Source organism: Monodelphis domestica, chromosome 3, assembly GCF_027887165.1.
Source record: "Monodelphis domestica isolate mMonDom1 chromosome 3, mMonDom1.pri, whole genome shotgun sequence".
Taxonomy (NCBI): Eukaryota; Metazoa; Chordata; class Mammalia; order Didelphimorphia; family Didelphidae; genus Monodelphis; species Monodelphis domestica.
Window position 1 is genome coordinate 464,140,533 of NC_077229.1, and position 72,089 is coordinate 464,212,621.

Here is a 72,089-nt window from a genome sequence, read left to right on the forward strand (position 1 = left end):
GAAGAACACTAAACTGAAAGAATCAGACGTAGATTTGGGCATTTAAAATAAATGTTATGAGGTTAGAAAATAAAAGAATATAATGCAAAGGAGAAATAGAAGGATAAACTCTGTTCCCCTACAGCAGTCATGGCAAAACTTTTAGAGTCCACATGCCATGCTATGCCCTGACAGAGACCTGAGTGCCATGTCCCACCCTGTCCCCTTACTCAAGATGGGGGAGGAAGCACTCCCATTGGGCTGCTGGGCAAAGGGATGGGTGAAGTGAAAAAATGTCTTCAGTGCAGTGGAGAGGAGGAAGAGAGAAGCTCCCTTAAGTCCCTTTGCCTTCCTAGTAAAGAATGCTGGTATGTGATGGTTTACATGCCCACAGAGAGAGCTCTGTGTGCCCTTTTTGGCATGTGTGCCATAGATTCACCATCATGGCCCTAGAGTTTCTCAAACAGGGTAGAATGGGAGGAATTTACCATAAAAATTAGATAGCTTAGCAGTGACTGCACTTCTTTTAACTACAGTTTAAGGAAGTATAAATATTTAATAATGCCCAATCATTTTTATCCTGTCTCTAATATGCATTGAGCAACAGGAAACACAGCATACCAGAGTACTAAAATAAAAGGAATTCATTTTTCAATTATCCCCTAAAAATAACCATAATTATAACAATTGTTGGACCTTCTAATAAAAATTATTCTTTATATTTGCTTTTGCATAAAAGGAAGGATGATATATATTATTAGATACTTGTAAAGAGATATGCCATATTTAGGAAGCATAGATCATAAACTATGATAATTTAAAGCATTCCTCCATTTATTTAATCTCTAAATTGCATTCTTACTTCAAAATTTAATAAGAAACCCCTGAAATTAAAATGTAGTTATATTTGGTAGAAGCTTATTCATCCATTGTGTGAGATGGATTGTAAGATTTAAAAGAATGTTAAGAGGTAGGAATGAACATTGGGACCCCTGTAAGGCTTTATAATTTTACTTGGAAATGACGATAGGATTCCCAAGCTTTAAACTTTTCTAACCAATAATTTCATTTTGGAAAAAAAAATCTATGAGCCAATTTTATTGGTCACATTGTGGTTAAAATCCTGAACTGATACATTTATTTATGTTTTCCTATAATATCAAATGAAGTGGGAAAATGTTGTTCATTACTCTTTCCAGACTGTTAACTCTCTGGTCTCATTCTACAGCTTTCAATATTTGACATTCAAATGGTGAATTGCTCATTATTTTTTAAGTATTTTAGTGGATATATTATTTATTATAGGCTATCAATGTTTGGTGTTTTTCACATTTTTTACGGTGTTCCATCAAACAGTCTAGGAGACTAACTATAGTTTCTGTGCTTTTGTGTTGTCACACAAAATTCCCTTGCCTGGAATATACTTCTTCACAGAGTCACTCTCTTACTTCAAAATGCAACTCAAGCACCATTGTCTCCTTGATTTCAACTCCTAGGGAACCCTTTCCCAAAAGTATCCTATACTTAACTACTCTGTGTGTGTGTGTGTATGGGGGGATGTGCATGTGTAGAGAAGAGAGAGAAAGAGGGAGACAAATATTAGTCTATATACATAATATACATAAATATTCATTACATGTATCTATATATAAATTAATAAACAATACATATATTATATAGTAGTAGTCTCTCAGTAACCAAGGATGATGTTTGTCTTTGTGAGCTTTCATCTGTGATGTAGATGAGTGTGCACAAAAAACACTTGTGCGTGAAGGAGATTTAAGTGGAAAAGTCGATGCATAGAGACAGTCCCACTCTCTTGGCATTGGAAGCCTGGGTCCAGTGGTACGAAAAATCGTTACACCTGGAGACTTCCTCAGCTGCATTGGATGGCCGTGTTGTCTTTTGTGCTCCAACACGCCCTAAGCACTCCACAGTACCTTGCTGCATTGCTCTCTCAGTTGTTGAACCTTCTTATTGGTTTCTTACATATAGACAGTACATATATTTATATGTATATTGATTTATTATATTTGTGAATATATGCATGTGTTGTATACGTAGCTATATTTTTTATATAGAGAAATATTTGTTCAGTATGTTGTATATATATTCATTATTTATATATGTATATATTTATAAATACACATATATTGTTCATTGTGTTTATTTATTATATTTATATATATACATATACATATGTTTGTATTTATAGGCCCCCCTATTAGAATCCAAACTACTTGAGAATAAGAAATTTTCCATTCTTTGTACATGTAATCCCAACACCTATCACAGCTCCTGGTATTTAGACCTAACAGTCAGTGTTTATGGATATTTTATTTAGTTTTTAAAAACTTCTCAAAGTATAGAAAGTTTAAAAAGTTAAATTAATCATCTGCTAATTGTGAATTTTAGAAAAAATTACTTCAAATGTAATGTATACGAACACCATATCAAAATATTCCTGTACCTCCTTCCTATTCTTATAATTAATACAAATTTTTAAAGTCTCTAAAATGTGAGTTTTGAGGAGGCTGAGCACAAGCTAGACCAGTGATGTTAAGCTTTTCAGAGACTAAGTGCCCAAATTGCAACTTTCATGCTGCATATGAGATACCTCCTTACCTCAGACAGGGCAGGTAAGAAGCTCTCCCATTGGGCTGCTGGGCAGGGAAGTGGATTATGTGAGAAACATCCTCAGGTATGGGTGGAAGAGAGAGGGGAGCAGCCCCCTCTGGCATGAGTGTCATAGGTTTGTCAACACAGAGATAGACTATAAAATACTATTCTTTCTCAATTTATTGGAAACTGGAGATAAATTCATAATGCCAATTCCATACTTGGGATAAACCTACAAGGATTAAGCTACTAAGAATCCTTAGAACTTTTAGACATTTAACAAAACTCTGCTTATTTGTTATTTACACTCTTTAATCACTTATGGGTGCTTCTGAAAAGTGTCCTACTTCCTACCTTTATTAAGACCTGCTGTCTTGAGAATAAACCCCTTGTCAAGGCTTTCTCCTTTTATATTCTAACCCCAATTTAATTCATCTCTACCCTTCTTCAAATACCTTCTCAGGCCACCTGCAACTCTAAATCAAATCTCTTGCCCCTGCTTTTCAGAGAAGAAGGAAACTCTCCTAATCTCCTTGAGCCATAGTGTTTCAGGAAGGTTTCCTCTCTAGTCACCTAAAACATCACTTAAGTTACTTTGCCTGAATAGGGAACCCCTCTTCTACCCACCCTTTATAAGATGATACACTTGCTTCATATCCTGAAACAACTCCTCACTGAGGCTGATTCCTAGTGAAATGTTATAATCTACTTGAACTCATCCTTTAATGACTAACATACCCCGACCCCATCATACCTTTCCCATTCCAGTGATTTTGAATTTCCTGAAGGCACTGTTTAAATCTATGTCCTCATATCCTCTTACTTCCCCCATATTTCCATCCCACAAAACCCAACCTTCCCCTTCAATATACCCCTTTAAAGTTATCCACTCTTTCCCTGGGCTCTCTGATATTTGTGCTCCAGAGTTAATAAAATAGCTTTAAGTTTAAACTTTCTCAATTCCTCCATCTTTCATTCACTGATAGTTAGCTCTGTCCTGATGACATGGCAACATGCAAAACTGATCAAATCTCTCATATTTTCATGTATATTTTCCCTTCTGTTTTCCTCACTTTTTTATTTATCTGCAGCCTCTTCTAGTATCTTGGCTGCCTACAAACACACACACACACACACACACACACACATATGTCTCCATGATCTTCAAAAAATCTTCACTTCTTCCATCTATCTCCAAAAATTGAACTATTTCTCCTCTCTTTCATTGCTAAAATCCTCGAGAAGGCAACATAAAACCAGGGTTTCCATTTCCTTTCTTTTGACTCTTTTTAAAATTCTCTCCAGTTGGAATTCCAACTACATCATTCAATTAAAATTCTCTCCACATTTACCAGTGATCTCATGATTTCTAAATCTAATGCTTTTTTCATCCTTCTTCATTTCTCTGAAGAATATGTCATTGTCAAGCATGCTGTATTTCATGATATCCTACCCTTTAAGATTTCAGGACATTGGTCTTTCCTGGTTTTCCACCACCTCCTTTGCTAGGTGTTCATCCTGTTCATATATGTGAACTCTAGGTTTCTCCTAAGGTTCTGTCCTCAGCTCTTTCTTTATATTATTTGATCAGATAGGATAAAATTATCTTTTTATGTAATTTTCAATTTCCCAACTCTAACCACTCTTTTTTTTTAACCCTTACCTTACATCTTAGAATTTATAGTGTATATTGGTTCTAAGGCAGAAGAGTGGTAAGGTTTGGGCAATGGGCAAAGTGACTTTCCCAGGGTCACACAGCTAGGAAGTATCTGAGGCCAGATTTGAATCCAACTCTCTGGGCCTGCCTATCAATCCACTGAGCCACCCAATTGATCCCTCTAACTACTCTTCTGAGATCTCTAGTTTTACATTTCTACGAATTTAACACTAGTTTGCACACCTTTTCTTTCCCTTGTAACCCTAATATCAGTCTTGGATTTTAAGGTAAAGTTTCATAATGAGTTTTAAAATAGCCCATTAACTGATTGAATTAGACTGTAATTCAACCTTGCCCTTTGACTAAATTAAGATGCTTTATATATGAACAAATTATTTAAGATAAAAGGGATTCATGCACTCTCTGAGGAGTGGGTCATTCCATAGGCATTATGGATCTGGGTCACCTGGAAGACACTTGCCTCTCTTGAAATATGACTGCTGGCATTCAGAAGACCCTCCTTTGATTTGGACTGAGGTTGGAGTCTGCCATATTAGACGGACTCATAAAAGTGACATGACAAAGAGGACTGGGAAAAGGAAAAAGCTCTTTTTTGCCTTAGAATCACTGTGAAAGGATGTAGCTAGGTGAAAACTGCTGCATGGATAGTGTGACCCTAAATCTGGCTCAGGAACAAGTGCTGGGAGAGTGCCAGTGTGGGCAAGTATTGGCGAGAGGAGGAGTCTTGTGAAGGAAAGAGCCAGCCACATGTGGGTGGTGCCCTTTCTTTTTCTGACATTATATTAGAGGTACTATAGCACTTTTTAAATTGTTTAATAAATATATATAAATTAATATATAATCTCCAGCGAATTTTAATCTTAACCTCTCTTGTTGCCTATTAGATATCTAGATATGAATGTTTTACAGATATATGAAATTAAACTTATCCAAAACAGAATCTTTCCAAACCTTCTCTTCTTCCTGACTTACCTATTATTATTAAGGGTATCACCATACTTTCAGTAATCTAGGCTCTAAATGTAGATGTCATCTTCAACTCTTCATTTTTTCCTATTCCCTATATCCAGTCAGCTTTCATTTCATAATAATTCTACCCTTGTTACATATCTGGAATATGATCTTACATTTTGACTGTCCAACCATCTTCATACAGTCCTTTATCATTTGACACCTGTGATATAACAAAAGCCTGCTTATCCTATTATCCTTATCAATGTCTAGTGATATTGTAGACAATAGCGAGAAATAAAAAAGCTACGTAATGCTTAAAGACACTATAAATGAGGAGATTTTATTATAAACATATATACATCAAATTATATTTAAAGGAAAATATTTAAAAGAAGAGCTAATTAAAGTGGGGAAAAGATGTTGACAGTAAGACAATTGAAAATGACTTTAAATACCCTCTTTTAGCATTAGACAAACAAAAAAGTTAAAGCAAATATGTGAAATAGTCCTTTGATTAATGCAAGTTGCAACTTATCTATACTTCAGTAGATAAATAATATAGTGCTGCCTGAAGATCACTGGGAAAGTTAATTGACTTTTACTTGTTCACATATATAGGAAATGTCATAAATGAAATATTACTCTGGATCTTCTAGCTCCAAAGGTCAACACCCCATTAAAATTTTGTAATACTACCTCTAAAAGAAAGAAAAAATAAAGAAATCATGGAAATGAATAGAATCTTGAATAGAATGAAAAAGAGAAGATTTGATAGACCGCCAGATGAATTATCTAACTATATGTTTGGCATCTATGGAGCCTTTTAAAAATGTTTCATGTAAAACAATTAGGAACTCAAAGTCCTGGAACTATTCCTATTAAACCATTACCATTGCCACCTTATAGTCCAAATGCCCTGCCTCTACATCACTATTATTGCTAGATCTGAAGAGGTTACAAGAGCAAGCACTTGGGTGCAAGTTCCCTCTTCCAGGAGGCAAAATTGAATCTCAGACTGGATTTCTCCAGGTCTCTTAGCTTCCTTTTATTTATCCATTACAAAGAGTATCTTGAATTCACAATAGACTGAGTCCTCTGACTCTTAACCAGAGAATTGCTCATTTGACCTCAATGGAAAATGAATGAGCAAATAACAGACCCGGAAGCTATCCTTAATCATTTTAATAATATGCTAGACATGACTTCTTAAACCATTGGGAGATGAAAAAGAAGTTCTAAACAATGTCTTCATCCTCACCAAATCATATTAATTAAAAATCAAGAAGAAAGGGGACTTCCAGGTAAACAGGGCAGCAGTCTAGATGCAGGATGCTTCCTCTCCTCAGGACCTACCAACATAGACTACCATAAAAGAACAAAAAATCCCAAATTCATTTGAACGAAGGGACTCTACAGTAGGGCACAGAATTGAAGGTACATGGGATTTGGGAATTGCCTCACTATAAGGGGGAGAAAAAGCTCCAACCAAAATGCAAGCTAATCTACCCTCCCCAACTGCACCTACAGAGCCAGAGTCAGAGCATGCCAGAATTAGTGAGTGAGGGGAACCTCTAGAGTGAGTAAGGGGCACATCTAGGTCTTGGGGAGTTGACTAAGACCACTGAAGACCTACCCCAGAGAGCAGCTACACCTGAAATCCCAGCAGGCTGAAGAGCACAGATCATGGGCACTCACAGGAAGATAGCACAGAGAAGGGCAGCAAACAGCAGAAGCTGCAGAGATTCAAGAGCTTGCCTCAGGGAAAATCCTTGCTCCTTAACTCCATACATAGAGAGCCTGCACATCTCACTCAGATCTATGACTAAAAAGGGAAGGAAAAACCACCACAGTAATGGCAAATAAGGCCCAGGAACAATAACTGCCCACCAGCAAGGAAAACAAGAAGAAGGGGCTGACCCTGGAAAAGTTTTACAGAGGAATAACCAGGCTAAAGAGGAAATAGAAGGGGAAATTCAAATAAATGCATGAAAACCTTCCCCAAAAATGGAAATTGTCCACAAGCTCTTGAAGAATTTAAATTGTAGCTTATGAAAAAGATGGAAGCCTTCTGGCAAGAAAAGTGGGAAATGGTTCAAAGAGAAAACAACAATTTAAAGGACAAGAACTCCTAATTGGAGGAAACCTGGAAGCCACAAAAAGCAGGATAGACCAAACTGAAAAGAAAATTCAAGAGATTATAGCAGAAAAGTAAAAGATTAAAGCAGAAAACCAAACGATTATAACAGAAAACTAGGCCTTAAGGACCAGAATTGGGCAACTGGAAACTAATGATCTTGTAAAACAGCAAGAATTAATAAAGCAAAGTCAAAAGACTGACAAAATAGAAGAAAACATAAAATATCTCACTGAAAAGATGATGAATCAGGAAAACAGAGCACAAAGAGACAATTTAAGAATCATTGGTCTACCTGAAAAACCAGAAATTAACAGAAAACTTGACATCATACTACAAGAAATTATCCAAAAAAACTGCCCTAATATTCTGGAACAAGGGGGAAAAATAGACATGGAAGAGTTCATAGAATACCCTCTACACTAAATTCTCAAAAGACAACTCCCAGGAATGTAATTGCCAAATTCAAGAGCTTCCAAACTAAGGAGACAATTTTACAAGAAGTCAAAAAGAGAAAATTCAGATATCAAGGAACACCAATCAGGATGGCACAAGATCTGGCAACTTCCACACTAAAAGGACCACAAGGCTTGGTATATGATATTCAGAAAGGTAAGAAAATTGAATCTTCAACTAAGGATCATCTACCCATCAAAACTGACTATATACTTCCAGGGGAAAGTATGGGCATTCAACAAAATAGAAGATTTTCAAGTATTTATAAAGAAAATACCAGAACTAAGTGGAAAGTTTGATATCCAAACACAAAGATCAAAACATGAAAAGGTCAATAAGAAAGAGGGGGAAAGGGGGAAAATGTTCTTTTATTCAAATTTTCTTCTTTAACAGCTAAAATAAGCTCTAATTATTTACATTAATGTATGGGGGAAATGTTATTTGTAACTCTCAAAAATTATATTCACTATTATAGTAGTTAGAATAATCATCACAGGAAGAGATTGGGGTAATAAATGCTATAAGATGATATGCAAAAAAAAAGGGTGGGGGGAATCTAAGATGGCACCAAGAGATAGTTGAAGAAAAAAATCAGTAGGATGATCTTTATCCCACAAAGATACTCATGGGAAGGGGAGGGAAAGAATATTCTTTTTTAATACCCTTACCTTCTGTCTTGGAGCCAATATTATGTATTAGCTCCAAGTAAGGCCTAGGCAATGGGGGTCAAGTGACTTTCCCATGGTCACACAGCTAGGACGTGGCTGAGGTCAGATTTGAACCTAGAACCTCCCATCTCTAAGTCTGGTTTGCAATCCACTGAGCTACCCAGCTGTCCCAAGAATACTCTTCTAAGAAGAAGAGAAAACCCACCCATAACACCCAGACCTCTGAACAAAAAGGAAAGGGAAAACCAACAAAGGGATGGCTAATAGTGCCTAAGATCAACCCTCCAAGAAGAAAGGGGAAAAAATGACTATTGAAAACTTTTACAGAGGGAAAACCCAGGCTACAGAGGAAAAAGAGGTTGAAATTCAAACAAAACCAAAACATGTCCCCCCAAAATGGAAATTATCCACAAGCTCTGTAAGAACTCAAAATGGAGCTTATCCAAAAGATGGAAACCTTCTGGCAAAAAAAAAAAATGGGGAAAAATTCAGAAAGAGTCCAACATCCTGACAGACAAGAACTCAAAATTGGAGAGAGAGCTGGAAGCCTCAAACATAAGGGCAGACCAAACTGAAAAGCAAGAGCAGTCCTTAAAGACCAGAATTAAGCAACTGGAAGACAATGATATTGCAAATCAGCAAGAGTTAATAATGCAAAGTAAAAAAAAAATCAATGAAATAGAAGAAAACATAAAATATCTCACTGACAAAGTGACAGACAAGGAAAACAGAGGAAGGAGAGACAATTTGAGAATCACTTGTCTACCTGAAAAATCAGAGATTTTTCAAAAATCTCAATGCCACTCTACAAGAAATCATCAAAGAAAATTGCTCTGATGTTCTCAAGCAAGGGGGCAAAATAGAAATAGAAAGGGTTCATAGAACACCCTCTATACTAAATCCCCAAAAGACAACCCCCAAGAATTTATTCGCCAAATTCAAGAGATTCCAAGCTAAGGAGAAAATCTTACAAGAAGCTAAGAAGAGAAACTTCAGATACAGAGGAGCCTCCATAAGGATCACACAAGACCTAGCAGTGAACACACTAAGAGACCTCAAAGCCTGGAACACAATATTCAGAAAGGCTTGGAATATGATATTCATAAAGGCAAGAGAACTGTGTCTTCAACCAAGAATCAGCAACCCATCAAAACTGACTATATACTTCCAGGGGAAAGTATGGACATTCAACATAATAGAAGATTTCCAAGTATTTGCAAAAAAAAAGACCAGAACTCAGTGGATAGTTTGACATCCAAACACAAAGAGCAAGAGAAACATGAAAAGCTAAATATGAAAGAAAGGGAAAAGGAGAAAAGGGCTTTTTTTTCCTTTATTCAAACTCTTTTCTATGAGGGCTACAATTAGATCAAACATATATACTAACATATCATGAATATATTATGTGTAACTTTCAAAAATGGTATGCATTAATACAGTAATCAGAAAAATCACTCATAGGGAAAGATCGGGGCATTAACATGATTTGGACAGGAAAAAAAACAAAAAAGAAAGAAAAAGGGAAGGAGATAAATGATGGTACCAAGATATACTTGAAGAAATAGAAGTAAATTAAATAGAATAATCTTTGTCACACAAAGATAAACATGGGAAGGAGAGGGGAAGAATTCTCTTCTAAGAAGGAGAGGAAAAGACTGGTAATTGTTATTACTTAAACCTTACTCTCAGGGAAATCAACTCTGAGAGGGAAGAACATCTAGATCCATTGGGATCGTAAATTCTATCTGATACAACAGGGTAAGGGAGAAGGGAAAACTAAGGGGGGGCTGGGGAGAAGGAGCACAGAAAGGGAGGAAAGGAGAGGGGGCAGGGGAAGGGCACTAAAAGGGAGGGGCCAGAGAGGGAAGCATAACAAGGGAGAGGACAAGAGGGACTGATTTAAAGGAAACCACTGACTTAAAAGGTTATAGCAAAAGAAGAAAGGTCAGAATTAGGGGTTGGATATCAAAATGCTGGGGAATTCACAAATGACAATCATAAAGCTAAATGTGAATGGGATGAACTAACCCATAAAACGTAGATGAATAACAAAGTGAATTAGAAGCCAAAATCCTACCATATGCTGTCTTCAAGAAACACACATGAGGCAGGTAGATACTCACAAAGTCAGAATCAAAATTTGGAGTAAGACCTTTTGGACCTCAACTGACAGAAAGAAGGCAGGAGAAGAAATTATGATATCTGACAAAGCAAAAGCAAAAATAGACCAAACTAAAAGGGATAGGGAAGTTAAATACTTCCTGATAAAAGGGAGTACAGACAACAAGGAAATATCAGTAATCAACATGTATGCACCAAATGGTATAGCACCCAAATTTCTAATGGAGAAACTAGGAGAACTGAAGGAGGAAATAGGTAATAAAACTATACTAGTGGGAGATATGAACCAACCACTATCAAATTTAGACAAATCAAATAAAAAATAAATAAAAAAGAGGTAAATGAAATCCTAGAAAAATTAGAGTTAATATAAGTATGGAGAAAAATGAATAGGGACAAAAAGGAATACACCTTTTCAGCAGCACATGGCACATTCACAAAGATTGACCATACACTAGGTCATAAAAACATGGCATACAAATGCAGAAAAGTAGAAATAATTAATGAAAACTTTTCAGATCATAAGGCAATAAAAATAATGATCAGTAAGGGAACATGGAGAGCAAAATCAAAAATCAATTAGAAATTAAATAATATGATGCTCCAAAATCGGTAAGAGAACAAATCATAGAAACAATTAATAATTTTATTGAAGAAAATGACACTGGTGAGACATCCTTTCCAACCTTATGGGATGCAGTCAAAGCAGAACTCAGAGGAAAATTCATATCCTTGAGTGTATATATTAATAAATTAGGGAGGGCAGAGATCAATGAATTGGACATGAAAATCAAAAAAAAAAAAAAAACTTAAAAGAGAACAAATTAAAAACCTCCAGAAGAAAACCAAATTAGAAATCCTAAAAATTAAGGGAGAAATTAATATAATTGAAAGTGATAGAACTATTGAACTAATAAATAAGACAAGAAGCGGGGCTTTGAAAAAAAAACAAATGAAATAGACAAAGCACTGGTCAATCTAATTAAAAAAAGGGAGAAGAAAACCAAATTAACAGTATCATAGATGAAAATGGGGATCTTATATCCAATGAAGAGGAAATTAATGAAATCATTAAAAAATTCTTTGCCCAATATGGAAATAAATATACCAATCTAGGCGATATGGATGAATACTTACAAAAATACAAATTCCCTAGACTAACAGAAAAAGAAATAGAATTCTTAAATGACCCCATATCAGAAAAAGAAATCCAACAGGCCAACAAAGAAATCCCTAAGAAAAAAAAAATACCAGGGCCTGATGGATTCACAAGTGAATTTTATCAAACATTCAAAGAAAAGCTAATCCCAATACTATACAAACTATTTGATGTAATAAGCAAAGAGGGAGTTCTACCAAATTCCTTTTATGACACAAATATGGTACTTATTCCAAAGCCAGGCAGGTCATAAATGGAGAAAGAAAACTATAGACCAATCTTCTTAATGAACATAGAAGCAAAAGTCTTAAATAGGATACTAGCAAAAATACTCCAGGAAGCCATCAGGATGATTATTCACTATGATCAGGTGGGATTCAAACCAGGAATGCAAGGATGGTTCAATATTAGGGAACCCATCCACATAAATGATGATATCAACAAGCAAACCAACAAAAATCACATGATTATCTCAATAGACACAGAAAAAGCCTTTGACAAAATACAACACTCATTCCTATTGAAAACACTAGAAAGTATAGTAATAAAAGGGTCTTTTCTGAAAATAATAAACAGTATTAATCTAAAGCCATCAGCCAACATCATCTGCAATGGGAAGAAGCTAGATGCATTCCCAATAAGATCAGGAGTGAAACAAGGATGTCCATTATCACCTCTATTATTTTTTTTTTAATTTTTATTTGGTCATTTCCAAACATTATTCATTGGAAACAAAGATCATTTTCTTTTCTTCCCTCCCCCCCTCCCACCACCTCTCCCATAGCCCATGCGCAATTCCACTGGGAATCATATGTGTTCTTGATTCAAACCCATTTCCATGTTGTTGGTATTTGCATTAGAGTGTTCAATTAGAGTCTCTCCTCAGTCATATCCCCTCCACCCCTGTAGTCAAGCAGTTGCTTTTCATCGGTGCTTTTACTCCCACAGTTTATCTTCTGCTTGTATCACCTCTATTATTTAACATTGTACTAGAAACACTAGCAATAGCAATTAGGGAAGAAAAAGAAATTGAAGGCATTAAAATAGGCAGTGAGGGGACCAAGCTATTGCTCTTTGCAGATGAAATGAAGGTCTACTTAAAGAATCCTAGAGAATCAGCTAAAAAGCTAGTGGAAATATCAACAACTTTAGCAAAGTTGCAGGATACAAAATAAACCCATGTACGTCATCAGCATTTCTATATATCTACAACACATCTCAGCAGTAAGAATTAGAAAGAGAAATTCCATTTAAAATCACCTGAGACAATATAAAATAATTAGGAATCTATCTGCTGAGACAAACACAGAAACTATATGAACAGAACTACAAAACTATTTCCACACAAGTAAAACAAGATCTAAACAACTGGAAAAACATTAACTGCTTATGGGTATGATGAGCTAACATAATAAAAATTACCATCCTACCCAAATTTAATACCTTATTTAGTGCCATACTGTGATAGAGGCTTGCAATAGAGAAAAAGTACCAGACTGAAGAGTATATGAAATTGATCACTTCAATGGGAGAGGGGCCCTGGGAGTAAATTTCCTAAGTAGAGAAGACTAGGGTGAGGAGAACAGTGAGGGTCTCTCCCTCTGGAGACATTGAAGGGAGAAGGTGGAAAAAGCCTTCCTCCTCAGGGTTACCCACTTTTCCTGCTGGTGACTGGAAATCTTTCCCCCAACACTTCCCAATTGAAGGGACTTTCTGAAGAGAAACCTGAGCAGACTTTACCTCAGCTCCTGTTGTCCAGGGGTGAGTCAACTTGATGGGGCTCAGGCTGCCAAGGCCTGGGTTCCCCTCAAAATCAAGGAGGAAGGAAAAGAGTTTAGATAGAAACAGGGAGCCCCTTTTCCCACTTTCCTTTTCCATTCTTCCCTGACCATTATTCCTTTTGTATTATCTGATTGAGTGTACATTAAAATAGCTATCTGTTCCCCAACAGTGTGAGTGAATGAACTGAGGGGAGACCTTTTGGTCTCGAATAGTGGAGAGGGACAATAGCAAATTGGTTGAGCGGCTTTAGCTAAGGAGAGAAGGCAGAAGGGGGGAAATATTTAAATCCCCTCTCCTCTCTCTGAGCCAACCCATTACATCTGCTATCTCCCCTGAACCCCACTTTGTGGGAAAAGGGGTTTCTCCTCTCCTTTCTCTCCATACCTTGGGCCCCAAGCCTCCTCCCTAGGGCATATTCCCTTCTTCTTTATTTTTTTTTACTTTTTTTAAACAATAGCCATTGAACTACCAAACAACTTTTTTACTGAATTATAAAAAAAACATAACAAAGTTCATTTGGAAGAACAAAAAAAAAAATCAAGATATACAGGGAAATAATGAAAAAAATGTGAAGGAAGGTGGCCTTGTAGTCCCAGATCTCAAACTATACGATAAAGCAGTGGTACTCAAAACAATATGCTACTGGCTAAGAAACAGAAAGGAGGATCAGTGGAATAGACTTGGGGTAAGTGATCTCAGCAAGACAGTCTATGATAAGCCCAAAGATCTCAGCTTTTTGGACCAAAACCCAGTATTTAATGAAAAAACTTCTGGGTAAATTGGAAGACAGTGTGGGAGAGCTTAGGTTTGGATCAACATCTCACAACCTACACCAAGATAAACTCAGAATGGGTGAATGACTTGAGCATAATGAAGGAAACTATAAGTAAATTAGGTAAACACAGAATAGTACACACGTCAGACCTTTGGGAAAGGAAAGATTTTAAAACAAGCAAACAGAAAAAAATCACAATTGGGGAATGGCTGAACAAATTGTGGTATAAGTTGGTGATGGAACGCTATTGTGCTCAAAGGAATAATAAAGTGGAGGAATTTTATGGGGACTTGAACAACCTCCAGAAATTGATGCAGAGTGAGAGGAGCAGAACAAGGAAAACATTATACACAGAGACTGATACACTGTGGTGCAATTGGATGTAATGGACTTCTCCATTAGTGACAATGCAGTAATCCTGAACTACTAAGAGGAATATACAAGAAAAAACACTATACACATTCAGAGGAAACACTATGGGAGTAAAATCACTGAAAGAAAACAATTGCTTGGATACATCAATTGAAGGGATATAGTTGGGGATGTAGACTAAATGAACATCCTAGTGCAAACATCAACAGCATGGAAATATGTTCTGATCAAGGATACAAGTAATACCCAATGAAATTGCAAGTGGGCTGTGGGAAGGGTGGGTGGAGGAAAGGGAGGGAAATAATGTGATTATTGTAACCAAGGAATAATGTTCTAAATTGACTAAATAAACTAATTCAAATGTAAAAATAAATCACAAAATGTAAAATCAATAATTTTGATTACATCAAATTAAAAAGGTTTTGTACAAAGAAAATCAATGTTACCAAATTCAGAAGGGAAGTAACAAATTGGGAAACAATCTTCGTAACAAAAACCTCTGACAAGGACCTCATTACTCAAATTTACAAAGAACTAAATCAATTGTACAAAAAATCAAGCCATTCTCCAATTGACAAATGGGCAAAGGACATGAATAGCCAATTTTCAGTCAAAGAAATCAAAACTATTAATAAGCTCATGAAAAAGTGTTCTAAATCTCTTATAATCAGAGAGATGCAAATCAAAACAACTCTGAGGTATTGCCTCATACCTAGCAGATTGGCTAACATGACAGCAAAGGAAAGTAATGAATGCTGGAGGGAATGTGGCAAAGTCAGGACATTAATGCATTGCTGGTGGAGTTGTGAATTGATCCAACCATTCTGGAGGGCAATTTGGACCTATGCCCAAAGGGTGATCAAAGACTGCTCTTTGATCCAGCCATCACTCTGCTGGGTTTGTACCCAAAAGAGAGAAAAAGGAAAAATACATGTAAAAGAATATTCATGGCTGCACTCTTTGTGGTGGCAAAAAATTGCAAAATTAGGTGGGTGATGCCCTTCAATTCGGGAATGACTGAACAAATTGTGGTATATGTTGGTGATGGAATACTATTATGCTCAAAGAAATAATAAACTGGAGGAATTCCATGGGAACTGGAACAACCTCAAGGAAGTGATGCAGAGCCAAAGGAAGAGAACCATGAGAACATTGTACACAGAGACTGATACACTGTGGTACAATCGAACGTAATGGACTTCTCCGTTAGTGGCAATGCAGTGATCCTGAACAACTTGGCGGGATCTATGAGAAAGAACACTATCTATATTTAGAGGAAAAACTGTGGGACTAGAAACACAGAAGAAAAGCAACTGCTTGATTACATGGGTCGAGGGGGATATGATTGTGGATATAGACCCTAAATGAACATCCTAGTGCAAACATCAATAACATGGAAATAGGTTCTGATCAAAATCACATGTAATACCCTGTGGAATTGCATGTTGGCTATGGGAAGGGGAGAGAGAAGGGAGGAATAGAATATGATTTTTGTAACCAAGGAACTATGTTTGAAATTGACCAAATAAAATATATTAAATGTTTTTTAAATCAAGAAGAAAAGATATCATCTTTGAATGAGTATGGCAGTCATGCTTTAATCTAATTAATGACTGGGATTGATATGCCCTCCAAAATAACATTCTTTTTTTTAAAAAAAGGACTAAAGAATTGAGTATATGACTTTAAAAATAGATGAACAATAAAATATTTCAAAAATAACCACAAAAAAGAAAATTTGGAAGTGAAAGAAAAAAGTGATTGAAAATTAAGTCTAGAGCATTTGAATTGATAAAGAAAACTCAGAATCTTTTTTTTAAAACCCATATCTTCCATCTTGAAGTCAATACTTTGTATTGACCCCAAGGCAAAAGAGTGCGAAGGGCTAGGCAATGAGGATTAAGTGACTTGCCCAGGGTCACACAGCTGGGAAGTGTATGAGGTCAGATTTGAACCTAGGACCTCCTGTCTCTCGGCCTGATTCTCTCTGAGCCACCCAGCTGCCCCCCAGAATCTTTTTTAAAAAGCTATCAAAATATCGACATCACTGGCTAATTCATTAGAGAAAGGAAAACTAGAATCCTAAAATAAAATTTGAACACATTGAATTAATAATGATAAAGGAAGAAATAATGAAAATTATCAATAACCACCTTAATCAGTTGCATGCCAACAAGACTGAGAATTGACTAGATTTCTAGGAAAAAAAAATGAGCAAAATCAGAAATAGAGATACTTGTTTATACTACAATTCTAGAATTATTATTTAAAATATTCTTAGCTAAAGGAAAAACTTGATTTTCAGTAGTTTTTTCATTAAACAGCCACTTAACAATCCAACTGATCACATGGTTTACAGAAATGTTTTGTCAAATAAAAGTGCATTTTCTCTGTTCATATGAAAAGGGACTTTTAAAAAGTACTTAACACAGTATTCTTCCTGTTCTGGATTCTACTTAAGAATTTGCTGAATTTAGCATCATTTCCAAGAACAATTGGAGCAACTGCTTGAATTTTTGTCTCTTCTTACTGATATTTCCATAATTTGATTCTGCCTGACATATACTTGCTTTTGCATTGTCTTGAATGATTCATTGATTTGTTTTCCACACATAAAAGCATAATCATATATCTATCTGAGCTCATGTCATTTTGAATATCCATCACAGAACATAGATTCTGTAAACATATTGTGCTCAATACCCCATTGCTAACTACAGAAAAAAATCATAATTATTAATAAATGCTTTTAATATTTGCAAAGGAATTCATACACAGTCTCTTTTTATCCTTATAATACCCAAAGGTGATAAGCATTATTTTTATTCCTCATTAATTATATAAGATAAATTAATTAAGTGAAATGAATTGCTCAGGATCACACAACAAAGTGTCTGATGTCAAATTTGAAATCAGTCTTCCTGACTCAGTTTGTACTCTATCCATTATATCCTGGACTGTCTATCTTTAATGTCTTATCTTTAATGGGAAATCCTAAAGAAATAAAAATAATTAGCATTGTCTTTATACCATTACATACTATGCCACAGAATACTTTTAAATCTTAAAAAAATATTGTCTCCTAACAGATACATTTAGACCCAAAAGATCAAACATATTTCATGTAGTCTGTATCACAGAAACCACAGCTAAACTAAGTAAAGGATAAGCTGATAATTAATAAACTTAAAAAAATTCTCAAGCTGAACTTACTTTTGCTAGTGAAGCCTTATTCTTCAAAAGTTGGTGAATGGGAATGAGAACTGACTCTGGAGTCTGAGAACCTGGGTTCAAACACTTTCTGATTATTACTTCATGTGGGACCTGGAGGGAGTAAGTACCTTAATCTCCTTGCAACGCAATTTCTGTGTGTATAAAAAGAAAGAGTTAGAGAAATGAACTCTGGGGTCCCTTCTAGCTCTAAATCTATGATCCTCTGATCTATAAAGGATTGCAAAATGTTGGAATTTTAAATTTCTATTTCATATCTTAATATTATGAAAATTTATCCAACCTGATTTTGCGATATTTCTAACACAGAATGCAATAAGATTTTATAGGCATCTCTAATTTATTAATACAATAAGGATTAGCTTTTTATTCAAATGGAATAATTGGTAGTAGTCTCTCAGAAGCCGAGAATGATGATTGTCTTTGTGCATGTTAATTAGAAAGTCGGAAAATAAGCAAAGAACTTTCAGGTTGGGTTCTCTTAGAAGAGGCTTATCAAGTTTATTTTTTCTTTCCCCAATATCAAACACAGTGCCTTGCACATATTAAATATTTAATAAGGATTGTTGTGTTGGTCACATGGATTCAGAATTAATACTCAAAATCTTAAGTACATCTATGATCTTACTGATGCTGATATTATTCAGTGATGCAAATTGCAACTCAGATATGGATGTGACTAAGGGTATATTTCAATTATCAATAACAACCTGAAAAACTATTTGGTACCTCCAAATGGCAGAAACCAAATATGTGAAACATTCAGTTGATCAACAAATGTTTATTAACTGACTAATCCTATTTTCCTGGCATATGCTAAGTACCAAAAATACAAGTTTTTAAAAAAAATTCTCATTTAAGGAACTTAAAATCTAATGGGGATCTAACAGCACACAAAAAAGAGACAAAGACCGTGGCAGTACCTGGAATAGGAACATGATGGAGAAATCTAAAGAAGAACAGCCAGGTGGGAAATAAAGTGAAGGCTGGGCAGGGAGCCCTCCTTAAATAGAGGTCTTGGAAGTAGCTCTTCATTCTGCCCTCCCTGCAGAGAAGTACCAAGAACATAGGACATTGATAAGGTGTATCTACCAAGGCAATGAGGGCAGAGGTGGTGCAGTGGTTAATGGGTAACAAATAAAAGGTAGCCTAGAGGCTCAACAAGAGTTATACACATTTATTCATAAAGACAGACAGACAGACAGAGACAGGACAGAGGGAGAGAGAGACAAAGAGAGAGATTTCAGTCGAACTAGAACTGATTCTTCATTTCACTGGTTAAGGGCCTGCCTCCTGGTTCCCCATAGATCAAAGGCCAAGATAAGCTGGCACCTGGAAAGCTTAAATAGCCATTCAGTGCAGGTCTGGAAGCCAAGAGCCTCTAGAACACTTCCCACCTAGATTTAAGTACTCTCTTTTCCCACTTGCTTTCAAAAGTCACACCTTCTGCCCTGCCATGGTGACATTTTCCACTGGCTCTTCCCCATTCACTAGGGATGTCCACTGTGATGCTGGTTCTGCCACATTATCACTCATCCTGACATAGATGCCAGGGGTTGCCAGTAGATGCCAACTTTTGACACATTACTTTGTGACACTCACCCGTTCTGTGGGATGGAGATAATTTACTTCCCAGAAGTTCAAGGCCTGAAGTCAGGAAGATCTGATTTCAAATCTGACCTCAGATACTTCCTAGCCACATGACCCTAGGCAAGTCACTTGACCCTGTTTGCCTCATTTCTCCATCTGTAAAATGAGGTGGAAAAAGAAATCACAAATCACTCCAATATTTTTGTCAATAAAAACAAAAACAAAATAAAAGCAAATAGGATCATGCAGAGACTGTATTGAAATGATGAAGTAATGACAACAATACATTTGTGAAAAGGTTTTTAGATAGCTTGTCTTAATATTATGGAGACTGTGGAATATAGGGTAAAAAGCAATGAATTTGGAAACAAAAGGCCTAGGTTTTCATGCCAATTCCACTCTCTTGACTTTGAGTGGCCTGGAGCAAATGACTACCTGGCTCTCCATTTCCTCTTTTATGAAATGAAGCCTTTTAACTAGATAATTTTTAAAAAATATTTAATACCTTTGATTCTGAATCACATTTGATTTTAAACCTAATTAGGAAATGTTATCAACTTGAATTTCTGAGAATTCTTTTATACTGGCTTTAATATTAATTACATGATAATTTTTAAATATATAAAGTTATTTTATCAAATAATCCTTCCCAAAAAGTTGTTAATATAAATTTTATTTATCAAGTCATTAATTGTATTAAATGATTCAGGTTTGTACAAAGTCAGTTGTCTATTTAACAGAACAAAGTACTCTGAATATTAGTCATCCAATTTTGTCTAATCACCTACATCAATTTTTGCATCCCTCAAATATGATCCATGCCAATTTCAAAGGATTTTCCTATAAACACAGAAAATTTATACTCAGAATACAGTGACTATGGTAATTATACCATAACGTTAGTAAACACGTACTCCAAATACCATTTTTCTTATACTTATTTGCCCTGCTATGGTACTCATAGTGTATGTATTCAGCTGCAGAGCAGAAACAGGCTCAGAGATGCTGTATCCGAAAACATATATGAGACTGCAAATATATAAACCCATGCATTCTACTCCTTTCCAAAATACACTAGGATTGATGTTTACTCAACTAAGGCAACCTGATATATGAGGTAAATGGAAATTCAGTGGCTAGGGATTCTGGGTTATTTAAAAAGCACACAAATATATATAAACAGAGAGTACCAGTTCTAGGCTGTTGGAAGTACATGAACAAAAATTTATCATTACTCATAAATCAAAGTTCCTTGAAACAATTTCTTCATTTCTAAAATATTTTGCAATTACTACAGAAAATCCCATTTCAATTTTGTTCATTGGACAGTTGTCACTCAGCAGCTTGTCCTGAAGATATATTGGTTATAGGTTGGTTATTTTTTTAAAGATTATTATAGATATATGAGGCATCTGGATGGGGTAGTAGATAGACCATTTAACCTTGTGTGAGGAAATCCCAATTTAAACTCAATTGTCAGGCACTTACTGATTGCGTAACCTTGGACAATCTCAACTCTAACTACCAGAGTTTCCTCAAATGTAAAACAAAAATAATAATGGTAACTACCATACAGAATTACTGTGAGAATAGATAGAAATAATGTATCATTCTTAGAATAGTGCTTGCCACTAGTAGGCAGTACTTAAATGTTAGCTAACATTTCAGTAGTAGTAGTAGTGGGTGGGGGTTGTGGTGGTGATGGTGAAGGTAGTAGTAAAAGGCAAAAAGTAGAGCAAAACTGTCATGCATATAATATATGATCTCCTGGTTTTTATTGTTTAGCTCAAACACAAGACTTATAAATATGAGAGTAGTGCAGTCTGATAAATGTCTCAATTAACAATTAAGAATTTTTTTAGGAGGAACCAAATGTAGGTTCATGATTTTACCTTTTTAAGTGTACAGAAAATCAGATTGTCACATCCTTAGTCAATTAATTATTGACCAACAATGTTGTAATAAAAAGGTCTTTCCAATGCATGATCAAAAGGTCTCTTTCCTATAACACTGAGACAGGACAAATTTGAATATCTGAATTCAAAATTCAGTCTAGGGGAAAATAAAAAGAATTAAAGCCAGGGCTTGTAAATATTTTAAAATATCTATATGATCCCAAGTCTACCAATGTCTAGAATATTTTCTCCAGTCTGACTTACTCTTTATATTTATATTACAAATGAAATAACATTGTAGTCAACTACATTTCTTCCAAGGTGAAAATGAATAAGTAACTTGTTAAATTCCACTCTACAGAATGGTCAGTCTTAATAACCTCCCACCAATCCTGCTCATCCATACCACTGGAAGTTGAGAGAGGCTTGCAGGTAAAAAGTTTCAAATCCCATCAACAACTTGAAATCATAAAAGGATTGGGGGAAGGGAGGTTCAAGGGAACACTGTAGCCACATTGATATTTTTTCCAGCATGAGGAATTGGATTTTATTGGTCAGTTTTGGGGTTGTGACTGCTCTGATGAAATAGTGTTAAGGATTAAAAAAAAACAGTCCTCTTCATCACACCATTTAGAAAATTTTTTTGTAAGTTGCCAATTATTGATTGATGAAATCACTCATTCCACAATGATTCTTCCAAACAATTTCATCCTTCCTTAAATCTTCAATGTCTACCCCGACTCCTTTACCACATTCTCAGCAGAGAATATTGCATTATAGTTTACAGAAAAACAAATTGAGGCCTTTCTCTATTAGTTCCTATTTCTTTCTTTCTCATATCTTATTACTCAGGTTTCTTTTGCCATTTTCTCCTCGTCCACTCTTGCCTGTGACACATGATAAAGTGGCCTTTACAAAAAGGTAACCCTTTCATTTCTTCAAGTAATCCCAAATCATGCCTTCTCCTCCTCCAGATATAAAATGGAATTCTTTGTTCTCTTTGAGTTTACACTTGTGAAAAAGGAATCCTTTATTTCCTTTGCCTCCTTGGAGTTAATACTTTGCTTAACAATAATTTTGAATCAACACAAGCTTGAACTAGGTGGAAGAGCTCTCAAACTATTTAGTGAATTCACACCCTTCTTAGTGCTAGGTGAGAAGCCAGAAAGATATTTGGAGAGTCCCACCCTTTTTTCTTACCCAAACAGTCAGAAACTTGAGTTAAGAATTTATATCCTCAGAAATTGTGAACCCTTTTGATGAGTATTCACCCCTTCAGAAGGTGCGAACTAGTTCCCACAAACACTGAACTCTAGGCAGTGCTAGACAATTTGGAAGTTGTAATTGGCCCCTGTGAAGAGGGGCAGAGACAAGAAGCCACTATAAAAGGCCCTCAATTTCTGAGGCTAGGGAGAGTAGACTCCAAAAAGAGAGTCACTCCAAGAAGGAAGTCAACTTTAAGAAGAAGGTTGGCTCAAAGAAGAAAGTCGACTTCAAGAGTCACCTTTAGCTCCAGTCATTGTCTTGACCTGCCTTTTGGAGGGAACTTGGGTGAGTGGATAGCTGGTTTTCCTTTCCTGTCTTCTGGAAATAGTTTGATTCCAATTGAAGTTTAACAAGTGCTGGCCAAGTCAAGCATGGAAACAATATTTAGTTAGATAGGTCAATGTCTTCTCTACCCTTTTATATTTCTCTACTTTCACTCTTTCCACCTCTTTTGTATATATAAGCTATTAAGGTCATTTTCAACCTTGAGCATATATTTCAGTCAAACCATAAAAATTTAAGCCTTACACAGGCTGCCCAATTTTTATTTATTTCCTTTTTATTTCTGTTTCCTTAGCTTTATTTTTACTTTATTATTTATTTACTTTTAACTTTAATTTTTTCTTTAATATTCTTTCCCTTTCTCCAACTATTCCCCTAACCACTTAGGCAAAACGTAATATGATACCCATTTTATATGGGAAATCATGCAAAATTTATTTTTAAATTTGTTGTGTGGAAAGAAAAGAAAAGAAAAAAAGAGAAATATACTTCAATTTTAACTCAGAGTTCAACAGTTCTTGGAATTGTTTTGGATTGAGGGAGTAATTGTAGTAGCTAAGTATTTCACAATGACTCTCATAACAATATTGCTGTTAATAGGTACAATGATCTCTTGGTTTGGCTCATTTCATTTTACTTCAGTTCATCATTTCATGTTTTCCCATTTTTTCAGAATTTCTCACTCATAATTATTTATAGCATAATAATGTTCCATTATATTCATGTGCCATAAGTTTTTCAGCTCTTTCCCAGTTGATGAGTACCTTATCAATTTCTAAATCTTTGCAAAACAATAAGAGCTGTTATAATTATTTTTGTAACATATATTCTTTTCCTTTTTCTTTGCTCTCTTGGGATATAAAATTAATAGTAACTCAAAAGGTATGCACAAGTTTATACCCCTTTGGGTAAAGTTACCAGTTATTCTAAAGAATGTTTGGACCGCTTCACAAATTCGACAACTGGTAATTAGTGTACCTATTTTCACACATCTCATTAAGCCATTTTCATTTCTGACAGGTGTAAGGTGGTACCCTATAGTTGTTTTAATGTTTTCTAATAAGCAATAATTTAAAATATTTTCATATAAAAACAATAAGATTTTTGTATTACTTAGCCATATATCAATTGGAAATTGGATTTTATTCAATTTCCCATGTATTTGAGAAATGGAGTGTTTATGAGAAAAACTTGCTATGAAAATTTTTAATGTTACTTTATTGCCTTTTGTACTATTAGTAAAATGTATTTTTCTTTTTTTAAACCCTTACCTTCTTTCTTAGAATCAATACTGTGTATTGGTTCTAAGGCAGATGAGTGGTAAGGGCTAGACAATGGGGGTCAGGTGACTTGCCCAGGGTCACACAGCTAGGAAATGTCTGAGTCCAGGATTGAACCTAGGTCCTCCCATCTCCAGACCTGAAAAATATATTTTTCTTTATTATATTTTAATTTTTTCCTTTGTCTAAGAACATAACTTCTACATTTCCCATTTTTATTTCAGCTAAAACATAATAGACTCTGTTCCATCCCCTTATTTTAACTGTGTATATATTTTTGTTTCAACTGTATTTTTTTATAAACAACATATTGTTGGATTCTGATTTCTAATCTCTTCTGCTATCTGCTTCTGTTTTAATGATGAGTTCATCCCATTCACATTCAATTATGATTACTCTGTATTTCCCTCCATTCAGTTTTCTTCTATTTATCCTTCTTTCACTCCCTTTACCTTGTCCTTCCTCAAAGTTTGTTTTACTTCTAAACACTGCCTCCCTTAACCCACTCACCCTTTTACCACTAGCCCTACTTTCTCTTATCACCTTTACTTTTTATTTTATTATTGAGTTAGATAAATTTATATACCAAATTGAGTGAAGGTGTGTTTATTCTTTCCTTTTTGAACCAGTTCCAACAAAAGTGTGATTCAAGTGTTGTCTGGATCTCTCAACCCCCATTTTCCTTTGATTGTAAAAACTCTTCATTTGTCTTTTTTTAACCTAAGAAAAGCTTCTCCATTCTTCTCCCTTCCATCATCTTCTTGTGAATCCCTTTTCCTAACCTTTACTTTTTTAGATCTTCCCAACATAATCTTTGTAAATGCTTTAATAGCGATAAAGTTCTTAGGAGTTGTATGTATTATTTTCCCTTATAGAAATGAAAAAAAGGAGCTCCAATGAGTCCTTTGAGATTACATATTTACTTACTTGTGTTTCTCTTGAGTTGGGTTTGAATATCAAATTTTCTATTCATTTCTCATTTTTTCATCAGGAACTCTTGAAAGTCATCTATTTAATAAATATCTAGTTTTCCCTTTTCAGATTATGCCATTTGCTGGGTAAGTTGTTTTTGGTTGGGTCATACCTCCTTTACCTTCCAGAATATCATATCCTAAGCCTTCCAATCCTTTAATATGGAAGTTGTTAAAACTTATGTGATTCTAACTGTGATTCTACAACATTTAATGTGTTTCTTTTCAGATTGCTTTAAATATCTTTTCCTTGATCCAGTGGTCCTGAAACTTGGCCAGAATATTCATGGGAGCTTTTATTTTGAGGTGATTTTCAAAAGGTAATCATTGGATTCTTTCAATTTCTATTTTATCTTCTGTTTCTATGAGATCATGCAAGTTTTCCCTTGATGATTTTTTGAAATATGATTCCTTGGTTCTCTTTCTTTTACAATTGATTTGAGGTGGTCAAGTAATTCTTACATAGTCTCTTCTCAACCTATTTTCTAGGTCAGTTTTTTTATAAGATATTTTGCATTTTCTTCTATTTTTCCACTCTATTTTATTGTTTTTAAGGTATCATCAAGTAATTTCCTTCCACTTACCTGATTCTAATTTATAATGAATTATTTTCTTCAGTAAGCATTTGTGTACTTATTTTATTTTGTATTTTATTAATATATATGTAATATAAGTTACATATATTTTATATGGTTAATTTAGCATTTTAAGGACTTCCTTTCTTCAGTGATTTTTATGCCTTTTAATTCCAAGTTATACTAATTATAAAGGCAATCTCTAAATTATAAATGCCTAAGTGATAATCCACACAGAAATGTTACCATCAATCAGTCAACTTGAGTTTGTTAAATGCTTATTTTGTACCAGGACATGTGCTAGGCACTACTATGTACAAAGATTATTTCTACATTTATGAATTATATATTCTAGTGGTGGAAATAATAGTAAACATTATCTTAATTTGTGATGAAAAACCATCCCAGAATCCATGATAACAATATGTATTGGAATAAAGTCAACTTATATGTGTGCAAGACAAATGACACTTTGGAGTTATGAAGATCTGAGCTTGAATTTTACCTCAGACACATGTTAGCCATATAACTTTGAACAAATCACTTAACACATTTGAATCAGTTTTATCAACTGTAGAGTGGGAATAACAGTAGCTCCTACATCCCTGGGTTGTTGTGAAGATAAAATGAGGTAGTATTTGTAAAGTGTTTGCACATAGTAGGAACTATATAAATGCTTATTATCTTCCGTTTCCCAATTGGGAGTGCTCACACAGAATGATTTAGATATTGATTAACCTTGGAAGAATCGAAAAAAAAAGGATTACTTCTCCCTCTGGTTATTCATAAGGATGTTTATAAAATTGGCCAAGTCAATATGCTCATGAAATTGACTTCTACCATTTTTAAAAATAAAAATCCCTAAAGGGGAAGAACAAATTTGGGCGTTAATTCTAAAGAGAGTATCTTTGACAAAGGCTTCATTTCATAAATAGAGAGAGAACTGAGTTAAATTTATAAAAGCACACAGCATTCTCCAATTGAAAAGTGTCAATAGCATGAACAGGCATTTCTCAGAGGAAGAAATTAAAATTATCTGTCACATAAAAAAATGTTCCATATCAGTATTGATTAGAGAAAATGCAAATTAAAACAACTCTGAGATACTACCTCAGATCTATCAGATTGAAAAATAGGTCTGAAAAGGAAAATAATAAGTATTGCAAGGGATGAGGGAAAATTAGGATACTAATAGATTGTTGGTGGAACTTTGAACTAATGCAAACATGCCAGAGAACAATATGGACCATGCTCAAAGAGTCACACATAAAAATATCCTAGCAGCCTTTTTTTTTTTTTTTTGGTAGTGACATAGAATTGGAACTGGAGGAATGCATTATTCCAATACCTCCAATTCAAGATCTGGAGGATGCTGTTTTAACTGTAACTCACTAATGTCCCAGTAAGGAATAGCAATGTAAAAATCTTTAGTGCTGGATAAAATAATTTCAATAGACCAGGCTGACTAGAAGTTGCTATTCTTTCTCTTTCTCTCCTCTTTGATATTAGAAAATATACTGATATAGAAAAGAATTTATGATGCTAACTTTTGTGGGGTTTGGGGGAGCAATTAAATTTGGGAAGGAGCCTGATATAAGATTATATATATAATGTGTGTATAAACACATAAATGCACGTATCCAAGGGCTCTTCTGAATACTGGGGTGGAAGGAAATAGGGGGAGTGCCTGAAATGATTTCTCCACTTTGGCTAGTTCCTGCATAGCAGTTTCTAGTCATCCTGGAGTGATAAATGAGGTAAAATAAAAGTAGATTTATTCTGAGTCATCATTCCCTTAGAGTTGGAGATTAGATAGATATATGAATAGATAGATAGAAAGATAGATACCGTCTATCTATCTTTCTATCTATCTATCTAAATATCTATCTATCTAAATATCTAAATATCTAGGCATCTGGGTGGTACAATGAATAGAGTACCAGGTCTAGAGTCAGGAAAACCTGTTCATGCACATACTAGCTATATGACCCTGGGCAAGTTATTCAACCTTATTTACCTCAGTTTTCTCATCTATAAAATGAGCTAGAGAAGAAAATGGCAAAACACTTTCATATTTCTACCAAGGAAACCCCAAATGCATGCATTTATATATGCATTTATGTATGTATGTACATGTGCACATGTGTAGATATCTATTTTTGGCAAGTCAAAAAGTCAAGGCATAAAGGAGAATAGTTCAAGAGGAAACGAACTATATTGGTATCTACTTAGTTCACCTAGGTCAGTTTTTCAAGCCTGTGCTCCACACTGATATTTCACCTACCACAATTATGGTATGTTCAAAATGCCACACAGTAGTCCAAAATACTACATTTGGATGCCACTCCTTATGATTTTAACTTTGTTTCAACTTTCTCTGGTTGTTTTCCCTGAAACTATTTAACATGAAATTTTTAGTAAAAAATTTGAATTTGAATTACTGTATCATACTTCCCTATAAGGCTGAGAGTTTTGAAATTTATTTTGTTGTTTTTCTGGAATCTAGTTTATTTTAATGGCAATATATTGATAGGCATTATGTATAGAAATGATTGTAATTCAAGAATCAAGGGTCCTCTCAGCACCACAAGAAGCAATTAGAAAAAGAGTATATTGGATCACTAACCTTATTATATGTGTATACACACACACACACACACACACATATATATATGTATGTATGTATAATGGATTTGATAGATTTGGGGGCTAATCTTTGGAACAACTTGTTATTGTTTATTGGGAAAAGAGCAACTGGTCAATTTGTATATCTAAGAGCTTTAAGCTATACAAAGTTCTTTGGTTCTCATCATTTTCATTAAATCTATTTTCAATCAATTCTGAAACAATCTATTTGCAAATGGTTCTATTTAATGACTCCCCCATTTTTTCAACAGCAAACTGATTTAGCAGAATAAAATTAAAATGGTTTACCATCTGAGTCATTCAGTTATTTTTTATTTCAAAGTGAGAAAAATTTAAGCTAGTCTTACTTTTCACAATATCTGAATATATCTCATTCAAAATATCATTTCCATTATTTTAATTTCCCAGATAATTGGTCCAGATTATTCAAACCACACATTATGAAATAGTTCTTAGAATTTTCATTCTCTTGACATATTTACAAGTGGCATGAAATTTCCATGAAGTGGTCCCTAAAACAGTGCTTTAACAATTTTTAATGATTTGATTTATTTTATGAGTGTCACATAGGAATGAGATATAAAAGGAGGTGACATGGCATTGTGTAAAGATTGCTGTACTGAAAACCAGGACACCTGCGCTATATACCTAAATACATGACCTCAGTCAAATCTCAATTTGCTGGCCCTCCATTTCATCTTGTATACAATGATAAGGTTGAACAAAATGATCATTTAAGCCTCAGCTAGGTTTAAACTTCTATAATTGATTCCTATAGGATAACTTAGCTCATGAAAAAGTATTAGTTTCCAAAAGTAGTTCAGAATGACTTGTATTAAGTTTCAAAACTAGTTCAGAATGACTTGTATATGTAAATATAAACTATTTTTGAAGGGAACTAAATTCAGTCAATCATAAAATTCTTTTGAAGAGAAATGATTTGTAGCTTGTGATTTAGTGATTATTTGAATTTAATGAGATTTTTCAAACACTAGTTTTGACTGAATTCAGTTGGTATTTAAGTCAAATCACTGTGGGCATGTTGACATATCTATACATTGTTGACTCCTGGTATGATCCTTGTGGGAAATAAGGACAAGGCCTTCTAAAACAGAATTTTGTCTGGTGTCATGTATTACCTAAAATATAAGTGGCTTTTTTTTACGGAAATATGATCTAGATGTAATTAGAGAGATATTTATTAAAAGTTATAGTATTTGTAGCATATAAAATCGAATATATGTGAATATTCTTTGGTAAGCATTAGAGAAAAAAGAGGAACATATTAATCTATCAATGAGCATTTATAAAGTACTTCATATGCCGGGCACATAGATTAGCAGTGGGCAATGAGGTACAAAGACATAAATCAAATAGTCTCAGTCTATGGCTTAACTTCCTCCCCTTACTTCATGAGTTGTAGCTTTCTTTTCAAAGCCTGGAGTGGTCCTATGACTCTCCAATTAGCAAAGTATGCTTCTCTGTCTCTGTATAGTAAAGAACTAGGAATACGTGGGGTCATTCCCACAAGAAGCACCAGTTTAACCAAATAAACAGGTTTTCTGATCTGTATTTTCTTTGAGTCATGTATAGATGTATAGATGTATAATGGATAGATCTCTGGTTCTGGAGACAGGAAGACAATTCAAATCTGGCTCCAGAAATTTACTGTGACCCTAGGCCCTAGGCTAAGTAAGTTACTTATCTTATATCTGTCTAAGTTGGCTCAACTTTAAAATATGGATAATAAAAACACTTTCATCATAAGATTATCATGAAAATCAAATGAAATCATATTTCACTATATAAATGCTTACTTATTCCATTTCCTTGTTCCCTTTCCTCAGTAGCTGAACAAATGACCAAATATTGTCAATATGTGTTCAGGCTTGAAGGTAACCTCATGAGACTGAGGGGTTTGGGGGTTCTGAACCAGTTTATTAGTCAACAGCATACTTGTCAATATGATAAATGTTAGGTTTACAAAGAAGGGCAAAAATAATCCGTCTATTCAAGTAGCTATATCTATGCATGAAAGAACATGAAAATAACTAGATTCATACATGATATAGATATATAGATCTAAGACTCCAATCAGAGGAGCTGACTCATGTAAAGAAAAAAAAGTCTACATTTGAGAAAACAACTTATAAGAATGGAAATCAAGTTCCCCAAGCATAATAAAAGCTATTTCATTGATAAAAGATAGTGCTTAGTTAAGAAAAAATATAGAATTCCTAAATCCTGTAGAATATTTCATGTTTAGATGAGGTTTAAGTATAAAGTGTCCAGAAGATTTTAATAATATTTATAATTTCCTAAACCCTGTTTTAGGTGGATTCCCAGAGTTTTATATTAATCTTTTATTTCTGTATTCCATTTATAAGCAATAAATATTTATCCTATATCTAATTCATCCTTTTTATGAAAAGTACAGTTTTAATTCTCCTTTTGCAGAGACCTAAACATGGATCAAAACATAAGTTTTTAATAAATTATCTTTAAGGTGCTAGGATGATATTTTATGAGCTGAAGAAAATTACCCAATTCTCCCATCTACTTCATTGGAATTCTGTCTCTCCCATTATTGATTCTGGTTAGGGGACCCCTTATGGAGAAGGTTCAGCCACATTACTTCAGTATTTTGTGTCAAATTGTTACTTTGTTTACTTCCTCCATTTTTAGTAGTTACAACTTTATTTCTAGAGGTATATGAATCCAGACTTTATTGGCAGGTTCATACAATTCAATACTTGTCTCTCAACTTTTTCTACTTGTTCTAAATTAGCTCTAAGCCCCCAAATTAGCTTTCACTAATCAGATAGCTTATGGTATGGACAATGAATTTGTGTTCTTTGTCATATCCTTTACATACACAAAATATCAGTAAATAAATAGTTTTGTTTGGTTAGTCAATTTTTTTCATCATAATCAAAAACTTTGAAACAAAAATATGTATTTACCAATAAAGACTATATTCTTTCTTTCCAGATTAAAACAAAACAAAAAGGTATGAGCATGCAGTCTCTGGAGAAAGGTGGATGGGAAAATAAAGTATTATCATTTATTTTAAATCTCACCTCAACTTCAGAACTATGAGTAGCATTAGCTAAACATTAGAAAGCAATTTTCCTGAATTTTTATGGGGTATCTCCACCTGCTCCTTAAAATTCTTGGGAACTTTGCAATTGTACTACCCACAAGTACCTTGATCAAAAATGGGGTGGGAAGATTAGCAGAACCTCTCCCAAGTATCTTAAGTTATTATTGGGTGGCCAAAAACCTTATTATAGTTAAGCAGATTTTTTCTTTTTTTTCATTTAGAATATTTTTCTATGGTTACATGATTCATGATTCCCAACCCCCAGTTCCCTCTCCTGTCCTGAAGCTGACAAGCAATTCCACATGGTTATACATGTATCATTGTATAAAACCCATTTTTAGGTTATTCATATTTACAGTAGAGTGATGTTTTAATATCAAATCTTAATCAAATTTTATATCAAAACTCTAATCATATCACCATAAAACTACATGAACAATCATATGTTTTTCTTCTGTGTTTCTATTCCCACAATTCTTTTTCTGGATATGGATAGTATTCTTTCTCATAAGTCCCTCAGAATTGTCCTGTATCACTGTATTGCTGCTAGTAGAGAAGTCCATTACATTCGATTGTGTTACAGTGTATCAGTCTCTGTGGACAATGTTCTCCTGGTTCTGCTTCTTTCACTCTGCATCAATTCCTGGAGGTCATTCCAGTTCACATGGAATTCCTCCATTTCATTATGCCTTTGAGTACAATAGTATTTCATCAACAACAAATACCACAACTTGTTCAGCCATTCCCCAATTGAAGGGCATCCCCTCATTTTCCAATTTTTTTGCCACCACAAAGAGCACAGCTGTGAATATTCTTGTACAAGTCTTTCTCCTTATTATTTCTTTGGGGTACAAAACCAGCAGTGCTATGGCTGGCTCAAAGGGTGGGAGTTAAACAGGTTTTTAAGGTGAACATATGTCCCCAGATCATTCAGTGAACATTAAAGTGTGTATATATTTGGCATACTAACTTTAACTGATACATTCTAGGTAAATATACACATATATACATGCACAAATACATGTATGTATTATATATATATGTAATTATATGTACATAATCATAGTATCTATATACTTATTAGTATATGTGTGCATGTATATGTATATACACATAAAACATACACATATACATAGATCTATACAATAATTTAGTATTGATTGTGAAAGTTATCAAAATGAATCAGCCATGTGATGGTTCGGTTAACCTGATCTTTATGGATATGGTGAATGGTTTGCTGATATCTTCAAATTTTTAAGGCAAATTAATTATCTCTATGATTATATTAGCATTACATGTGCTTATTATATACTATTATCATTACGTGTACTAATTATATTAGCAAAAATTACAAGCTAAAATATTTGTTACTATTTAAATAATGAGTTTCTAAAAATACTGAAATTCTAACCCTGCACATTTTGTACCTGGCTAACCTTATAGTTTTCTATCTATTTTGAAAAGTCTTTGACCAATGTGCTTGTAAGGTGAATAGTTGAGAATACATAAAATAACATTTGCATATCAAAAAATAAATTCAATGTGTGAATGAATATTTATCATTAAAATCATTTTGCAACAAAGTAATAACATTTTATTAGTGTGAATTTATATTATACAGATTGGTATAAAGCACTTGTGCCTTATAATAGTCATTTTGATGTTCTTGTCCTTAAGATACTTAAACTTTTACAGTCTATGCTGGTTAATGCAGGCCTCTGTCCTCCAAATCCATGTACATTCCTATATTTATCTATATAATATCCTTAATTTTGTATTGCTTGAGTTCAGCTATATATAGAGAAGAAATTATGGTAAAAAAAAAGCAGATAATATTGAAGCCAATTAACTCATTTGCCCTTTAATTCCATCTTGTCACAGAGGATTCCAAGTTTATCTCTAGTAGCAATTTAAGTGGCACATCCAACTCTGAAGCAATGAGAAGTCTTCTCTAGTTCTAATTTTCTTTACAGGTTTTAAGATGTCAGCAAACCATCAACCCTATCTTCAAGCAGCAGGAGAACTTACCATCACACAGCTAATGCAATACAGTTACTTTCACAATCAATACTAATCACTCCTGGCCAAACAAATTATGTGACAATCTTTATTGGCCTGGGGACAATTGAAATGAACAAACTGGCCATATCTTCAAGAGGCATTCTGGATTTGCATTCCAATTATATTCACTGCAACCTATAAATCTTGAGTATTTGTATTTTCTTTTCCAGGAGATAAAGTTGTTGTATGTTTACTATTGTTTTAAGATTAATATAATTTATTGCTGAGATATCCAAATTTATCTTTAATTAGGAAACTGAGTTAATTACCTGATTCATGTAATTGTTGTATTTCATTTGAGATCATAACTAAACTTTTAACCTAATCTGCCTAGTTTTAGTTCTGCAAAATAATTTGCAAAATACCAGAGGCTTCCTTTCATAGTGCACCTGCCTTAGTAATGTATTAATGGAGAAAATTCAAGTTTGATATTTACAGAGATAAAGAAAAAAGCTTTTCTCCATAATGAAGTTATTTTATTTTCCAAAGCAGGGCATCTCAGTTTAGGTTGAATTGATTTACAGGTATCAAAATGGAATACCTCAAATAATGGTTCCCAAATATTCCCCAAGACCTCTTTTCTTCTGACTAAAACTTTCTCTGGCTTGTAAAAAAATACTAGTTTCCTTCTATTTAGATCTCCTAATTTTTCTCTTGTCAATACTTGTTAAAGTTTTCTGTCAGCCTTTAATTTCACTCCTTGATTTCATCACAGATAATCTCTTCAAATATCTCTTTCCTACTAAACTTATCTCAATTTGTCATTATAATCAAAGGAATGAAGTCAGAATTCATCTGTCAAATTAAATTTGTAGAGCAAATCAATCAAGATATATTGGTCCCTATTTTAACTCTCAACTCCAAATTGGTATGTCATCTATAGCAGGATTTTGAGAAATCTCTGATTTATGTAGATCAATTCCATATTTTTCTCTTCTTCATTTTAAATTAAAAATGGTCAACAAATATAATTTTCAATATACAAAAGTATTATATTATAAAGTGAACCTATATAGTTTTTTCTTTTTTTTAATATTGTTATATTCAGTTGTTTTAATCATATTGACTCTTAATGACCGAATATGGGGCATTTTTTGGCAGAGATTCTGAAGTGATTTGTCATTTCCTTTTCCAGCTTTACTGCTGAGGAACTGAAGCAAACAGGGTGACTTGTCCAGGGTCACATATCTAGTATCTGAGGTTATATTTGAACTTAGGATGATATTCAAGATTTCAGGCCTGTCACTATATTCACTACCCCACCTAACTTCCCCCATTTTTTTTCTTTTAAAGGTAGCCCAAAAGATGTTGTGCAGATAAAAAGTTTAAAGCTTTAATAATTTGAAGGCCTTCTGTATATATTAGATTTAAAAAAATAAGAATGAAATCACCCTATATATTCTTCTATACCTCTTTCTTCTTTCCTCTTATCACTAACTTATCTTTAGACACTCAGGATCCACAATTTTTCCCTGAGAAGGTTGCTTAGAATTATTAAGATATCCATTTTCTTATATTTCATATGTGTTTGTGATGTTTTGTTGTAGTAAAATACCTTGAAATGAGGTAAAACTTGGTCACATGTATACAGATACCATATTTGTACAATCCATTTAGATCTTTTAAGAAAATATATTAACTTAAAATTTATGTACTGAGTTCAAGTAATTGTATTTAGAGAAACATCAAACTATGACATGAAAGTTTATTATACTGAATATGTAAGTATATTTTTATTTCTTTCAAAATAAAATGGTTATTTTTTATTAACATTTGTAATAGGAAAGATAATTGCTCTACTATATTAATACAGATTTTTTAAGTGCTATCAGAATATTCTGGATTTAGAACAAAAACTCAGCTGTCTTATCAGCCATTAAAATTCATATTTTAATCTACCTCATAATTTTCTATGGAAAGTTGACAAACAACATAGCATGCGCTTTTGCTCAATTGAGTTTTAAAAAATATCATTCAAATTTGCCTTGATGTTCTATTAAAAGGTAAGGATTTTCCTCATGCTGATACAAAATCTTTTAACAGAAAGGAAGATTAGGAGGGATGTCAAGAACCAACTCAAGCTTTTAATATCCTGGTAATTGGCTCTATCATGCAGATGATGCCTGGTCATCTGAAGGTCACTGAAGGATAGAAGTTTAAAGCACCATAATTAAAAATGCAGAGATGAAAAACCCATTTCCCCTGGGAGTAATTACAGATTATTCTTGACTTGAGAAAGAGTCCTACACATGAAATTAAATTGCTGGAACTTAGAAATTAATCAACATCCTAAGGGAGAAGGGATTCATATACTCATTTATTTACTTGCTCATTATTCATTCATTCAATCAATATTCATTAAACACTTTCTAGGTGTCAATTCATATATGCAAACAAAGAACAAAACAGTCCTTGTCCTAAAGGAGCATTTCTAGGATGAGGGTTAATAATATCATAATTCATATCCTAGGAAAAGAATACTATGGTTCAGAATAGTTTACATTCCCTTATATTTTCTTAGTCTCTTGCATCTTCTGAGTTACTCTTGTTGATGCTACTATTTTACACAATAGTACATTTTAGTAAATTCAAAAATATTTTTGCCTCTTTATGACAGTGGTTAAAAAAATTTTCTCCTAATAACCTAAGTCTGAGCAGGGTCCTTGTGCTCTGATGAAAGGAAAAGAACAGACCTCACTCACCAGGTCACAAATTTGACTGGAGAAATGCTCTACAGTCACCTGGCTGCTGTAGAGCTACCAACTGCACCTATTGCCTGTATTCCTACTTGCTGAAAAATAGAACTTTCTTACCTTAGTCAAACTTTCTTATTTTCTTTTGCTATAAATTTCTGCTTTAAAAGATAGTTTATGAATAGTTGTTGACTCCCTAACAACAGAATAAGTCCCATCAACAGTGGGAGTTACATAGGTTATTATTTTTTTTACTGGATTTTGACCATCATTTGACCGTGTCATCTCCCTATTCATTGAACTCTAGTAACTCCCTACAACCTCCAGAATGAAATATATGATCCTAATTTTTTTGCTTTCAAAACCCCTTATAGCCTGTCACGATCATACGTCTTTCTCTATTTTAACCTTATTCCCCTACTCAAAAGCTTTGGTTCAGTTACACTGACCTCCTTGCAGTTCTTCATACACTTAACATTGAATGCTTTTATTAGTTGTCTACTATTCTTGAAATATTTCTCTCTCTTTTTTCTGCCTCTGTCTCTCTTTTTCCCTTAATCGCACCTCTCTCTGTCTCTCTTAATTTCTCCCACTCTTCATATTACTGTATTCCTTCAAATCTCATCTAACGTTTCATCTTCTGCAAGTAGATTTTCCCTGGCTTGATCATAAGCTCTTCCTTATTTTTTTGCATTAGATTCATCATATGTATATACATATGCTTGGAAATATACACACACATACATATATATAATACACATGTATTTATGTATTTATTTATTGTATTGTGTCTTTGCCCTGCCTTTTCTATTGAAAGTTGAGCCCTTTGAAAACAGAGACTGATTTGCTTGCCTTTCTTTGTACCCCCAGCCAATTGACTAAATGATACAAAATTGAAAAAGTAATATCATTATGCTTTTGGAATAAAAAAAGGAACATTTTGAATAAGATGTTTATATATAGCTAATGGCCCCTTTTCTTTTTTTTCCCCAATTTAAACATTAATTTATGTGGTCATTTTCAAGCAATATTCCTTGGAAACAAAGTTCCTTTTCCTCCCCCCTACCCCCCACAACCTCTCCCCTAGCCAATGCATGATTCCGCTGGGTATCACATGTGTCCTTGATTCAAACTAATTTCCTCCTCATTCATGTCCCTTCCACACCTGTAGTCAAGCAGTTGCTTATCTTCAGTATTTTTACTCTCACCATTTGTCCTTTGCTTGTGGATAGAGTATTTTTTCTCTGCAGAATGTTCAGGGACATTGTATTTACACTAATGGAGAAGTCCATTATGTTCTCTCGTACCACAGTGTATCAGTCTATGTGTACAATGTTTTCCTGGTTCTTCCCCTCTTGCTCTGCATCACTTCCTGGAGGTTGTTCCAGTCTCCATGGAATTCCTCTACTTTATTATTCCTTTGAGCACAATAGTATTCCATCACCAACATATACCACAGTTTGTTCAGCCATTCCCCAATTGATGGGCATCCCCTCGTTTTCCAGTTTTGGGCCACCACAAAGAGCGCAGCTATGAATATTTTTGTACAAGTCTTTGTGTCCATTATCTCTTTGGGGTACAGACCCAGCAGTGCTATGGCTGGGTCAAAGGGTAGATATTCTTTTGTCGCCCTTTGGGCATAGTTCCAAATTGCCCTCCAGAATGGTTGGATCAGTTCACAACTCCACCAGCAATGAATTAATGTCCCTACTTTGCCACATCCCCTCCAGCATTCATTACTTTCCTTTGCTGTTATGTTAGCCAATCTGCTAGGTGTGAGGTGATACCTCAGAGTTGTTTTGATTTGCATCTCTCTGATTATAAGAGATGTAGAACACTTCTTCATGTGCTTGTTAATAGTTTTGATTTCTTTATCTGAGAACTGCCTATCCATTTCCCTTGCCCATTTATCAATTGGAGAATGGCTTGATTTTTTGTACAATTGATTTAGATCTTAAGAAATTTGAGTAATTAGACTTTTGTCAGAGGATTTTGTTATGAAAATTGTTTCCCAATTTGTTGCTTCCCTTCTCAATTTGGTTACATTGCTTTTGTTTGTACAAAAACTTTTTAATTTGATGTAATCAAATTTTTTTTTATTTTACATTTTGTGACTCTTTCTATGTCTTGTTTGGTTTTAAAGTCTTGCCCTTCCTAAAGATCTGACATGTATATTATTCGGTGTTCACCTAATTTACTTATAGTTTACTTCTTTATGTTTAAGTCGTTCACCCATTCTGAGATTATCTTGGTGTAGGGTGTGAGATGTTGATCTAAACCAAATCTCTCTCACACTGCCTTCCAGTTTTCACTGCATTTTTTGTCAAATAGTGGGTTTTTGTCCCAGAAGCTGGGCTCTTTGGGTTTGTCATATATTGTCTTACTGGGGTCACTTACCCCAAGACTATTCCACTGATCCTCCTTTCTGTCTCTTAGCCAGTACCAAATTGTTTTGATGACCACTGCTTTATAGTATAGTTTGAAATTTGGGACTGCAAGGCCACCTTCCTTTGTATTTTTTTTTCATTATTTCCCTGGATATCCTTGACCCTTTGTTCTTCCAAATGAACTTTGTTATGGTTTTTTTCTAAGTCAGTAAAATTTTTTTTGAAAGTTCAATGGGTATAGCACTAAATAGATAAATAAGCTTGGGTAGGATGGTCATTTTTATTATATTGGCTCATACTACTCACGAGCAATTAATATTTTTCCAATTGCTCAAGTCTAGTTTTAGTTGCGTGGAGAGTGTTTTGTAGTTGTGTTCATATAGTTCCTGTGTTTGTCACAGCAGATAGATTCCTAAGTATTTTATTTTGTCTAAGGTGATTTTGAATGGGATTTCTCTTTCTAATTCTTGCCACTGAGCTGTGTTGGAAATATATAGAAATGCTGATGATTTATGCGGTTTTATTTTGTAACTTGCAACTTTGCTAAAGTTGTTGATAATTTCGACTAGCTTTTTGGTTGATTCTCTAGGATTCTTTAATAATACCATCATATCATCTGCAAAGAGCCATAGCTTGGTCTCCTCCTTGACTATTTTGATGCCTTCAATTTCTTTTTCTTCTCTAATTGCTACTGCTAATGTTTCTAGTACAATGTTAAATAATAGAGGTGATAATGGGCATCCTTGTTTCACTCCTGATTTTATTGGGAATGCATCTAGTTTATCTCCATTGCAGATGATGTTAGCTGATGGTTTTAGATATATACTATTTATTATTTTTAGGAAAGACCCTTCTATTCCTATGCTTTCTAGTGTTTTTTTTTAATTTTATTGTATTTTATTTGATCATTTCCATGCATTTTTCATTAAAGACAAAGATCATTTTCTTTTCCTCCCTCCCACCCCCCGTGGCCGACGTGTGATTCCACTGGTATCATATGTGTTCTTGACTTGAACCCATTGCCATGTTGTTAGTATTTGCATCAGAGTGTTCGCTCCGAGTCTTTCCTCTGTCATGTCCCCTCAGCCATTGTAGTCAGGCAGTTGCTTTTCCTTGGTGTTTCTATTCCCTCAGTTTGTCCTCTGCTTTTGGATAGTGTTTTTTTCTCCTTGATCCCTGCAGATTGTGCAGGGACATTACACCACCACTAATGGAGGAGTCCATTACGTTCGATGATACCACAGTGTGTTTGTCTCTGTGTACAATGTTCTCCTGGTTCTGCTCCTCTCGCTCTGCATCACTTCCTGGAGGTTGTTCCAGTTCACATGGAATTCCTCCACTTTATTGTTCCTTTGAGCACAATAGTATTCCATCACCAACATATACCACAATTTGTTCAGCCATTCCCCAATTGATGGGCATCCCCTCATTTTCCAGTTTTTGGCCACCACAAAGAGCGCAGCTATGAATATTTTTGTACAAGTCTTTTTGTCCATTATCTCTTTGGGGTACAAACCCAGCAGTGCTATGGCTGGATCAAAGGGTAGACATTCTTTTATCGCCCTTTGTGCATAGTTCCAAATTGCCCTCCAGAATGGCTGGATCAGTTCACAACTCCACCAGCAATGAATTAATGTCCCTACTTTGCCACATCCCCTCCAGCATTCATTACTTTCCATAACTGTCATGTTAGCCAATCTGCTAGGTGTGAGGTGATACCTCAGAGTTGTTTTGATTTGCATCTCTCTGATTATAAGAGATGTGGAGCACTTCTTCATGTGCTTATTAATAATTTTGATTTCTTTATCTGAAAACTGTCTATCCATGTCCCTTGCCCATTTATCAATTGGGGAATGGCTTGATTTTTTGTACAATTGATTTAGCTCTTTATAAATTTGAGTAATTAAACCTTTGTCAGAGGTTTTTAATGAAGATTTTTTCCCAACTTGTTGTTTTCCTTCTGATTTTAGTTACATTGCTTTTGTTTGTACAAAAGCCTTTTAATTTGATGTAGTCGAAATTATTTATTTTACATTTTGTGATTCTCTCTATGTCTTGCTTGGTTTTAAAGTCTTTCCCTTCCCAAAGGTCTGACATGTATACTATTCTGTGTTTACCCAATTTACTTATGGTTTCCTTCTTTATGTTTAAGTCTTTCACCCATTTTGAATTTATCTTGGTGTAGGGTGTGAGGTGTTGATCAATTCCTAATCTCTCCCACACTGTCTTCCAATTTTCCCAGCAGTTCTTATCAAATAGTGAATTTTTGTCCCAAGACCTGGGATCTTTGGGTTTATCGTATACTATCTGGCTGAGGTCGCTTTCCCCCAGTCTATTCCACTGATCCTCCTTTCTGTCTCTTAGCCAGTACCAAATTGTTTTGATGACTGCTGCTTTGTAATATAGTTTGAGGTCTGGGACTGCTAGGCCCCCCTCATTAGTGTTTTTTTTCCATTATTTCCCTGGATATCCTTGATCTTTTGTTATTCCAAATGAACTTTGTTATGTTTTTTTCCAAATCAGTAAAGAAATTTTTTGGGAGTTCCATGGGTATGGCACTAAATAGATAAATAAGTTTGGGCAGGATAGTCATTTTTATTATGTTGGCTCGTCCTACCCATGAGCAGTTAATGTTTTTCCAATTGCTCAAGTCTAGTTTTAGTTGTGTGGCGAGTGTTTTGTAGTTGTGTTCATATAGTTCCTGTGTTTGTCTTGGGAGGTAGATTCCTAGGTATTTTATTTTGTCTAAGGTGATTTTGAATGGGATTTCTCTTTCTAGTTTTTGCTGCTGAGCTGTGTTGGAGATATATAGAAAAGCTGATGACTTATGTGGGTTTATTTTGTATCCTGCAACTTTGCTAAAGTTGTTGATTATTTCAATTAGCTTTTTGGTTGAATCTCTAGGATTCTTTAAGTAGACCATCATGTCATCTGCAAAAAGTGATAACTTGGTCTCCTCCTTGCCTATTTTGATGCCTTCAATTTCTTTTTCTTCTCTAATTGCTACTGCTAGTGTTTCTAGTATGATGTCAAATAATAGAGGTGATAATGGGCATCCTTGTTTCACTCCTGATCTTATTGGGAATGCATCTAGTTTATCCCCATTGCAAATGATATTAGCTGATGGTTTTAGATATATACTGTTTATTATTTTTAGGAATGACCCTTCTATTCCTATGCTTTCTAGTGTTTTTAATAGGAATGGGTGTTGTATTTTATCAAAGGCTTTTTCTGCATCTATTGAGATAATCATGTGGTTCTTGTTGGTTTGCTTGTTAATGTGGTCAATTATGTGGATGGTTTTCCTAATATTGAACCAGCCCTGCATCCCTGGTATAAATCCTACTTGATCATGGTGGATGACCCTTCTGATCACTTGCTGGAGTCTTTTTGCTAGTATCCTATTTAAGATTTTTGCATCTATATTCATTAGGGAGATTGGTCTATAGTTTTCTTTCTCTGTTTTTGACCTGCCTGGTTTTGGAATCAGTACTATGTTTGTGTCATAAAAGGAGTTTGGTAGAACTCCCTCTTTGCTTATTATGTCAAATAGTTTGCATAGTATTGGGATTAACTGTTCTCTGAATGTTTGATAGAATTCACTGGTGAATCCATCAGGCCCTGGGGATTTTTTCTTAGGAAGTTCTTTGATGGCTTGGTGGATTTCATTTTCTGATATGGGATTATTTAAGAATTCTATTTCCTCTTCTGTTAGTCTAGGCAGTTTGCATTTTTGTATATATTCATCCATATCACTTAAATTGGTATATTTATTGCCATATAATTGGGCAAAGTAATTTCTAATGATTGCCTTAATTTCCTCTTCCTCAGAGGTGATGTCCCCCTTTTCATCTTTGATGCTGTTAATTTGCTTTTCTTCCTTCCTTTTTTTAATTAGATTGACCAGTACTTTGTCTATTTTGTTTGTTTTTTCAAAGTACCAGCTTCTTGTCTTATTTATTAAATCAATAGTTCTATCACTTTCAATTTTATTAATTTCTCCCTTAATTTTTAGGATTTCTAGTTTGGTTTTCTGCTGGGGGGTTTTAATTTGGTCACTTTCGAGTTTTTTTATTTGCATTTCCAATTGATTGATCTCTGCTCTCCCTAGTTTGTTAATATATGCACTCAGGGATATGAATTTACCTCTGATTACTGCTTTGGCTGCATCCCAAAAGGTTTGAAAGGATGTCTCGCCATTGTCATTTTCCTCGATGAAATTATTAATTGTTTCTATGATTTCTTCTCTAACTAAACGATTTTGGAGTATCATATTGTTTAGTTTCCAATTAGTTTTTGATTTGGTTTTCCATGTACCATTACTGATCGTTATTTTTATTGCCTTTTGGTCTGAAAAGGCTGCATTTATTATTTCTGCTTTTCTGCATTTGTGTGCCATGTTTCTGTGACCTAATGTATGGTCAATCTTTTTGAATGTGCCATGTGGTGCTGAGAAGAAGGTGTATTCCTTTTTATCCCTATTTATTTTTCTCCATATGTCTATTAATTCTAATTTTTCTAAGATTTCATTCACTTCTTTTACCTCTTTCTTATTTATTTTTTGATTTGATTTATCTAAATTTGATAATGGTTGGTTTAAGTCTCCCACTAATATGGTTTTACTGTCTATTTCTTCCTTCAATTCTCCTAGTTTCTCCATTAGAAATTTGGGTGCTATATTATTTGGTGCATATATGTTGATTAGTGATATTTCCTCATTATCTAAAGTCCCTTTTAACAAAATATAATAACCTTCCCTATCCCTTTTGATCAGGTCTATTTTTGCTTTGGCTTTATCAGATATCATGATTGCCACTCCTGCCTTCTTTCTGTCACTTGAGGCCCAGAAGGTCTTACTCCATCCTTTAATTCTGACCTTGTGGGTGTCTACCCGCCTCATGTGTGTTTCTTGGAGACAACATATGGTAGGGTTTTGGATTCTAATCCATTCTTCTATTTGTTACGTTACATTTCTAGTGTTTTTAATAGGAATGGGTGTTGTATTTTATCAAAGGCTTTTTCTGTGTCTATTGAGATAATCATGTGATTTTTGTCTGTTTGTTGATATGGTCAATTATGTGGATGGTTTTCCTAATATTGAACCAGCCCTACATTCCTGGTATAAATCCTACTTGATCATAGTGAATGATCCTCCTGATCACTTGTTGGAGTCTTTTTGCTAGTGTCCTATTTAAGATTTTTGTATCTATATTCATTATGGAGATTGGTCTATAGTTTTCTTTCTCCATTTTTGACCTTTCTGGCTTTGGAATCAGTACCATGTTTGTGTCATAAAAGGAATTTGGTAGAACTCCCTCTTTGCTTATTATGGCAAATAGTTTGTATATTATTAGGATTAGCTATTCTTTGAATGTTTGATAGAAGTCACTTGTTAATCCATCAGGTCCTGGGTATTTTTTCTTAGAGAGTTCTTTGATGGCCTGTTGGATTTATTTTTCTGATATGGGATTATTTAAGAATTCTATTTCTTCTTCTGTTAGTCTAGGCAATTTATATTTTTGTAAATATTCATCCATATCACCTAGGTTGGTATATTTATTGCCATATAGATGGGCAAAGTAGTTTTTAATGAATGCCATAATCTCTTCTTCATTGGAGGTGATGTCCCCCTTTTCATCTTTGATGCTGTTAATTTGCCTTTCTTTCCTTTTTTTTCATTAGATTGACCAGTACTTTGTCTATTTTGTCTGTTTTTTTCAAAGTACCAGCTTTTAGTCTTGTTTATTAGTTTAATAGTTCTATCACTTTCGATGCTAATGGTCCCTTTTCAAAATAATTTGTTAAAATTTCTTTAAAATAATTTATTAAAACTATGATTTATTTTGTCATTTATAATATAAATATATTTATCTGATAGTTCCAATTTATGTAGAAAAGAAATAATATCAAGTGTAAGAAGATTATTTTCTACTTTCAAAGAGCATTGCTATTTTTTTCATGAGAAGAGTGGATTTAGAATCCTTTCTGTTTTTGATTGCTGGCTTAGTTTTCTTTTTTATTTTGATTAATTATCTTCTCAAAAGCAGATAAAGACTACATAATACATTGATTCCTATAGATATTAAAAGTGGAGTCAAGATGATAAAGTTATTATAACTAAAAAATCAAAAGGACCAGGAAAGAGAAGGGTGGGAATAGTTTTTACATTGGGGATTACTTGAACCAATGGCATTGAACTCTAAAAATCAACTTTATCTGAGTTCCCATGCTGTCAAAGAATATGTTAACTACACTAGGACATTTTTATCACCCATATGATTAATAATTAATTTTCTAATAATCTAATTTTTGTATAAGGAAATTGGGAGCCTCTACAGATGCAGGTTAAGTCCCAACCAAACAATTTTAATTACATTTTATATCCTCAAAGTGCTTCTATGATTATGTTTCTAATATTATGCTTTTATTGCAACAAATTATCTAATTTTAATGATGAAGTTTGGTTTATAGTGCCAAAAAGTCCTTTGCAATTATTTCTGAGGTGACATCATTATTAAATGGTACATCTGTACCTTAATGTTTATATACAAACTAAGCTTCAATTATATATTTTTTTCTCTTTCTGGATAAGACTAGGTTCTATAAACACATGGATGGATTCATTATTGTTCTGTAATTGTTCTGTGAAAACAAAAAGAGTCAAAGTGTCATAATATCACCGAAATAATACATTTTACAATGATTCCAGTATCATCAAACACATCCTTCTATATAGGTCCTACATTAAAGATACATGGAAGATACTCACTATATATGCATATATATGTATATATATACATATACATATATATATATATAATATAAGCTTCCTGAGGGCAAGATTTGTTTTATTTACTATCCCCAATTACTTGCATATTGCAAATGCTTAATATTTGCTTGTTAAATAAGAAAGACCAGAGTAAAAAACTTCATGATATTATTTTCCTTTAATTTCTCCTCTTATTCAAACTTCTATCATAGTATTACTGTGAAAATTGATAGATCAATACATTCAAGTAACAAATTATTGTTAATTAGTTTGTCCAAAAAACATATCTTAGTATCACATTTTTAAAAAAATTTCTAAAGATTTTCCCCAAAATTAGATGTAATAATAAATATCTTCTTTTCTGAAGTTATAAGATCCAAATTGGATCTGTCCCTCCCTTCCCATCCCCTTCCTGTAGATGCTAAGCAATTTGACCTCTATCTTACATGAATTGATATGCAAAATATTTACATATTGTTCATTGTTGTAAGAGAGTACTCATAAAAATCAAACACACACACACATAGATGAACTAAAGTGAAAAATATTATGCTTTTACTCTCATTACAACTCCAATCATTTCTTTGGAGGTGGACAGCATTCTTTGTCATAAATTCTTCAGATTGTTCTGGATTATTGTATTGCTAAAAATAGCTAAATCTTTCTCATTTGGTCATCATGCAATATTATTGTTACTCTTTACAGTGTTATCCCACTTCTGCTTATTTCATTCTGCATCACTTCATATGGGTCCTTCAAGCATCTGTACCCAGGGATTCAATTATCATATCTATGCTGCTGATATTCAAGTCTACATATCCAGGTCTGTCCTCTGTCCTAAATGCCATTCTTCTTCAATGCCCAATTAGACACCTTCAACTGGGTAGCCTGAAGCCAAGGGAGTGCTGGTAAATTTTCAGCCATTAGCTTTTTGGAGTAGGAACAGGGATGAGAAATATAGGCATAACATTTTTAAGTGTAACCTATATTATTAACATTTGTTTCTGTCACTTTAAGTCTAGGCAATCAATAACAACAAAAAAAAATCCATGACTTATTGATTTCTCAGGTGTAAATGTTCACATGAAAATATAGCAGTTGCCTTTTGAGCCTCTGTCTTGAGCCAATTGATATATGTTCAGTGTGAGAATTTCATTGATTCAAACTGACTTTCAGTATGTTCTTGACAATAAATATCTTCATCTCGATGCATACAAAACTAAAACTGTCTTCTCTACACAAACCTTATCCTCTTTCTACCTTTCCTGTAAATGTCAGTGTCATCGCTGATATCTCAGGCACTTGAGTTTGAAACCAAGGTGTCATATTTGACTTCTCACTTTTCCTCTATTCAATATTTAGCCAAATACCATTAATTCTACCTTTATAACATCTCTTGGATATTCCCACCTTCTATCTTTTGACATTGTCGGCATCCAGGTATAAGCTTTTATCTTTCCCTACTTTGACTATGACAATGGACTTCTGGTTAGTCTCTTGCTTCATGTCTTACCCCACTCCAAATCTTCTTCCATTCACTTGTCAAACTGATTTTCCTAAAATGAGTATATGACTATGTTACTCTCCTATTCAATGAACCCCATTGGCTTCCTCTGCCATCTGTATTATTAAATATAAAATCCTATTCCATTTCATCTTTTAATCTGACTTCCTCTTATATTTCTATGATTCTTAAAATTTATTCACTCCTTTTGATCGCAATGAGACTAGCCTCCTTGCTATTCCTTAAATAATACACTTTATCTTCTGAATTCAAGTATTTTCACCAGTTTTCTTCCTATGTTTCCTCCCATTTCTTCCTCCCTCTATCTGTTTCCTACCTTTTCTGGCTTCCTTCAAGCTCCAGATAAAGTCTTACCTTCTACTTTGTTCCCATCCTGCCTAATATTAATGATATCTCTCCATGGATTATTTCTAACTTATTCTGTACATTTTTTGTTAGTAAGTAGTTGTTTGTATGTTGTCTCTTCAATTGCACTGTGAAATACCTTGTCAGAAGGGATTGTTTTATTTTGTTGTTGTTGTTTTTTTTATTTTCTTTGTATTCCCAACCCTTAGCTCAATCTCTGGAACATAATAGATGCTTAGTGAATGCTTCCTGACAATCAACATTGTGGAAATTATTTTAACCCATAAAATAAAAAGCATAATAATCTTATTTGTTTTGTTACAAATTGATTATCTATTCTCCATTTTATATTTGCTTGTCATAAGGTGGCAAAAATAGAAATGCTAGATTCCATAAAGTTCAAAAACTTGCAATTTCATTTATAATAAAGAACAAAATAATTTCCAAATAAATTCTAGTCATTTATCTATTACTTAAAATCTATTCATAATAAACTAAATTTGACAAATTTAGAACAAAATAAATTATATACAATATATTTTCACCTTTTCAAATAAAGAAGATGGCTTTGTTTTCTGGAATATTAGAAAATCTTTCAAAGCTAGATCCAAGCACCATTTCTTCCAAAATGCCTTTGTTGATTCAGTCAATTATTAGCACTTTCTCCACCCATTACTATGTTGTTATTTTATATATTTCATGTTATATATGAACATATTTTAACTGACAAATTAAGATTCTTCGGGACAAAGGGTTTCTTTCTTTTTTATTTGTATTCTTGGTATTTATTAAGGTATCTATAGAGAGTATTTAAATTATTGTTCAACAATTAATTTAAATCCTGTAAAGGTATCAGTTAAAATGCATCTGTTTCCATTTTCCATTTTCTCTTTAAAATGTAATAAATACATATTATGTTTATTTTATCCTAAGTTTTCAAATGTTCTTGAAATTTTATAATTACTACCTCTTGTTTTAATAAAGAAGTGCTTGGTAGCTGCTTAAATCCCACAACATTATTTTGGTAGGTACACATTTTTCCTGAGGATTGGAAATTTATTAGTGAGATGGAAGCATTATCCTTTAATTCCAATCTAGAATAAGAGGGAATGAAAAAATGAAGAAAAAATATGCAAAAGTAGAGAAAAGAATGATGTTAGATTTCCCCATTCCATCTCAATTTCTGCAGTGCAGCCTTACTGTGTTTTTAATCTAACATCTTAGCAGCAATTCCTTTTATTTTGATGATAGTCCATCCAAACTTTTTCAGAACAGAAGAGTTTGGATGAAATTAAATGTTATTCTGGCTACAAAAATAAAACTAATCAATAGTTTGGACAAGATAGAACTTGAGCCAGAGGCTCAGGGGAAAATGAAAGGGATTCCTCAACTGATTGTCCACTTATGTAGGTAGACAAAATTTAGAATGTTTTATTTTAAAGTATACTAACATTGAGGTATTAAAGCAGAATGACAAGGAATGGAAATTTCTCTTAAAAAGTGATGTTTTCCTAACAGCATCTTCAAGGAGAATGCAAATGGTGAGAGAATTATAAAGGGAACTCCTAAAATGCATATTAGAAGAATGATAAATAGAATAGCCGGAAAAAAAACAAACAAACCCAAGATAAACTAAAATTTAATGAAGCAACAGGTCACCAAGACAAGTTTTTTCTTACAATAGCATAACTATTTAAATTGTGGTGCAACATCTTATTCTCAACCCCACTGTGCTCCCATATTCTTGGGATGTACTCAGTCTGCATTCTAAGTCAGTGGATGGAAGCTTGAAGTCAGACTGCTTCTGAGTAAAAAACTGGAAAGGCCCTGACCCACTCATTTCTACTGAAAAGACTGCAAGGGCAAATCATTGGCAGAAATAGTCATAAATGGCTCAACCAGTTGAACAGAGCAGTTTGAAATAGAATAGTAAACAACTAACTAGAAGATACAGAGTAAGAAAGAAGAATTCTCAAGAGCAATAAGAAGCAAGTAGTGGATACTTTTATGTATTTCCCATACACTTGGGAAGGAAAGAAGAACTCAGACTGTGACTCAGAAGACTTAACAACAGCATGTCTATAGGAAATAATTTCCTATTTTTCAAAGGCCAAAACAATTGTCATTATAAAATTAAAATATGCTCTTATTTTAATAACAAAGAATTATATACAATACATGGATAAATATGTTTCCATTTATCATGTAACTACTGAAATTGTGATTCTATCATTAAAGGGAAGTAGGTGAAGAAACTCCCTCTACCAATGCAAGATGTCAAAAGCTCTTTAACTTATAGTCTTAGAAAACTGCTTAGGTGCAGCTGGGTGGCTCAGTGGATTGAGAGTCAGGCCTAGAGACAAGAGGTCCTACATACAAATCTGGCCTCAGACACTTCCCAGCTATGTGACCCTGGGCAAGTCACTTAACCCCTATTGCCTAGCCCTTAAGGCTCTTTTGCCTTGGAGCCAATACACAGTATTGACTCCAAGACAGAAGGTAAGGGTTTTAAAAAAAACTGCCTATAGCAGTGATGTCAAACTCAAATAGAAATAGGGGCTACTAAGGAATGTATAAGGATCCCTGCTGACTATTATTTTCTCCATTTTGTTTAATTTGTTTATTTTGTTTAATATTTCCCAATTACAATCTAATCTGGTTTAAGCAGCACAGGGAGTATTGCAAGTATTGCAATGTTTCACACCTCTGCCTAAAGCAACTGACTTGTTCAGAGTCATTCAAGCATTATTTGTCAAAGGTAAGTTGAACTGAGATTATCTGACTCCAAGAACATCCCATTATATTTCCTTTCTGTTGCCATAAACATTTTTGTACCTGTTGATCTTTCCCTTATGTCTTTGATCTCTTTGGTATTGTTACAAGGGAATCACTTTAAAAGACTGATATATATTAATTTAAGGTCGCCAAGGAATCAGCTATGTAATTCCTAAATGAAAAACTCAAGTCAGCCGTCAGCCTTTTTTGGAGTTTAATTACAATAGGAGCAAGAAAGGAATTAGAGATATATATAGAGAGAGAAAGGGGAGAGAAGGGAATAGGGCTTAAATACCCCTTCTGTTTAGGCTGGGCCAAAAGGCCCAAGCCCTTAGATAGCTGGGGCAAAGAAAGGAGATCAGTCCCTATTACTCACGTGTCCAAAATGGAGAAACAGTCTCAGAGGCCCCCACCTTCAGCTTCCTTCAGAGCAAGCTTCCTCCGAGACCAGGAACCACACCCACCAAAAACTCAATCCTCTCCGAGTCTCCAGACCCTCCTATCTTTAAGGACACCATCCAAGTTGCCTCCCCTCAGTCCTCACATCTACCAATCACTCTTCATCAATTTCCCTGTCAATGGAGGCTCTCGCTTAACCCAGGACCGCCCAGAGGTTTCTGGCTTTTGCACATGTCTGTTGAAGGTCATATTTTTCAAATGATTAAATCTTTACTCTTTTGTTCCAGCCCTTTCTAAATCCTGTTAACTTGAGTATGGTAGAGATTGGAATAATTAAATTTTGATCTAGGCTGCAGCCCTTACTCAATCCTATTAGGACTGAATAGGGTGGAGTATCTCCATTGTATCAATTCTAAAATCAATCAAGACTCAAAGAAATTCCTGTTCTATGCTCAAGCATAGGTCAAAGTCCTTTCCATTGTTCAGCAAAGGGTTTCTGTCCTAAAGTAATCTTAAGAAGGGAAGAGAAGGAACCTCCCATGCCAATGGAGTTCCCATTCCAATAGACTATCAGTAAGAAATTTTCCAAGTATGAAATATCCCAATGGTGAAATTTTCAACAATTATAAGTCTAAGGAAATTTGAGGTTTACAATCCCCCCTGATGATCATTGGGAGACTAGTCTCCCCATTGATCATTTAACATAATCATTTTGTAGTTCTAAATTCACTTCTAACTAAAGATATACACAATATTCAATTTCTAAGAGAAATTAGAATAGTGAGAGAGGAAATAGAAAAGAAAAGAAAGCAAAACCAATGTTTGCTAGGCGCATTGACAGAAAACCAAATTAGGGGCAGTCCCTTTTGGCATAAATGTTACAATAAATGTTCAATCAAAAGTTCAGTCCAATCAATCACATCCAAAGTTCATTCTTGATCTTCTTGATGAAGTGTAGGTTTTCGGCATCTTTCTGCAACAGTTCATTCTCTGGATATAAAAGTTTCAAGCTTCTTTCTTGAAGATCTTTTCTCGAACAAAATCAAAATCTTTGAAAATTTTTTATAACAGTAAAATCTTAAACAAAAGTCTTGGATTTTTATAAAAATAAAATCTCAAACAAAAAAAATTCAAAAATTCTTAGATTTTAAATTAAAATACAATCCCCCCTGAAGTAAGTATTTAAAAAAAAATATCAAGTTTAGCTCAGAATGCAATGTTCAGTTATGGGGGTGTATGTGTCAATTATCAAAAGAATAGAAAAATAATCAAAAACATAAGAAAAATTCAAAATAGGCCTTGTATAGGTCCAGTTTAAAGTAATTTCTATCCCACAAGTATGTAGGACAGAATACAGTAATATTTCACTTAGCCATTTGTAGCCAAGACTACAGGAAGTTGCCATAATATAAGAAGGAAAGAATTAGAATTCTATTTTGATGGGGAAATGTCATTCCCTTGTCTGATTTTTTTTTTCAGAGATATAGGGAGCCAGCATGATAGTCAAGCTTTGTACTTGTTTGAGTATTTCAAAAGGAGTGTAGATACAAGGAAGTCCTACGACTTAAACATAAGTTAAGCGTCGCAACCTTGAGTCTCACTTTAATATTTCATGTGTGCTCTATTGGCACTATTCAGGTTTAGTCTGTGCTCCTTGTTTTTATCCCTTTTCCTGGAATCAGACACAAACATTAATCACAGTCCTATAATATTTTATCAATAAATGGCAGGTTCCCATAGTTTAAAGCTTTTAGGCATATATTGATATTATAGCAAGAATATATATATTAACTTGTATTACTGCAGGGAAAAAATATTAATATTAATTATGTGTACCTTCAGTACAAAAATGAGAAAAAAAATCAAATATTCTGATCAAAAAATAAAAGAAAAGAAATAAGAAAAAATAAGAAAAAAAATCAGTAATTCAATATATTCTTGAGAGAAAAAAAACCAGCATCCATTTGTCTATGGATTATTATCTCCAATTCTTATGATAAGATAGAGTCACAATTCATATGATAGGATAGAGTCAATCAGTCTCAGCAGAAGATGCTTTCTTCACATGTGAGCAGTGAATCCAAGAGTCTCTTTCTCCAATCTTTATAGATGTTGGAGTAGTTAATAATATTTGGAATGGTCCTTCCCATGAAGGTTCAGTTGCTCCAGTTCGCTTGAAATTCTTGATATAAACTTTATCTCCTGGGTTCAGGTCATGCAGAGAAAAGTCTAATGGTCCAGCTTGTACTGCAGCTCCGGATTCATGAAGTTCACGTAGTTTGTGCTGTAACTCCTGTATATAGGAAGCAATAGTAATATCTCCCCCTAATAGCGATGTATAAGCCGGGGAGAAAGGCTTAGCCTGTATAGGCGGATGTCCAAAAAGCATCTCAAATGGTGAAATATGTAAGTCTCCTCTAGGCCTGCTTCTAAGATAAAATAGGGCCAGAGGGAGAATTTCAGGCCATTTTAAATGGGTCTCAGTGCATAATTTGCCAATCATAGTCTTAAGTTCTTTATTCATCCTCTCCACTTGGCCTGAGCTCTGGGGGTGATATGGAACATGGAATTTTGGAGTTATCCCCAAGCAAGAATATATTTGATTTAAGACAGAATCGGTAAAATGACTCCCTCTATCGGAGTCAATACATGCTGGTAGGCCAAAACGAGGAATAATTTCTTTTAAAAGTATCTTTGCAACAAAATCTGCTGTGGCTCGGGTCGTAGGAAATGCTTCCGGCCATCTGGTTAGTTGATCTACAATTACTAGACAAAATTTATAACGTCCAGCCTTTGGCATTGTTATGAAATCTATCTGTAGATGTTCAAAAGGTGTGTAAGCCAGAGGACGTCCCCCAAAGGCTTTTCCACGATATGCATGTTGGTTATATGCCTGGCAAATAGGGCAGGCTGAACATACTTTAGAGGCTACAGTAGTTATACCAGGGGCTATCCATACTCTCTTGACAGAGTCCACGATGCCCTGGGTGCCAAAATGACCATTTTTATGAATAGATTGGCAAATTTGGTTATAGAAACTTCTAGGGAGCAGGGGTTTTCCTTCAGGTGACACCCATACTCCATTAATTTGTTTTGCTTTAAATTTTTGTTTCCATTTTTCCACTTCCTTTTCATTATAGGAGAGTGATAAATTTAAATTATCAGTGGTTGTTAATGTTAAAATTAATCCAGGTCCTTCTATGGCTGCTAGTTTTGCAGCGGCATCTGCTCGGTCATTTCCTCTAGAGACAGGGTCAGAGCCACCTGTATGGGCAGAGCAATGAACTACAGCTAGGGCTTTAGGCAGTTTGAGAGCAGAAAGAACTTCATTAATAATTTCTGCATTAGCTATGGATTTTCCAGCTGAGGTTAAAAATCCTCTTTGGAGCCATAGCATCCCGACTGAGTGACAAATGCCGAAAGCATATCTAGAATCTGTATAAATTGTTGCCTTTTTATCCTTGGCAATTATACAAGCTTGTTTTAGAGCTATGAGTTCTGCTCCTTGAGCGCTAATGTTAGAAGGTAGTGAAGCTGACCATTCAGTGGCAAATTCTGAGACTACGGCAGCTCCAGTGTAACGTATGCCATCCCTCATAAAAGAGGAACCATCGGTAAATAAAATCAGATCTGCATTTTCTAAGGGAGTGTCCAAGAGATTATCTCGAGGCTTTTCTGCCATGGACACTAATGTTTCACAGTTATGTAGTGGTTCTCCTGAAGTGGGTAAATCTGGAAGCAAGGTGGCAGGGTTAAGAGTTGAACAGCGTTTCAAGGTAATATTTTCACTATTTAATAAGGTTATTTCATACCTTGTAATTCTCTGATCCGAGAATGCCTGTGTTCTATGTTTTACCAATAATGCTTCAATCTCATGTGGGCACATTATTGTTAATGGACATCCCAATACTAAATCAATGGTTTTTGTTACTAGTAAGGCTGTAGCAGCTACTCCTCTAAGGCATGGTGGTGCTCCTGCTGCTACTGGGTCTAGTTGGGCAGAATAATAAGCAATTGGGCGCTGAGAAGGTCCCAAAGTCTGAGTTAACACACCAGAGGCTACTCCTCTTCGCTCATGCACATAAAAGGTAAATGGCTTGTTGTAATCTGGGATGCCTAGAGCAGGGGCAGACATGATAGCCTTTTTCAGATCTGTTAGAGCTGACAAGTGTTCAGGCTCTAATTTGAGGGGTTCAGGAACCGAATCCTTTGTTAATGCTATAAGGGGTTTAGTGATTTCCCCATAGCATGGAATCCATTGTCTACAAAACCCTGTTGCTCCTAAAATTGCTCTCAGCTGTTTCTTAGTGGTAGGAGCACTCAATTTTTGAATGTTCTCAATTCGTTTTGGAGAAATATAACGAGCACCCGCAGTCAAGATGAATCCCAAATATTCTACTTTTTGGAGACACCATTGAACTTTATCCTTAGAGATTTTATGTCCTCTTTTGTGCAATTCCAAAAGAAGGTGTTTGCTATCTTCTTGACATGTTTCTGCATCTGTTGAAGCCAAGAGTAGATCATCTACATATTTGATTAATTTGCTATTTTTAAATGTTATATTGTCTGTGTCTTGGCTCAAAATTTGCTCAAATAAGCTCGGACTTTCGACATAACCCTGTGGCAGCCGACACCAGGTATATTGTGAGCCCTTCCAGGTGAAAGCAAAAATATGCCTGGAGTTTTCATGTATTGGTATGGAAAAGAAAGCTGAACACAAGTCTACTACTGTAAAGTATGTAGCTGTGCTAGGAATAGATGAAATAATAGTATGTATGTTAGAAACTACGGAGTGTCTCTTTATAACATGATTATTCACTGCCCTTAGATCCTGTACGAATCTATAGATGTGCTTGCCATCGGGTCCTTTTTTTGGTTTTTTAATTGGCAGGATGGGCGTGTTGTATTCAGATTTGCAAGGGATTATTATTCCCTGTTCTATTAATGAGTTAATAACTGGTGTAATACCCTCAATTGCCTCCTTTGAGAGGGGATACTGAGGGATAGAAGGAGGTGGGCTAGATTTAGTTTTTATCTGCACAGGAACAGCAGATTTGAGTAAGCCTACGTCAGAAGAAGATGTGGCCCAAAGAGACTCCGGTATATCTTTAGGTATTTCAAAAATGGAAGGTTCTTTTGCCTCCTGGTTTTCAGAGAGAAGTACAGGGAGTAAATTTAAAGATTCCTCTGGTACTTCTAATGATAATGAGCCATCTGGGGAGCAGGTTATTGTGGCTCTGAGTTTGCATAGAAGGTCCCTCCCCAGCAAATTTAAAGGGGAGTCAGGCATCAAAAGGAAGGAGTGTTGTACCTCTAGGGGTCCTACAGACACCATTCTAGGAGGAAGTCTTTTAACTCTTTGGGTTATTCCTGATACTCCCATTACATTCTCTGAGCCAATAGAATAACATTGTAAATCAGGTGTTCTCTTTAATACAGACCAGGAAGCTCCGGTGTCTAATAGACAATCATAATAGGTGTTACCCACTTTTAAGGTAACATGGGGTTCATTAGTATGGGGAGGGCAGTGGATAGGGACAACGGGTAGTAGGACATCAGGGTCTGGGAAATCAAAGGTTGTATCCTCTGATTCCTGTGCCCCAGCCCCCCCTGGGCACCATCATTGTGTTTGGGATATTCCTTGGGCACCCCCCTGAAGGGCACCTCTCTGAGGGTCATTAGTACCTCGAGTAATTTTTGGACGAGCGCCATTTCTCATATATTGTTGAGTATTATCATTAAAATTTTCTTCAATTTGAGCATTGTCATTAAATTCCCAATTCCTATTTCTATAATTCTGGTTTCTAAAGTTCTTATTTCTATATTCATTATAGTTATTTCCATAGTCATTATTATAATTTCTAGAATTCTGGTTTCTATAACCATTATCATAATTTCTATAGTTATTATTTCTAAAACCATTATTAAACTGTGTATTCCTTCCAAACATCTTAAGAAAGGTTCTACATTCCATCATTTTGTGGCCCTTCTTCTCACAGAAGTGGCAAGTAATGGATTGATAATTGGATTTCTGGAGAGGGGCAATTGTCGTTGGTTCATTATCATGCCCACTTTCTAATTTAGTTATCCTATCTATTACACATCTCATTTTTTTCTTCATTTCCTCCATGTCATCATTATTCTCTTTCTCCTTTTCTTCGTTTCCCTTAAAAACATATATAGCTGTTTTTCGCAATTCTTCAAGGTCCATATCTGACCATCTTGGGCATTGTGTTTTAAAATAATTTTTAATTACTTTGCAAGAATTATTTACAAAGATTCTTCTAACTTGTCTTAAACTATTCTCTTTATTTAAGTCCCAATCTAAGTATCTGTCCCCAAACTCGATAATTCTGTCCATAAATCTGGAGGGTGTTTCGTTTTCCTTTTGCTTAATTTTTTCCAGTTCCATCCACTTATCTGTGCTGTCCGCACATTCCTTCATGGCCGTGAGGATGGCCTCTCTACAACGGTATAGTTGTAGATAGTCCTCAGGATTATTATAGTCCCATTCGGGATCCTGAGATGGCCAATGTGCTGCATTACGCCCCCGGGTTTTGTTGACATGAGCAATTATTTTATTTTTTTCACGTTCACTTAAAAAAGCCTGTAGTAAGCTCTCAACGTCCTTGTAAGACGGATTATATTGAAAAAATATGTCTCCCATCTTTTTTGTTACTAGAAAAGGATCTTGTTCATATGTGGGGATATTTCGTGTAAATTCATTTATTTCTTGGGGAGTAAACGGTATCCTATGTCTTAAAGTCACCACATCCCCATTTCGTCCTATTTCAGGTACTTCTCTTAGAGGAAACAGGCCTCTAGTTGGATTTTGCACCTGTGGGTCAGTTTGACAAGGACAGGTTTCTCTAGGAGGACAAGATCTCCCTTGCATTGGAATTTGGTTTTCTGTAGGAGAAGGAACATGAGAAGCTGGGATTGCAGGGGAAGGGTTTTGGGGATTAAATTCAGACAAGATTTGCACTGCACGAGAGAAGCAGTCTGTTAACTGGGCTATAGGGAAGGTGTTTTCCATCTCTATTTCAGGGAAGGAAATTTCCTCATTCAAAGGTTCAGAAACAGGTCTGTTTCTGGTAGAGTGGGTGTTTGCCCATTGATCCTGTAAGAAACATTTTAGATCTTCTAATTGGGCTTGCATTTTATCCTCAATTTTTCCTATTTTATCTTCCATATCTCCCATTTTATCCTCAATATTTCCTATTTTATTCTCAATATTTCCTATTTTATCCTCAAGTTTTTCTATTTTATTCTCAATATTTCCTATTTTATCCTCAATTTTTTCTATTGTATCCTCAATTTTTTCTATTGTATCCTCAATTTTTTCTATTTTATCCTCAATATTTTCTATTTTATCCTCAATATTTTCTATTTTATCCTCATTTTTTTCTATTTTATCCTCAACATTTTCTATTTTATCCTCAATATTTTCTATTTTATCCTCATTTTGTTTTATTTTATCCTCATTTTGTTTTATTTTATCCTCATTTTGTTTTATTTTATCCTCAATATTTTTTATTTTTTCATCTCTAAATATAGTATTGAGGAGTACAAAAATGACAGTACCTATTAATATAAAAATTTGGAGGTATCCTTCATTCCTCAATGCCCCTACTTCTTCAGCTGCCATATAATTGTCAAAGAATGTAGTACTCATTTTTATATGTATATTTTGTAATTTCACAAAACACGTGGGGAGCAGGGCAAAGCAACAAACTTTCCACAGGGTTTTTTTTTTTTTAATCCAGGAAGTTGTTCCTTAAGGGAAAGGATATTTAGAAACAGTTCTTCCAGCCAGGACTTTAGAGTCCTGTTGCTGAGATTTAAAAACAGCTGTTTTCTGTCTATCAGAGTCACACAGCTGGGAAGTATCTGAGGTCCGATTTGAACCCAGGACCTTCTGCCTCTAGGGCTGGCTCTCAATCCGCTGAGCTACCCAGCTGTCCCTTAAGATTAAAGGGAAGAAAAAGAAAAAACTGCTGATTCCAATTTAACTTAAGGAGAAAAGAGAAAAAGTTTTTTATACTCACGTGTTCTAGCAGCTGTGTCTTTAAGCCAAGTTTTTTTTTTTTTTTAAAAAGGACTAAGTGGTGAAACAGTATAGTAAAAAGGCAAGGAAAAAGTTTTATTGAGAGGATTCTTTAGACTCCCGTGTGGTCAGCCACAATGTTACAAGGGAATCACTTTAAAAGACTGATATATATTAATTTAAGGTCGCCAAGGAATCAGCTATGTAATTCCTAAATGAAAAACTCAAGTCAGCCGTCAGCCTTTTTTGGAGTTTAATTACAATAGGAGCAAGAAAGGAATTAGAGATATATATAGAGAGAGAAAGGGGAGAGAAGGGAATAGGGCTTAAATACCCCTTCTGTTTAGGCTGGGCCAAAAGGCCCAAGCCCTTAGATAGCTGGGGCAAAGAAAGGAGATCAGTCCCTATTACTCACGTGTCCAAAATGGAGAAACAGTCTCAGAGGCCCCCACCTTCAGCTTCCTTCAGAGCAAGCTTCCTCCGAGACCAGGAACCACACCCACCAAAAACTCAATCCTCTCCGAGTCTCCAGACCCTCCTATCTTTAAGGACACCATCCAAGTTGCCTCCCCTCAGTCCTCACATCTACCAATCACTCTTCATCAATTTCCCTGTCAATGGAGGCTCTCGCTTAACCCAGGACCGCCCAGAGGTTTCTGGCTTTTGCACATGTCTGTTGAAGGTCATATTTTTCAAATGATTAAATCTTTACTCTTTTGTTCCAGCCCTTTCTAAATCCTGTTAACTTGAGTATGGTAGAGATTGGAATAATTAAATTTTGATCTAGGCTGCAGCCCTTACTCAATCCTATTAGGACTGAATAGGGTGGAGTATCTCCATTGTATCAATTCTAAAATCAATCAAGACTCAAAGAAATTCCTGTTCTATGCTCAAGCATAGGTCAAAGTCCTTTCCATTGTTCAGCAAAGGGTTTCTGTCCTAAAGTAATCTTAAGAAGGGAAGAGAAGGAACCTCCCATGCCAATGGAGTTCCCATTCCAATGGACTATCAGTAAGAAATTTTCCAAGTATGAAATATCCCAATGGTGAAATTTTCAACAATTATAAGTCTAAGGAAATTTGAGGTTTACAGTATACAGTCCTAATAGTAGTAATAATGAGTCAAAATATATGTGCAAATTAGTGATTTGGGGTTTACTTCCAAAGGCAAAACAGCTGAGTAAATTATATTATTTCCTTGAGGATTGCTACAAAACTATAGAAATTTATCAAAAATCAAGTGTGTATACAGAGGGAAAATATACAATAGTAAAAAAGATGACTATTTAAAGGCATTTTAAAATTGGTGGGTTAATATCTTTATATTCACACAAAATGTTATTGAATTTTCTTTTATACTTAAGCCTTACTATGGCCCTGTCATCAGACTGCATTGTCATAGACAAGCCTTTTTATATAACAATGTCATTTTGTTATATCGCTAATTAAGAACACAACTGATAAAGAGATATGCTAATAAGAATTCCATTATTAAGGAAAAAGTGTTTTACTTCAATATACACATTCATTTTTGTTATAAAGTATAATATATTGTCATATATTTCTTTTATTTAACCCCTAGATATCTAGTAATTACCCATTAAAACAGAGATCATAGTTTGTTTTCCACTCAGACTCTCAATGAAAAGATGCATATATAAATATCAAACTTTGATATTCTGAAGGAATTAATATGTGAAAATTTTAACACTGATCAATAAAAATGCATCTTTTATATGTATTTATATTCAAAGCATAGCATAGTTAATACGCAATTGATGTCAAAATCAGGAAGACTGACTAGGTTCAAATATCACATTCATATGTACATTTATTAGTTGTATGATCCTGGATAAGTCATTCAACTTCTTAGTGCTACAATCAGCTTTCAAAGACAGAGCAGTTGGACTATATGGCCAAGGGGAGTTTCCTCAAAAGGATTTTCATAACTTGGTGAAATCACTGGTTGAGTTGGAAAAATAAACAGATACAGAAATTATCATTATCATTGACATTATTTTCTCAGACTATTTCAGAAAAACAATCAAAGATTGAATATATTGGTATAGATACCATCAAGAATTATATGTTATCCAATATTCATAGCAGCACTTTTTGTGGTGGCAAAAAATTGAAAAATGAGGGGATGCCCTTCAATTGGAGAAGGGCTGAACAAATTGTGGTATATGTTGGTGATGGAATACTATTGTGCTAAAAGGAATAATAAAGTGGAGGAATTCCATGGAGACTGGAACAACCTCCAGGAAGTGATGCAGAGCGAGAGGAGCAGAACCAGGAAAACATTGTACACAGAGACTGATACATTGAGGTACAATTGAAGGTGATGGACTTCTCCATTAGTGGCAATGGATCTAAAAAACACTAACCACAAGTAGAGGATAAACTGTGGAAGTAAAAACATCGACGAAAAGCAACTGCTTGACTACAGGGGTTGAGGGGATATGACTGAGGAGAGACTCTAAATGAACACTCTAATGCAAATACCAACAACATGGAAATTGGTTTGAATCAAGAACACATGTGATACCCAGTGGAATTGTGTGTCAGCTGTGGGAGAGGTGGAGGGAGAGGGGAGGGAAGAAAAGAAAATGATCTTTTTTTCCAATGAATAATGTTTGGAAATGATCAAATCAAATGATAAAAATTAAAAAATTAAAAAAAATAATTACCTTCAAAAAAAAAAAAAGAATTATATGTTATCCAGGAAAAATATGCAGCACCAATTCTTTCATTTTTCCTGTTTCTTCAAATACTATCTAAAATGTGTCAAAATGCAATTGCAAAATAAATCAACATCACAAATTCAAGCAATTCAGAAACAGAGAAAAATTCATGGAAATAAACATATTTCTGAATTATTTTGCATAAAATTTTCTCTATGTATTATGTTAAATTGAAGCATTTGAAAAATGTTTATTTATATAACTATGTTATTGAGTCTCCAAACAAATATTGAATTGCCTCTTGCCAAATTTATTATAGATAAAATTAATGTTCAAATACAAATTGACTAAATGGCTTTTAATATCCCTTCCAATTATGATATTCTATGTATATAGAAATTTAATATTAGATTAGATGGATAAGATGGGGCCAGACAATTCATGTCCTTCAATGCCCATGGTCAAGAATTAATTCCTATTTCAGCTAGAAACAGTGAGCCACCAAATGTTTTAAGAAGGAGTAGCATGATTAAAGTGATGCAGAGTAGAATTAATAAGAACCATATGTTCAGAAATTTCGATCTGGAGACTAACCCTCTGCTTTATAGATGAGGAAACTGAGACACAAAGAATTTGATTACCTTGCCCAATGGTTGTATAGCTAATGAAACTCTAAGGCTGCTATTCAGTCCCAAGTCTTCCTAAATCCAAGTCTAGATCCTTAGTGTCAATACTGATATTTCTTCAGCTCAAGAACATATGTGAAAAAGAGCCCATATTAAAAAAATGGAAATCAGGAGAAGCCTATAATGATAAATTCATCTGAGCAAACCTATTCATCTGAGAAAAACCTATGTCATGATGTAATGCTAAAGTTTTCAAATGTAGTTAATCAAGGAGAGCATACCCTAGAAATGAATTGACTTTGCTCTGAGAGCTCTCAGGAAGGAGAGGGGTAGATTAAAAAAGGGATACACTATTATACAAAAGAGAAAGAAAGGGCCAGCATTTACTATTTATCATGACTGAAGAGCAGGAGAGAAACATAAAAAGAAGGAAGGAATGGGGGTTAGACATCAGATTAATATTGTTTTAATGTAAATTAGTCAAAGGAGTGTTGAATACACACATACACAGTTTGTGTAGCAATACATGGGGAAATAAGGTGGAATTGTGGGGGAATAGAACTAAGAAGGATGGAATAGTCATCGGGGAAATAAGATTTCAAGAGCAAGAAAAGAGAAGAGAAATGGAATTGGCTAGATTTATAAAAGAACTAAAGGGCTTAATTCTTCACCCAAACAATGTATACATTTTTTAATTAATGTGTTGGAATTCCTGATCCATAAATGATCAGAGTAGATTAGTTTAATTCTCAGGCCATATTTCACTTTTAAATCCTCTAAATTATATGGTTTAAGTCTAAACATTTCCCCTTTCCCTATTACTATTGCTTGTTGTTCATTCTTCATTTCCAAATCAGATCAATGACATCATAAGGTAATATCTTTAATTTTAATCTTTAAATTCATCCTAGATATTATAAAATATGTAGTAATCTATTTACCAAGGCAAACACAGGAATTAAAGAAACAAAACTACAAAACTCATTCCATCCAATTAAAAGTAGATCTAAACAATTGGAAAACATTAATTTCTCATGGGTAAGATGAGTTAACATAATAAAAATGACAATCCTACCCAAATTAATTCACTTACTTAGTGCCATATCTATTAAGCCACCAAGAAACTTTTTTACTCAATTAGAAAAAATATAACCAAGTTCATTTGGAAGAATAAAATATCAAGAATATCAAAGGAAATAATGAAAAAAATGTGAAGCATGGTGGCCTAGCAATACCAGATCTCAAACTGTACTATAAAGCAGAGGTCATCAAAACAATATAGTACTGGCTAAAAGATCAAATGGAAGATCAATGGAATAGACTTGGGATAAATGACCTCAGCAAGATAATGTATAATAAACCCAAAGATGCCAGTTTGGGGGACAAAAGCCCAACATTTGATAAAAAAAAAAACTACTGGGAAAATTGGAAAACAGTAATGGAGAGATTTGGTTTAGATCAACATCTCACACCCTACACCAAGATAAATTCAGAATGGGTGAATGGCTTAAATATAAAGAAAGAAACTCTAAGTAAATTAAGTGAACATAGAATAGCATACCTTATACTTGTCCAATCTATGAGAAAGGAAAGATTTTAACACCAAGCCAGAGATAGAGAATAATATAAAATGTAAAATAAATAACGTTGATTACATTAAATTAAAAAGGAATTGTACAAACAAAACCAATGCAACCAAAATTAGAAGGGAAAAAAGAAATTGTGATTTTTTTTTATAAAAACCTCTGACAAAGATTTAATTACTCAAATTAACGAGGAGTTAAATCAATTATACAAAATATCAAGCCACTTCCCAATTGATAAATGGGCAGGGACATGAATGGATAGTTTTCAGATAAAGAAATCAAAACTATCAATAAGCACATGAAAAAGTATTCTAAATCTCTTATTATTAGAGAAACACAAATCAAAACTACTTTTACGTACCACCTCACACCTAGCATATTGGCTAATATAACAAAGGAACATAATAAATGTTGGAGGGAAGGTGGCAAAATTGGGACATTAATATAATGCTGGTGGAGTTGTGAATTGATCCAATCATTCTGTAAGGGAATTTGGATGAGATGCTTCATATTTTCCTCAATTTTTTCATTCTTTTGGTTTTGTTTTATAGAGTCCTGCTGCCTTGTGAAGTTGCTCGATTCTAATTGTTGTATTCTGGTTCTTAAAGACTGGATTTCATCCTTAGTTTTTTGGTCATCCTTTTCCTTTCGGTCGGATTTTCTTTGGAGGTCATCTTTCATCTTCTTCACCTCATCTTTCATCTGCTCTGCCTCATCTTTCATCTCCTTTGCCTCATTTTCCAGCTGGTTGATTTTGGCTTTCAAGACACTATTTTCTGTTTCTAGATGACTTATCTTAGTTTTTAAGTTCTTTTCCCAGTTGTTTTCAGCCTCTCTTAATTGTGTTTTGAATTGCATTTTAAGTTCTTCCAAAGCCTGTATCCAATTCACTGGGATTTATGATTTTTCCTTTGCTGATCCCTCCCCCTCTGTTTCATTCGCTCTTTGCTCATTACCTGTGCAAAAGCTGTCTATTGTAATTTCTTTCTTCTTTTTCTGTTGTTTGCTCGAGTTTATCCCTTCTTTGCTCCCCATATTTGGCTATGCTCTTGCTCCTCTCATTTTGTTTTGGTTTTGGGGCCAGTCTCCCCTCTTGGAGCTTTGTCAGATCACTTGGTATAGTCTCTAGGGGAGGAATGTTAGCTTCCCTGTCCTCTGGAGGCTTTTGATTGGATTGAGTTCAGGTGGGTTGGGCTGTATGTGGTATGAAGCTCTGAGGCTCTGAAGACTCCTGGAAGGCTGGGCCACACTCTCTCCAGTTCTCTCCAGCTGCTTCTCCACTGTTTGCAAGTGCCTTTGCCCGCCTCCCTGAACTCTGAGGAGTTCTGATTGAATTGGGTTCAGCTGGATTGATCTCGTTGTGCCCTGAGGCAAAGGTGAGGCTGGAGCCCAATGGAGGGACCCAGCCATGGCTCCATCTCTCCCTGGCTTCCTCCCTGCTGTCCAAGCTGGATGCTCCGAGCCCGGCACCCCACTGCTCACAAGGTAGACCCTCCAAACCAGCACCTTTGCTAGCTCAGAGGTTCCTGCTGCTGCTGCCTCGGGCTCAGAGCTCTGGGTTGTGGGGGAGGGGTCCTGGGACCTACCCTCTGCCTTCCCCTTAGCCCTGAGTATTCTCAGATTCCAGCTTTTGGGGGGCGTACCTTTTGATTTGAGTCCAGAAGGAGGGTTCCCCGCTTCAGCCCTGTTGTTCAGATTGGATTTCAGTGCCCTAGGAGCATTCAGTCTATATCGGTAAGAAAGGGTCTTCCACGAGGTCTGAACTTTTGCTGCTTGCCAAGCCGCCATCTTGACTCTGCCCCCCTGTAAGGCAATTTGGAACTATGCCCAAAGGGCTTTCAAAGACTGTCTGCCCTTTTATCAAGCCATAAAACTGCTGGGCTTATATCCCAAAGAGAAAATAAGATAAAAGACTTATACAAAAATCTTTATAGTCTCCCTCTTTGTGGTGACAAAAAGTTGGAAAATAATAGGACGTTCTTCTATTGGGGAATGACTAAACAATTTGTGGTATCTGTTGGTGATGGAACATTATTGTGCTAAAAGGAATAATGAACTGAAGTAATCCCATGTGCACTGGAATGACCTCCAGGAATTGATGCAGAGTGAAAGGAGCATAACCAGGAGAACATTATACACAGAAACAGATACACTGTGGCACATTTGAATGTAATGGACTCTCTACTAGCAGAAATTCAATGATCCAGGACCATTCTGAGGGACTTATGAGAAAGAATACTATTCACATCCAGAGAAAGAATTGTGGGAGTAGAAACACAGAAGATAAACAACTGTATGGTCACATGGTTCAATGGGGATATGATTGGGGATGTAGACTCTAAACTATCATCCTAGTGCAAATATTAATAATATGGAAATAGGTCTTGATCAATGACACATGGATAACCCAGTGGAATTGTGTGCTGTCAATAGAAGGGGTTTGGGAGGAGAGTGCAGAAAGAACATGAAGAATGTAACCATATAAAAATATTCAAAAATAAATGAATAAATAAACTAAGAAAGTAAATTAAGAGGCAGAGTCAAGATGGTGGCCTAGAAAGAGCAGAAGTTCAAACCTCTGAATACCCTTCCTTACTGATCACAAACTGAATGCTCCTAGGGGACTGAAAATCAAACTTAACAAAAAGACAGAGCCGAGGAAGCCTCCTGCTGGACTTAATTCAAAAGGTACACCCCCAAAAAAGTTGGAGTCCGAGAACACTTGGGTTTAAGGGCAAGAAAGAAGAAAGGTCCCAGGACCCATCCCCCTCCACCCACCTAGAGTGCTGAGAGTCCAGCGGCAGCAGGAACTTCTGGGTGGGCAAATTTGATGGGCATGAGGGTGTACCTTGCGGGCAGGACTGTGCCAACTTCAGAACGTAAAACACAGATAGCAGGGAAGGAGCTAGAGAGGGAGCATAGACCTGGCGGTCTGACCAGAGCTGTGGAGATCCTCCATATTTGCTCCAGCCTTCCAGGAAATTATGGACTCAGAGCACTCCCAGCCAAACTAAGCTGAATTTAATCCCATAAAAAATCTCCAGAACTCAGGGAAGCTCAGGATCCACACCCATCTTCATTGACTGTTGGACTTTAATCCAATCAAAAGCCTCCAGAAGATAGGGAAGCTCAAATCCCCAACAAACATCCCCCATAGACTACACTGAGAGATCTTCTGTTAAAGCTCCAAGAGGGGAATCTGACAGAAACCCCCAAAAGCAAAAAAGGAGAGGAGCAAGAGCACAGACAAATATGGGGAGTAAAGAAGGGGTGAGTATGAGCAAACAACAGAACAAAAAGAAAGAAATTACAATAGACAGCTTCTATTCAGCCAGTGGAACAGAGGGGAGGGATCAGCAAATGATATATCAGAAATCCCAGTGAATTGGATACAGGCTGTGGAAGAACTCAAAACACAATTAAGAAAGGCCGAAGACAATTGGGAAAAGAACTAAAAAATTAAGATAAGTCTTTTTGATCTAAAACAAGAAAATAGTGTCTTGAAAGTCAAAATCAACCAGCTAGAAAATGAGATAAAGGAGATGAAAGACAAGGTAAAGAGGATGAAAGATGACCTTCAAAGAAAATCAGACCAGAAGGAAAAGGATGACCAAAAAGCCAGGGATGAAATATAGTCTTTAAGAACCAGAATACAACAACTGGAATTAAGTGACCTCACAAGGCAGCAGAACACTATAAAACAAAACCAAAAGAATGAAAAAAGTGAGGAAAATACAAAGCATCTCATTCACAAAACAGATGATTTAGAAAATCGTTCAAGAAGAGATAATTTAAGAATCATTGGTCTACCAGAAGTCCATGACAAAAGAAAAAGCCTGAACATAATACTACAGGAAATTATTCAGGAAAACTGCCCCAATATCCAAGAACAAGAGGGAAAAGTGGAGCTTGAAAGAATTCACAGATTACCTCCTGTATTTAATCCCCAACTGACAACACCCAGGAATGTTATAGCCAAATTAAAAAACTATGAGACCAAATAAAAGATATTACAAGTTGCCAGGAAGAAGTCATTCAGATATCATGGAACCACAGTGAGGATAACGCAGGATCAGGCTGCATTCACCCTGAAGGACAGAAAGGAATGGAATATGATATTCTGGAAAACAAGGGAACTAGGTCGACAACCAAAAATCAACTACCCAGCAAAACTGACTATATTCTTCCAGGGGAAAGTATGGTCATTCAACACAATAGAAGAATTCCAGGCATTTGTAAAGAAAAGACCAGACCTGAGCAGAATATTTGATGTCCAAACAAAGAACTCAAGAGAATCATCAAAAGGTAATTTAAAAAGAGGGAGGAAAGAAAAACAAAACAAAACAACCAAAAAAATTGTTTTAAGAGACTCAATAAGTTAAAATGATATGTATTCCTATAAGAAAAGAGGTCATTGGTAACTCTTAAAAATTGTTACTCTCAACTGGGCAGCAAGAAGAATTACACTTAGAGGGAACAGTGACAAACTGTATAGGATGAAAGGACAAGACATAAATAGGTATATAGATATATGCATGTATAAATACATATATATGTATGTATATATATATACATATATATATATATAACTAGAGCTAAAAAAGAGGTTAATACTAAAAGACATGGAAAAGAAACAAATGGAGGTAAATTTATAGGTCACAAAGAAGCTCATGGCAGGAGGGGGGAGAATATCAATACACTGGAAGGATAAAGAGGTTGGAGATAGGAATTACTCAACTCTTACATGCTTTGAAACTGATCCAAAGAGGGAAGAACAATCCAATCCATTGAGGCAGAGAATAGATTTGCACCCTATAGGGGAGTAGAAGGGTAACAAACAGACTGGTGGGGAGGAAAGCAGTACAAGAAAGGGAGAGGTTGGGGAGTGCAATTTTATAAAGACTATAAGGAAAATAAGGGGGGAATAAGAAGGGAGGCAGGTAGTAAGGGAAGTTAAATAAGGGTGGGAACTAAGGGGACTAATTGTAAACAAAGATTGGTGTAGAAAGAAATAGTGAAAGAAGAAAAGGCAGGGTCAGGAGTAGAAATCAAAATGCTGGGAAATACACAGCTAATAATCATAACTCTGAATGTGAATGGAATGAACTCACCCATAAAACACAAATGAATAGCAGAGTGGATTAGAATCCAAAACCCAACCATATGCTGTTTACAAGAAACACACATGAGGAAGATAGTTACGCATAGGGTGAAAGTAAGAGGATGGAGCCAAATCAGGCATCAACTGATAAAAAGAAGGCAGGAGCAGCAATCATGATATCTGACAAAACCAAAGTAAAATAAATCTAGTTAAAAGAGATAGGGAAGGTAATTACATCCTGATAAAAGGCAGTATAGACAATGAGGAAATATCTGTACTCAACATGTATGCACCAAATGGCATAGCATCCAAATTTCTAAAGGAGAAACTAGAGGAGCTCAAGCATGAAATAGACAAAAAACTATACTAGTTGGAGACCTGAACCTTCCTCTATTTGAACTAGATAAATCAAACCAAAAAATAAATAAGAAAAAGGAAAGAGAAGTGAATGAAAGCTTAGAAAAATTAGAGAGTTAGTAGACATGTGGAAAAAATAAATGGGGACAAAAAGGAATATACCTTCTTTTCAGCAACACATGGTACATTCACAAAAATTGACCATGTATTTGGGCATAAAAAACATTGCAAACGAGTGCAAAAGGGCAGAAAGAATAAATGCAGCCAAATAATAATTAGTAAGGGTACATGGAGAGGTAAATAAAAAATTAATTGGAAATTAAATAATATGATTCTCCAAAACTGGTTAGTTAAAGAACAAATGATAGAAACAACTAATAACTTCATTGGAGGAAACCATAATGATGAGACATCCTTTAAAAACCTATGGGATGCAGCCAAAACAGTACTCAGGAGGAAATTTATATCCCTGAGTTCACATATTAACAAATTAAGACAGGTAGAGGTCAATGAATTGGGCATACAAATTAAAAAAAACTAGAAAGCAAATAAGTTAGAAATCCTCAGATGAAGACTAAATTAGAGATCCTAAAAATCAGAGGATAAATTAATAAAATTAAAAGTCAAAGAACTCTTGATTTAATAAATAAGACTAGAAGCTGGTACTTTGAAAAAACAAATAAAATAGACAAAGTACTAGTCAGTCTAATTAAAAAAGGAAAGAAAATAAACAAATGGATAGAATCCAAGATGAAAAGGTAGACCTCACCTCTAATGAAGAGGAAATTAAGGCAATAATTAAAAACTACTATGCCCAATTATATGGCCACAAATATGGCAATCTAGCTGAAATGGATGAATACTTACAAAAATATAAATTCCCTAGACTAACAGAGGAAGAAATAAATTACCTAAACAACCCCATATCAAAAAAGAAATTGAACAAGCCATCAAAGAACTCCCTAAGAAAAAATGCCCAGGTCCAGATGGATTCACAAATGAATTCTATCAAACATTCAACGAACAACTAATCCCAATATTATACAAAATATTTGACATAATAAGCAAAGAGGGAGTTCTACCAAATTCATTCTACAGCACAAACATGATACTGATCCCAAAGCCAGGCAGGTCAAAAAAAGAGAAAGAAAACTATAGACCAATCTCCTTAATGAATAGAGATACAAAAATCTTAAATAGGATACTAACAAAAAGACTCCAGTAAGTTATCACAAGGATTATTCACTATGACCAGATAGGATTCATACCAGGAATGCAAGGATGGTTCACAACATTAGGAAAACTATCCACATAATTGACCATATTAACAAGTAAACTGACAAAAATCACATGATTATCTCAATAGATTCAGAAAACACCTTTGACAAAACACAACATTCATTCCTACTGAAAACACTAGAAAGTTTAGGAACAGAAGGGCCTTTCCAAAAAATTATGAATAGTACATATCTGAAATAATCAGCAAACATCATATGCAATGGGGACAAACTAGAAGCCTTCCAAATAAGATCAGGAGTGAAACAAGGATGCCCATTATGACTGCTATTAGTTAACATTGTACTAGAAACAATAGCAGTAGCAATTAGAGAAGGAAAAGAAATTGAAGGTATTAAAATTGGCAATGAAGAGACCAAGCTATCACTCTTTGCAGATGATATGATGGTATTATTAAAGAATCCTAGAGAATCAACCAAAAAGCTAGTCAAAATAATCAACAACTTTAGCAAAGTTGCAGGATACAAAATAAACCCGCCTATGTCATCAGCATTTCTATATATCTTCAATCCATCTCAGCAGCAAGATTTAGAAAGAGGAATTTCATTTAAAATCCCTCTAGACAATTTGAAATACTTAGGAATCTCTCTGCTGAGACAAACACAGGAACTATATGACCACAACTACAAAACACTCTCCACACAATTAAAACTAGATATAAACAATTTGAAAAACATTGATTGCTCATGGGTGGGATGAGCTAACATAATAAAAATGACAATCATACCCAAATTAATTTACTTATTTAGTGTCATACCCATTGAACTACCAAAGAACTTCTTTATGGAGTTAGAAAAAAAAAACATAAGAAAGTTCATTTGGAAGACGGATCTCCAGGGAAATTATGAAAAAAAAAATGGAAAGGAAGGAAGACTTGCCGTCTCAAATCTCAAACTATACTATAAAGCAGTGGTTATCAAAATGATTTGGTACTGGCTAAGAGACAGAAAGGAGGATCAGTGGAATAGACTTTGGGTAAATGACTTCAGCAGGACAATATGATTAAACCTAAAGATCCCAGTTTTGGGGACCAAAGCCCACTTTTTGATGAAAAGTGCTGGTAAAATTGAAAGACAGTATGAGAGAGATTCGGTTTGGATCAACATCTCACACCCTACACCAAGATAAACTCAGAATGAGTGAATGACTGAATATAAAGAAGAAAACTATAACCAAATTATGCAAACACAGCATAGTATACTTGTCAGATCTTTGGGAAAGGAAAGACTTTAAAACCAAGCAAGAGCTAGAAAAAATCACAAAATATAAAATCAATAATTTTGATTACATCAAATTAAAATGTTTTTGTACAAACAAAACTAATGCATCCAAAATTAGAAGGGAAGCAACAAATTGGGAAATAATCTTCATTACAAAAACCTCTGACAAAGGTCTAATTACTCAAATTTATAAAGTGCTAAACCAGTTGTACAAAAAATCAAGCCATTCTCCAATTGAAAAATGGGTAAGGGACATGAATAGGCAATTTTCAGTTAAAGAAATCAAAACTATTAATAAGCACACGAAAAAGTGCTCTAAATCTCTTATAATCAGAGAAATTCAAATCAAAACAATTCTGAGGTATCACCTCACACCTAGCAGATTGGCTAACATGACAGCAAAGGAAAGTAATGAATGCTGGAGGGGATGTGGCAAAGTTGGGACATTGATGCATTGCTGTTGGAGTTGTGAATTGATTCAACCATTCTGGAGGGCAATTTGGAACTATGCCCAAAGGATGATAAAAGACTGCCCTTTGATCCAGTCATAGCACTGCTGGATTTGTACCCCAAAGAGAAAATAAGGAAAAAGACATGTACAAATATATTTATAGCTGCACTCCTTGTGGTGGCAGAAAATTGGAAATTGAGGGGATACCCTTCAACTGGGTGATGGCTGAACA